This window comes from Lactuca virosa, chromosome 3 (genome assembly GCF_052849685.1).
Source record: "Lactuca virosa cultivar CGN04683 chromosome 3, Lactuca_virosa_CGN04683_v6, whole genome shotgun sequence".
NCBI classification, from domain to species: Eukaryota; Viridiplantae; Streptophyta; class Magnoliopsida; order Asterales; family Asteraceae; genus Lactuca; species Lactuca virosa.
Genome location: NC_136428.1, coordinates 93,568,533 through 93,640,621, shown reverse-complemented (window position 1 = coordinate 93,640,621; position 72,089 = coordinate 93,568,533). Strand labels below are relative to the sequence as shown.

The window sequence follows — 72,089 nt, the reverse complement described above, 5'->3', positions numbered from 1 at the left end:
ATCATTAGCCTTCCTCTGCCTCCCTTACCGTCCCTCTTGAGCTCAAAAAACCCTAATCGTGCCTACTCTCCATTTTTGTGTGTTAAGAAGCTTGGAAGGCGGATTTTGTAAAGGAAGCTTGAAGTCTAAGGAGCTTGGAGCAAGGGGAAGCTTGTGGATCTTATTCTACTTAATCTTAGCATCATCTTGAAGGTAACAAGTCGTTACCTTGACTTCTCTCTAGCTAGATCTCTTCATGCAAAGGTTTAGGGCTATTTCTAGTTGGTTATGGAGTTATCTCTGGTTTTGAGCATGATCTGAAGTTGTAACTTCAGATCTGGACTCCTCTAGCCCCTTATAGTCATAAAGTTCTAGTCTTTAGCAAGTTATGGCCTTCTCCTTACCTAAAACTTCTTCCTTAGATTGGTTTTGGCCTTTAAGACCTTGCATGTACGTAAAGTTTGCAACTTTACATGGTAACTATGCCTTAGGAAGCTAGATCTACAATTTGGAGCTTTGGGGTAGCTTAAAAACGTCTGAATGAGAAGTAGACTGAAGGGACTCGACGGGTTGCATGGTCAACTCGACGATTCATATGAAGATTGACCGTTTTTGGTTTCTGCATGGACTCGGCAAGTCAGTGAGGTGACTCGACGAGTTAGTTAGGCTTTTCCCGATATTTGGACACCGCATGGACTCGACGAGTTGTCTGGAAACTCGGCGAGTGAAATAGGGTTTTCACGATTTTTCGAGTTCTGGAAGAACTCGACGAGTCATTAAGCTACACTCGACGAGTTTGGTCAACATGGATTGTTGACCTTGACCGTCAACTTTGACTTTGACCAAGGGTTGACCAGTTGGACTTTTGAGGGCATTTTGGTAATTTGGGATTTTGATGGACTTGGTCCTATGGTGGTTATAGGTGGTTGGGTTCGTAGCTGTGATTTGGGAGTTTGATCTTATCACTACTGTTCGACATCGTGAGGTGAGTTCTTCTCACTATATCAACAGGGTCTACGGCACCAAGGCCGGGCCTTTATGATTGTATATTGGTTATAGGATGGTTGCTATATTAGTGATCTGTTAGATCGGTATCCTGGTTATAGGATGGTTGCTATGTTAGTGATCTGTTAGATCGGTATCCTAGTTATAGGATGGTTGCTATGTTAGTGATCTGTTAGATCCGTATCCTGGTTATAGGATGGTTGCTATGTTAGTGATCTATTAGATCTGTATGACTAGCTTTTCATGCTAGCTTGCGTATGATATTTATGTGCACATGATTGTTTGATTGGGGGTTGGGTTGAGGCGGTCATGCTTTGTGCTTGTGCCAACATACCCAGGGCGGACCGAATATACTGCAGACCCGGTTAGGGCATACTAGTAAGGCTGAAGGCCCGCGAGGCGGTCCAGACGTGTCGATGGCTCGGAGAGCGGTTCAGATAGAATGATGGCCTGCGAGGCGGTACAGTCAGACTGATGGCTAATTATGCATGCTGTTGTTTATATGATATGGTTGTATTTGTATGGCGTTGGTATTTTGGGGGAACTTACTAAGCTTCGGGCTTACATTTGTTGATTATGTTTCAGGTACTTCTGATGATCGCGGGAAGGCGAAGGCGTGATCGTGCACCTCCTTATGTTTTTATGATTTGATTCTGGCAATACTCTCACATGATACTATTTTGAAAACAAATTGTAATAATTTAATGGTTTTAAATGTTTTAAATTGGCATATTTTTTTTAGGGTGTTACAAGTTGGTATCAGAGCCTTGGTTTGAGTAAAATTGGAGGAAACACTCGTGTGTATCCAATCTCAAACTGAGGACAAGATTTTAAAATGATTTTCAAATGGTTTTCAAAATACTAAAGGAAGATGCAAGTGTACGATCAGTCGGAGCCAGTAAGTATACCCCAAAATTGTTGGATAAGGTGTCTAAGTCCATAACTATATTTGGTATGTACTTGACCCGGCTTGACATGGTCCATTTGGGTTGCTCGGCATCTCAACAATTGGATAGACATAATGAGAAAAAAGGACACTTATGGTTTGTTAATATATTATAAGTTCTAATATATTAACATGAAATCATATTATTTAATTAGTATTGATCATGAATTAATTTGGAATTAATTTTGTGATCAAAAAGAGACTAATTAAATATATGGGGATTGATTTGTAAATCATTCATTCTTATGTAGTGGACTTATGGTTCATGATTCACTAGATTGGGCTAGGACCCATTAGGTTCTCCATAAATGCTCCATGGAGGTTGTAACCCATGGATCATGGGGGAAATGAAAATCCATGCACATTAGGGTTTACATGGTGTAACCCTACATGTGACACACTATATAAGCAACCTCATATGGAGCAAAATTGGCCACTATTACAAGACAAGGAGGGCTAGCCGATTTTGTGATCAAAGTGTTCTTCTCTCAAGTTATTCCAAGAGTTGTGGTGTTGTGTGAAACATTTGAGGCATCACATTTGGGGTGCTAGGCTCACAAGGTCTTAAGGAATCCAAGCAACAACAAAGGTATGTAATTCTACTAGTTGTTTTTTTATGTTACAAGTACCCCATGCCATGCTAGTTAGGATGAGAACCTTGGAAAATCAAATTTGCATGAATATTAGAGAAAACATAGATCCAAGGTTTCTAGGGTTGCATGTACACCATATGAGTGTTAGAATGCTCAAAACCCATCAGTTGTATCAGACCCTAGGCTTGTTTTCTTTGTATTTGATGCAAACTGCTTGAAAAAATTGATTTTTCTGCTCACCGTTTAGTGAAATCACCGAGTCCATGGGGGGACTCGACGAGTCCAAGTGAAAATGCATCCTACTCGTCGAGTAGGTTCTTGCACTCGGCGAGTAGGAGCCCCTGTGTGCAGAATTTCGAGTTTTGCTGCTGGAAATGGACCATAATCATTACCCTAAACTGTTTTGGACTTATAATACCTGTTTTTGATGGTGTAATGATTATGCTAATCCATTTACAATGGTTATTATCAATTTTTCAAGTTTTATATATGTTTTATATAATTCTTGAAATTGTTGATATGAATGTTCATGCTTATGAGTTTTGGTAGATCATAGGAATTATTTGCAAATTGTTTGATGATATAATTCTTGATCTAAATGTTATTGATGGAGTCCATAATTTGTCCTCAAGTTATGGATTACCAAAAGTCACTTCTTTAAATTGTCATTAAAGAACCATAGGTTACATAAAGTGAAGAGTCTTCATTTTAATAAACCATTAAACTCATAAGTTATGAATATGAAAGGTTTTGAATAGTTTCAAAACTTTCCCTCAAGTTTTGGAATTTGTAAAGTCACTTTAGAAAACTTTACTTCTAAACCCTAGAGTTTTAAAAGTTAAAATTCAACCCTTATACTTTATAGTATTATAAGTTAATAATATATATATATATATATATATATATATATATATATATATGTATGTATGTATAAGAGCAAGTCAGTCTTACCGTTAGTAGGCCTCATTCACAAAGCCGGTCTATAAGGGGGGTATAAGGTTGTTGCCTATAAAATGACAGTTTAATGGGTGTCCACTCTCACCCACCGCTTCCTTGACTAGTGGAGGGTCGTTAGTCGAACGAGTAGGACAAGGACTATAATCCTCATAAAAATAATGAAAAATATAAAGTAACTAAACCTTTTATAAATTCCCAATCTTAGTTACTTTAGGAAAATGTGAAATTGGTGTTATCCCATGAAATTACACTTTGTACCTTACCAAGTCGTTGGTGGAGCGTGTGTGGGTAACCGGCACACTAACATGGACTAGTAAGAGTGGCAAAGGGTGACTTAATGTTTATCATAGATCGGTGGAGCGTGTGTGGGTAACCGGCACACTGATTAGGTGATAAAGATTAAGGGTACCAAGTTAATTTGCATGGTTATTCACACATTGTTTGTGATCCTCGGCATCCCAGTCACAAACTTGAGAGGGCACAATCGAGATTTAAACATGCCATTGAAAAGTTCAATGAATCTCAAAAGATCGAGGAGTTTCAATCCAATTAAAACTAAATAATTTATTTCGTTTTTCATGGTGGAAATTGGTGAATCGTCATTCACTTACCTTCAAATATTTTATAGCTTGGATTACGGCATCCCTCTTCCAAGTTATAAAGTATTGTGTTGGTTCCTAGCCTTAATATTACATTTGGATGTCTTATTAAGGATTCTATATCTAATCTAAACTTGTCTTTCTTCTTTTCAGATGTCTTCTAACAATGCTGCTTCTGGCTCAAACCCTACCGGCTCCTTCTCTCTCATGAACCTTTGTGGGAGAGTCATCTTTGATGGTTCAAACTTTAATGATTGGATCAGGAACATCAGGATGGTCACACGTTACGAGGACAAGGAATATGTCCTCGACAAGGAGCTGAAGGAAATTGATGAGTCTACTGCTACTCCAGAGGAGATCGCTGACTTTAGGGCACATGAGAGAGATACTACCAAGGTGGTATGTATCATGGTGGCCACAATGAAAGCTGAACTCCAGAAGTACTATGAGGACTTTTACCCTTTTAAGATGCACATGGACCTGATGGACCGCTACCATCAAAGTGCTCATCAAGAGAGGTATGAAATCATCTCTTCCATGATAACAACCCGAATGAAGGATGGTGAACCCATCACGGGCCACATGCAGAAAATGCAAAGGTATGTGGACCGTTTGCTCAAGTTGAATGTGAACTTCCCCGAGGAGTTGGCTATTGATATCATACTGCACTCCTTACCTACTTGTTATGATCAATTCCGAATGACCTATCACATGAACAAGGAGGAGGTCACACTTAGAAAACTTCAAGGGCTTTTGAAGACCGCTGAAACTGGTCTTAAAGGCAAATCGGTTGTTATCACTCCTACTCCTACCGTCGCCCCTGTTCTGGCAATCGGGCAAAGTAGAGGGAAGAATAGGAAGACCCCTTCGAAGGGTACCAATGGAAAGTCTCTTGATGGCTCCTCTTCAAGTGGAACCAAAGGTGGTTCTATCACTCCTTCTTCCAACCCAAAAGAAGCTCAATGCTTCTATTGTCAGGAAAAGGGGCACTGGAAACGAAACTGCCCCAAGTACCTGCAAGATGTTAAGGATGGGAAGGTCAAGCCTACCCATCCAGGTATTTACACTATATTGTCTAATAACTCACCACATACTACTTCTTGGGTTCTTGATACAGGTTACGGTATTCATATATATTCTGATTTGCAGGGCCTAAGAAGAAGTGAGGATGTGGAGCACAGAAAGATAAACTTGATCATGGGGAATAGGAAAGCTTCACCTGTCACCAAGATTGGAGTTTATTCTTTGTTGCTAAGTAGTGGGTTAGTGTTAGATTTGAATAAGTGTTGTTACTCGTCTGAAATGGCGAGAAATATTATTTCTTTTCACGGTTTGTATAAACAAGGGTTTACTTTTTCATTTGATAATGAATGTGGTGGTATTAATGCTTTTTATAATAATGTTCTTTATTTTAAAGCATTACCTTATGATGGTGTATATGAAATTGTGTCGGTTGTAGATAACTTAGGAAATAATGTGTTGTATATCGATTCTTCCACTAGTTTGGATAAGGCATCCTTGTGGCATTGTCGTCTTGGACATGTTAACAAGAAGCGCATAGGCCAACTCCAGAAGGCTGGAGTCTTGGAGTCATTTGACTTAAAGTTGGATGATAGTTGCGAGTCTTGTTTGCTTGGAAAAATGACAAAGTCACCCTTCACTGGTACTTGTGCTAGGGGTGAAGGTTTGTTGGACCTCATACACACAGATGTGTATGGACCCTTTAGAACTGTCACAAGGGATGCTAACCGCTTCTATGTGACTTTTACTGATGATTACAGTAGATATGGTTATGTCTAATTAATCAAGCATAAGTCAGAAACCTTTGAGAAATTCAAAGAGTTTAAACAGGAAGTGGAGAATCAGTTGGGTAGGAACATTAAGATGCCCCGATCCGATTGAGGAGGAGAGTATCGTAGTATAGAGTTCCTTGACTATCTTAAGGAGTGTGGAATTGTTTCACAATTGACACCTCCCAGAACACCACATATTAATGGTGTGGCTGAGAGGCGCAATCGAACCTTGTTAGACATGGTTCGTTCCATGATGAGTCGAGCTTCATTACCAATCTCATTCTGGGGGTATGCCTTAGAGACTGTCGCCCATATCCTTAATCTAGTCCCTACCAAGAAGGTTGCCAAAACACCTCACGAGATGTGGACTGGGAAAGTTCCCAATTTAGACCACATCAAGATTTGGGGTTGTGAGGCTTTCGTGAGACGTGAGACTCAGAACAAGATCGAACCTCGTAGTGAGCGGTGTATTTTCATCGGCTACCCACAAAATTCTTTTGGTTACCTCTTCTACAGACCCAGTGAGAATGTGGTCTTTATGGCAAGGAGAGGGGTCTTTCGAGAGAGAGAGTTTATAAGCCAAGGAAACAGTGGGAGGCAAATTGATCTTGAAGAAATTCAAGAGTCAAGCGGTGAAGGAACCTCAAACCCCAGCAATCAACCTGAGGAGGAAACTCCTGTTGATGAATTCGTACCTCTGAGGCATTCCACAAGAGTTAGGAATCCACCTGAGCATTACTATGGTTTTCATATTACTGCGGAAGGTGATGAATTTATCAGTGATATGACACTAGTAAATCTGGATGAACCTAACAGCTTTAAGGAAGCCATGGCAGGCCCTGAATCTGCCAAATGGAAAGAGGCCATGGATAGCGAGATTCAGTCCATGCATGACAATCAAGTTTGGAACTTGGTTGACAATGTACCGGGTCGTAAGACGGTCGGGTGCAAATGGATCTTCAAAAAGAAAACCGACATGGATGGGAATGTGCACACTTATAAAGCGCGACTGGTTGCGAAGGGCTTTACTCAAACTCTGGGCGTTAACTATGATGAGACCTTCTCACCAGTAGCGAAGATTAAGTCTATTAGGGTTTTGCTAGCCATAGCTGCATTTCATGATTATGAAATATGGCAAATGGATGTCAAAACCGTTTTCCTAATGGAAAGTTGGCTGAGGATGTTTACATGATTCAGCCAGAAGATTTTGTCGATGCAAAGCACCCTAATAGAGTGTGTAAGCTTGAGAAATCCATCTATGGATTGAAACAAGCATCTCGCAGATGGAATCTTTGTTTCGATGAGAAAGTCAAAGAGTTTGGTTTTTCGAGGAGCGAAGATGAGTCATGTGTATATGTTAAGGCTAGTGGAAGTATAGTTAGCTTTTTGGTATTGTATGTGGATGACATACTACTCATAGGAAATGACATCCCAACCTTGCAGGAGGTTAAGTCATGGCTTGGGAAGTGTTTCGCTATGAAGGACCTTGGAGAAGTTGCCTATATCCTAGGGATAAGGATATTGAGAGACAAGAGTAAGAGACTAATTGGACTTAGTCAAAGTACCTACTTGGATAAGGTGTTGAAAAGGTTCAGCATGCAGGATTCCAAGAAAGGTGACTTACCAATCCAGAGCAACGCTAAACTGAGTAAGACTCAAAGCCCGAATACAGAGGCTGAGATAGCTGAGATGAGCCATGTACCATATGCTTCCTCTGTGGGCTCAATCATGTATGATATGACTTGTACTCGCCCTGATGTGGCCTTTGCTTTGAGCATGGTCAGCAGATATCAAGGGAATCCGGGCAAGGCTCACTGGACTGCGGTGAAGAATATTCTCAAGTACCTATGGAGGACTAGGGACTGGGTCCTTACCCTTGGTGGGAGTGATGACTTGAGAGTTGTGGGGTATAGTGATGCTGGTTTCCAGACTATTACGGATAATTTTCGCTCTCAGTCGGGCTGGGTCTTTACCCTAAATGGAGGAGCAATTACTTGGAAAAGTTCCAAATAGGAAACAGTGGCTGATTCAACTTGCGAATCGGAGTATATAGTGGCAAGCGAGGCAGCAAAAGAGGCAATATGGATAAAGAACTTCATTGGAGACCTTGGAGTTGTACCAGCTATTAAGGAGCCTATAGAGATTTTCTGTGATAACGAGGGTGCAGTTACCTTAGCTAAGGAACCAAGGGATCACGGTAGATCCAGGCACATCGACAGAAAATACCATTTCATTAGACATCGGATAGAAGAAGGACTCCACGTGGTGAAGAGGGTATCATCGAATGAGAACCCAGCAGATCCCCTCATGAAGGGACTGTGTAGGGCTAAGCCTTTGCAGCATACGAGGCGCGTTGGGCTGAAGGATGATATTAGTTTTACAGATTAGATAGTTTTTCTGAAACTGGTAAAATGTAAATTGACATTTGATGGTTAAATAAAAGTTGTTGTTTATTTATAAGTAAAGTGTTGCTATCTTGTGTCAATTGTTTACTATTGTTTCAATTTTGCATGTTTTGACTTCCAGAATAATTACTTTATTCAAACTCTCCACAGTCAGTCATATGTTGGAAGTAGATATCAATCAAGACTGTCATGAATTGGGTTTGTAGATGTCTAGGATGTTAGACATAGTAAAAGTTGCTACAACATTCATGAGTGCTCATAAGTTCTGAGTATTGGATTCAACCCACGCTCACTTGTATCACTTCATGGAATTTATCTCGAGTGATCGTGAGACGGTAATATCATATAAGTATTCAAACCTAGAGATATGAGTTGTTGATTATGAGTTGGTTGTGCATTGATTATACGAAAACGCATCGGTAACTCGATGTTATAAAACGTACTTTTGTGTATGATTCAATAAGTAGTTAGTACAAGCATATGAGTCGAAGTTTATATGTTCCTTCTAGTTCCTGGAGGATTAGAAGCGATATCTGGGCCCCTCGATGATTCTGTTTTGACCTAAGTGTCGGGCCCGGTCAGAACCAAATTGATGTGTTCAGTTTAGTTCTATGTCAAACAAATCAGAAATCGGGAAACAAATTGCTAGACAATAAGTACGACATTGTTCCATGTATTTGTCCGGCTGATATCTAGAACAGATGATTATATGATCACTTATCTTAAATGGCGCATCATCATCTTAGTCCCGCGAGACTTTGAAAGAGCTACGATTGTTGGTCGGTTCCTGAAGTCATACTTGCAACTATAGTTATTAGACTTATCCAAGTGGGAGACTGTTGGATAAGGTGTCTAAGTCCATAACTATATTTGGGTTGCTCGGCATCTCAACAATTGGATAGACATAATGAGAAAAAAGGACACTTATGGTTTGTTAATATATTATAAGTTCTAATATATTAATATGAAATCATATTATTTAATTAGTATTGATCAAGAATTAATTTGGAATTAATTTTGTGATCAAAAAGAGACTAATTAAATATATGGGGATTGATTTGTAAATCATTCATTCTTATGTAGTAGGCTTATGGTTCATGATTCACTAGATTGGGCTAGGACCCGTTGGGTGCTCCATGGATGCTCCATGGAGGTTGTAACCCATGGAACATGGGGGAAATGAAAAGCCATGCACATTAGGGTTTACATGGTGTAACCCTACATGTGACACACTATATAAGCAACCTCATATGGAGCAAAATTGGCCACTATTACAAGACAAGGAGGGCTAGCCAATTTTGTGATCAAAGTGTTCTTCTCTCAAGTTATTCCAAGAGTTGTGGTGTTGTGTGAAACATTTGAGGCATCACATTTGGGGTGCTAGGCTCACAAGGTCTTAAGGAATCCAAGCAACAACAAAGGTATGTAATTCTACTAGTTTTTTATGTTACAAGTACCCCATGCCATGCTAGTTAGGATGAGAACCTTGGAAAATCAAATTTGCATGAATATTATAGAAAACATAGATCCAATGTTTCTAGGGTTGCATGTACACCATAAGAGTGTTAGAATGCTCAAAACCCATCAAAAATACCTTACGGATTATTTGATTTATGTGATATGTTAGAACAGCATGCTAGTACTAGGCTAGAGATCTTCAGAAATTGCATGATAGAATTTCCTGATTATATGATGCCTGATAGCCTAAGATTTTCCTCGGATGAAATTGACATCATTACTGTAGTTGCTTAGTGTATGCATCACGACTGTACATAATTAAGATCTTATAGCCTGAGAATGTTTGGTTTGGCCTTATTTCCTGTTCTTGTCTTATTAAGGGCTTAGGGTAGGATCAGGTATTCGAAAGTCTATAGGGTCCAGCGTTATGTATGGCTAGCATACACTAGTGTTGCAGGGTTGGTGGAAGTTTCATGGATGAGTTGTTTGGGATCAGTCCGCCGGTTATGAGATATGTATCCTTCCTCTAGGAGTGAGGATTGAGCGCACGCCATGCTTACGTATAGTGTTAGGGCGTTGTGATGATACTTGAGGCAAATATGGGTAGGTGTGGAAGGTAGTATGGGTCCGTACTACTGAAAGCACAGGACCCATACGCGTAGAAAGAAAGTCACAACGCATAGGGTTTTGTTGGGAGTTGGTTCCCGGATTATTATATGGAATATCTGATATCATCCTGGTATATTATCAGCATGGTGGTCACTAGACGATTTGTGACTGGATCCGAATCAGGATCAGGAGGTGGCGCACAGGAGGCACCAGACTGGATCCGGATCAGTATCGGGACTTCGATAACACGAAGCCCCCGACTTTTTATGGGATTCGGGAACCGATTGTAGCCATGAGCTGTCTATCTGATGTGGAGGGATGTTTCTTCACATACTCATGTCCTACTGACCAGAAGGTCAGATGTGCCCTGAACCTGTTGAGGTCCAGGGCAAAGGACTGGTGGAGGTTGATGACAGGGTTGTATACAGATGATCAAAGAGTTGCGGTTACGTGGGAGCAGTTCAGGGATATGTTTCGCGCTCGCTACAATCCTCGGGTCGAGCGGGAGCGCTTAGCTTAGGAGTTCTTGGAGTTGAGACAGGATGCTGAGACGGTGATGGAGATCACCCGTATGTTCACTAAGAGGGCGATGTTTTGCCCGAAGTTTGCTTCCGAGCAAGCTCAGATGACACATTATTTGAGCATGCTCAAGACTGACATCCGACAGTTTGTGGCGACCCAGCGTTGTGATACACTTTTGGAGTTACAGGAGGCCGCTAGGTGGCGTGAGCTAGAGATTGATCTGCAGTTGAGGGAGCAGCGGTAGGCCCCGACACAGTCACAGTCGGCGCCAAGGCGGTTTAAGACCGTTGATTCTAGGTTGGAAGGCCAACATGGCCGCACTTGTGGCAAGTGCGGGAATGGTCACTATGGGGCTTGTAGATCGGGTAGTGCGTGCCGTAAATGCGGCAAGGAGGGGCACTTTGCGAAGGATTGTAGCCAGCCAGCCCCGGTTCAGGATATGGGGATATGCTACTACTGCCATCAGGTTGGTCACGTAAAGACCAACTGTCCGCAGCTCGCTGCCAGGCCGGCGCAGGCTCCAGAACCGGCTACACTAAGGATTACTGATGCGAGCCAGGGTAGAGTAGAGCCCCCGAGGTCTCGTGGACGCGCCTTCCAGCTCACTGCTGAGGAGGCCAGGACAGCACCTGATGTAGCGACTGGTATGTCTTTACCTTTCATCTTACTATTTATGATTGTATTGAGAACTTTCGTTACCTTCTGCATGGGACGTTAAAACATAGGAGGGTCAGGGGAATTTAGTATCAAAGGGTTGTAGATGGTTAGGATCCAGGGATGCATTTGAGGATGAGAAGTTAGGGTAGAAAATCGTCATTCCAGGGTCAGAAATTGTAATTTGGAAATTCTAAAGTATTCAGCCGGGGATTCAGGTTTCTCTTGAAGTTCGGTTGCCCCGTGTCGGGAGGATTGTTTTGCGTAGGTTATTCATTCCACGGTTAAGTATGGTAATACCTGGTTGGGACAAGTTAAGTCATGTATTAGTTTCACCACCAGTGAGTGGTGGTTAGTGTTCCAAGTGGGGGAGAATTGGGAATTCACGGATGAAGCATCAGCCATTAAAGATGTTGTCTGTTGTTGTTCGGATTACAGTTTCCAGAATGATTAGGTCGGGATTTTGGTCTGCAAATTGAACCAAGTGTTTGAAACCCAAGTGGGGGAGAGCTGGCTATTTATGGAAAGGGCACCAGGATGAGCTCGGGGTTTTGCTCAATAGACCTAGGGCGGCCCGGATAGACTGAAGGCCAACAGGGCGTACCAGTCAGTCCGAAGGCCAGGAGAACGGTCCAGACAAGCTAAAGGCCCGGAGAGGCGGTCCAGACATGCTGAAGGTTCTGAGAGTGGTCTAGATAGGCTGAAGGCCCAGTAAGGCGGTCTAGTCATGCTGAAGACTCTGTATGTATTTTTTTAGATCTACGTTCTGGCATTGAGCATGCTGTTTTGTGATAATAACCTGTGGAATTGTATGTTTAGTGCTTCAGGGTTATCACTTATAGAGTGCCCTTAGGGACTGTCGGTGGTCATGTAGGAGAGCCTGGAAACTCTTGAGTAGAAACTTGTTCCAAAAGGGAATCATGCGTGGTAGAGTTTCAGTACTGTGATGCTTGTTTGGTGATGAGAGGAACGTTGATTAGGCCTTTTGGGAAATGGAGGAAGGTGGGTACCTTCAGGCCCGAAGGATTGGGCCACTGACGAGAAGACAACAACGTCGATATGTTATCAGAAGCGTTCCAGTCATAGGCTGTGGGTCTAATAATCATAAAGCTTCATTCATTCTGCTTGTGGTGTTCTCAGGATTAACGCGTTGATGGGGGTCTGGCGAGTCGTAAATTCGTTGGTTGGATAAAGGAAGCAGTAAGGACTGAGGGGAGAATCAGTCAGGTATCAAAAAGAATCCAGGGAAGGTTTGCCCCGTATTCCTCTATGTTCGCAAGTTGTTGTTAGGGATCGGATGTAATGGGGAAGTTCTTGGTTGATCATCTTCTTTCGTCCGTTCGGAGGTTGGTAATGGCATGGCAGAAAGTCAAGGTTATACTAAGTTTTTGGTGTATCATATGGATTCGGATTAGGAAAAGTTCGCTATCGACCGGTTTGAGGATCTCTTCTGTATGATCATGGTATCTTCAGTCAGAAACTTGGGGTGGATTCACGAATGGCCATTTCGGAATGGCTTATATTGGAAACTTGCGTTGGGAATCGCAAGTGTATCCGTGTGAGGCATGCATTATGGAGGTCAGTAAGGTAAGTGGGGGAACCTTTTGGTTTGAGGTACGAGTCGCGATGCATTATGGAGGTCAGTAAGGTAAGTGGGGGAACCTTTTGGTTTGAGGTACGAGTCGCGAGTTTCAGGCAAAAGGTGTGAAGTTATCGATGGTAAAATCGAGGGTTGATGGGGGTGAGAATGTCCTGTCTTTCAGGTTCTGGGAACCGGGTTAGATCTTTCTCCTGATTATCTATGGTGACACATTGTATTTGGGTGGGTTGAGGAGGTCCTGCTCTAGGCAGTAGGCCAAGATACCAGGTGCGGACCGACTGTAAGTCGTAGACACAGAGGCTCCAGGGGAGCAGTAGGGTTGAGGCGGTAGGCCAACAAACCCTGATAATTTCAACCCGATGGTTGATCGGATTCGACATGTTGATACTCCAGCCCGAGGCTAATCGGCCAGTCATGGGTGTTTGACGTTATGAGCTAGCAGTGATGTGGATATTGGTTCGGGGGTTAAGGGAAGCATTGCCGGTTGGCACAAAAGGTTCATTCCCCAGTTGCCTCCCATAGTTCATTTTATCCCTGGAAGTCGGTCATTAAATGAGCTTCTCTTGAAGAATATATAATCTCTTTTCCAGCAGAGAATTATCGGCAGCCGCGTATGATCCTTGATTTGTTCTGGCGAGAACTTCAGGTTTTCAGGGTGTGATTCGTTTCAGGAAGAAGAACATTTGGGTTCCCGGTACATCGGTCCATTTCGGGTCTTGCCAAGGTTGGCAAGGCGGCGTATTGATTGGGTCTCCCGGAGGAGCTCAGACAGATTCATAGCACTTCCATATTTCGCAGTTGCGAAAGTGCGTGTCGGACAAGGATGTCGTGGTACCATTTGGTGATATTCAGGTCGATGAGCACCTGAATTATGTCGAGAGGCTGATGGTCATCTTGGAAAGTAAGATCAAGGTTCTGTATGGCAAGGAGATACCTTTGGTAAAGGTACAGTGGCAGCATGGGGTGGGATTCGAGTAGACGTGGGAACCGGAGGCTGAGATGCATGCTCATTATTCAGATTTGTTCACTGCAGCAGGCTTCGAGGACGAAGCCTAGTTCAAGTGGGGGAGAGTTGTAACATCCTAATTTCCAGGAAGGGAATTCTAAGGATTTTATGCATTTTAGAAAGCCTACTCGGCGAGTTGGGAGGCCCCAACTCGTGTAGGAACCTTTATGGACTCATGGATTATGGGACCAACTCGACGAGTTGAAGCTGGAATATGGAACCCTGATTTTTAGGGTTTGTACCTTATTTAAAGCATCATTAACCTCCCTATACCTCCCTTACCGTCCCCCTTGAGCTCAGAATACTCTAATCGTGCCTACTCTCCATTTTTGTGTGTTAAGAAGCTTGGAATGTGGATTTTGAGAAGGAAGCTTGAAGTCTAAGGAGCTTGGAGCAAGGAGAAGCTTGTGGATCTGATTCTACTTCATCTTAGCATCATCTTGAAGGTAACAAGTCGTTACCTTGACTTTTCTCTAGCTAGATCTCTTCATGCAAAGGTTTAGGGCTATTTCTAGTTGGTTATGGAGTTATCTCTGGTTTTAGGCATGATCTGAAGTTGTAACTTCAGATCTAGACTGCTCTAGCCCCTTGTAGTCATAAAGTTTTAGTCTTTAGAAAGTTATGGCCTTCTCCTTACCTAAAACTTCTTCCTTAGATTGGTTTTGCCTTTAAGACCTTGCATGCACGTAAAGTTTGCAACTTTACGTGGTAACTATGCCTTAGGAAGCTAGATCTACAATTTGGAGCTTTGGGTAGCTTAAAAACGTCTGAATGAGAAGTGGACTGAAGGGAATCGACGAGTTGCATGGTCAACTCGACGATTCAGATGAAGATTTGTCGTTTTTGGTTTCTGCATGGACTCGACGAGTCAGTGAGGCGACTCGACGAGTTAGTTAGGGTTTTCCCGACATTTGGACACCGTATGGACTCGACGAGTTGTCTGGAAACTCGGCGAGTGAAATAGGGTTTTCACGATTTCTCGAGTTCTGGAAGAACTCGACGAGTCAGTAAGCTACACTCGACGAGTTGGGTCAACATGGACTGTTGACCTTGACCGTCGACTTTGACTTTGACCAAGGGTTGACCAGTTGGACTTTTGAAGGCATTTTGGTAATTTCGGATTTTGATGGACTTGGTCCTATGGTGGTTATAGGTGGTTGAGTTCGTAGCTGTAATTAGGGAGTTTGATCTTATCACTATAGTTCGACATCGTTAGGTGAGTTCTTCTCACTATATCAACAGGGTCTACGTCACCAAGGTCGGCCCTTTATGATTGTATCCTGGTTATAGGATGGTTGGTATATTAGTGATCTGTTAGAATGGTATACTGGTTATAGGATGGTTGCTATGTTAGTGATCTGTTAGATCGGTATCCTATTTATAGGATGGTTGTTATGTTAGTGATCTGTTAGATCGGTATCTTGGTTATAGGATGGTTGCTATGTTAGTGATCTGTCAGATCTGTATGACTATCTGTACATGCTAGCTTGTGTATGATATTTATGTGCACATGATTGTTTGATTGGGGGTTGGGTTGAGGAGGTCATGCTTTGTGCTTGTGCCAACATACCCAAGGCGGACCGGATAGACTGCAGACCCGGTTAGGGCGTACTAGTCAGGCCGAAGGCCCGGCGAGCGGTCCGGATAGACTAAAGGCCCGCGAGGCGGTCCAGACGTGCCGATGGCTCGGAGAGCGGTCCAGATAGACTGATGGCCTGTGAGGCGGTCCAGTCAGACTGATGGCTCATTATGCATGTTGTTGTTTATATGATATGGTTGTAGTTGTATGGCGTTGGTATTTTGGGGGAACCCACTTGATGGGTTTTGCGCATTCTAACACTCCTAAGTGTATATGCAACCCTAAAAACCTTGGATCTATGTTTTCTCTATTATACATGCAATTATGAACTTTCCAAGGTATTACCCTATCTAGCATACAATACTTGATACTTGGGTAATCAAATGGATAGAATACATACCTTTGTTTGATGTAGCTTGTCTCCATGAAGCTTGAGTGCCTAGTGCCCCAAGTGTGACACCTCAAATGGTTCACACAACACCAAATGCACATGGAATGACTTGAGAGAAATGGAACACTCCTTGAAATCGTCTAGCCCTCATATTCACACATTAGTGTACGATTTCTTGAGCCATGGGATTCTTTTATATGGTGGCTATTAGGGTTACACCATGTAACTCATAACTTTACCCATTCCTTATGCTCCATGGATTTTAACCTCCATGGAGTATCCATGGGTCACCCCATGGACTTAGTCCAACATAAGGAATCTTGGATCACAAGCCCACATATATAAGAATGAATGATTTACACAATCAACCCATATATTTAATTAGTCTCCTTTTGATAACTTAATTAATTCCAAATTAATTCTTGATCAATACTAATTAAATAACCTTATTAATATATTAGAACTTATAATATATTAACCAACCTTAAGTGTTATTTCTCTCATTATAGTCTATCCAAATGCATGATGCCATGCAACCCAAATGGACCATGCCGGGTCGGGTCAAGTCTTACCAATTATAGTTATGGACTTAGACATTAATCCAACACCACTAAGCTTCGGGCTTACAGTTGTTGATTATGTTTTTGGTACTTCTGATGATCGCGGGAAGGCGAAGGCGTGATCGTGCACCTCCTTATGTTTTTATGATTTAATTCTGGGAATACTGTGACATGATACTATTTTGAAAACAAATTGTAATAATTTAATGGTTTTAAATGTTTTAAAAAGTTTTAAATTGACATGATTTTTTAGGGTGTTACAGTCACCACATATTGAACATGTGGAGGCAGCTCCTTATGTTGTTAAATATTTGAAAGGGACTCCAGGTCAAGGTATTCTAGTGCGTGCCAATAGTCCTCTCGTCTTAACTGGTTGGTGTGACTCAGACTGGGTTGCATGTCCTATTACTCGTTGCTCCCTGTCTGGATGGATTGTGTATCATGGCCATTCTCTTGTGTCTTGGAAAACAAAGAAATAGCCCACTGTCTCTAAATCTTCCGCTGAAGCAGAATACTGCTCCATGGCAGCTATCTCGTGTGAGTTGAAATGGTTAAGAAGTCTCTTTGCTAGTTTGGGTATCCATCATCCAAAAAGCATTAATTTATTCTGCGATAGTGAACATGTTCTCTACATTACTCAAAATCTAGTTTTTCATCGACGAACGAAGCATATAGATGTTGATTGTCACTTTGTTCGTGATGCCATTGTTGATGGTCTCATTAAACCAGATTATGTTCATACATCCAACCAGCTAGCTGATATCCTCATCAAAGCTTTAGGAAAAGTAACCTTTTATTGTCTCGTTAGCAAGTTGGGCATTCTTGATCCTTATGCTCCAACTTGATGGGGGATGTTAAGAGCCGATAAGATTTAGTTAGCAATAACTTTATCTTTATTCAAAGTATTTGTGTTTATCTCTTTATCTATTTGTTTGATAGCCTTTAGCCTCTGATAAGGATTGTAACTATAAATACATTACCAATCAATGTGAATAAGATAAGCAATTCGTACCAATTGTTTCAATAACACACAAAAAGGATGATGTTTACATGTTATAACACATGCTACCTACACATAATGCATGTATATCCATTAGCCTAGGGCTAGAGGGAGTGGTACCATTTTTTTCACACATTTTTGTCTGTCACATCACTGTCACGTCATACTTGTTACACATCTTTAAAAGTTTGTCAATTAGGGAGGGTGGTTTGACACTTTTGCCACACCATTTTTAATTTAAAACTAAAATTAATATATATAAAAACTAATATATATATATATATATATATATATATATATATAAATTTATATGAAACTGAAATTTTCATTAAAATAAAAAAGACAAGTACACTTGAAATTAAATAAAACACAAAAAACTTGAAATTAAAATAAAATACAAGACAATTTCATTCAAAATATTGATGCCATTTGCTGGATCTCTTCACACTTTTCCAAAACTCAACAAACCAGAAAGGTTTGTTGCTTTCTATATGGAGTGTTTGAAAAACATTGGCTAACATCATTCCATCATTTTCACCATTTACTACATCACACCTCACCCTACGAAACACAATGTGAAACTATACTGCCACTGCGTTTGTTTATCTCCATTTGGAGAAGAGTTTACTTCAGTGGCGCCCTTTACCTACTCCGCGGTTGTAGCGTTGGTTGATTCTTCTCCAGAAAGAATACCTAGTGGTGAAATTGATGTGATTTGGATCTTCATTTATATCGACGCATACACGATCCCAAATGATATCTTCATCTGTGCTCTAAATACGAGCCATTTTGAGAAATGAAGATGGTTTGAAGGTGGTGGAATACAAAGAAGGTTGGGAGAGATTAATTAAGAAGCTTGAATGTGATGGAAAATAAAGACTGATGTTTATATTTATAGTAGTTGATGAATGGTTTAAAATTTGAAATTTTGAAAAACAAAACAGTTATATTTTGAAAATTGGGGTATTTTTTTTAAAAAATATGGTAGTTTTTTAAAGTGATAAAAAACTCAATTACTCTCTCTCTCTCTCTCTCTCTCTTGTTGGTGATTTTAGTGTCACCATGTCATTTTAAGTAACTGGAACTAACATGTGAGCTAAGGGGCTTCATGATTTGTACTCTAATATATGTACGGGGTTGTGCGGAGTGCACGCATGTATAAGATTGAATCAGAAGTCGGTTCGGTGACTAGTCGGGGGTCCGGGGTTTCCAAAGGGGCAGCGCCCCTTTGGCGGGGTCTAGGGGCAGCGCCCCTAGCGGGTTCCAAGGGGCAGAGCCCCCGCGGGGTCCAAGGGTCATTCTGAATTTTGCATGTGGGAACATAATGGAACATAATGGAAAACTCAATTTCTTGAGGGGTCCAAGGGGCAGAGCCCCCTAGCGGGGTCCAAGGGTCCCGCTGCCAGGTCAACGGGCGGGGTCGAGGGGCAGCGCCCCAAAACCTCACCGAATTTTGCATGTGGGAACATAATGGAAAACTCAATTTCTTGAGGGTGATTATGGTAAACTAACAAAACTCGTTAGTTTTGGTATCCCTAATCCGGATTAATATTACTTGCTTCCAAAGCAACTAATGACGGCCCAACCCTAATGAAACCCTAATCGTGTTTAATATATAAACAACTCTTCCTTTCCAGAAGGGAGAGACGTTCTTTAGCTCTCGTTTTTCATCACACATTCACAGAACCCTTTAGCATATTGGCTTACGTTTTCTGTGCCTAGAAACGTAAGTGTCCAATTGGATTATCCTAGGCTGAATTTCTTGTAACCCAGGCATAATGTAGAAATATCAGTTCGGAAAGTGATATCACGATCCAAGTTGGTATCCAGATCTCCACCACAAACCCTAAACCTAACCAACATCTCTCTCTCTCTCTCTCACACACACACACACACACTCACACACACATCAGTAGCACACTGCCAAGTTCAGCCACCGTACCCGACATGCCGAGTTGGTGGCACCGTGTGTGCCGAATACGTGTGACGCGTGTCGAGCTCTTTCCGAGCCCACTATGTATAGCCTAAGATGTTATGACGAGTCCACATCCATTTTACATCCCATCCCAAGGCCACCCATTAATCCACTAGTAACAAGTCAATTAATATCCCTCTTTTAGACATTTGCCACAAATATAAAACTTGCTATAATAGATTCTTGCCACGCTTAACTAATAATTTTCTCGCATCATTTTTCTCATATACCAAAAGTGCATAATCATAGCCTCAAACTCAACATCATTTAGAGTTTGAAAATTACCATTGTAATAACATGATAGAGTTTTTTAACAACCAAAACATCTTTATAGTGTAAATCTCATGGTTATCAAACCACCATACCATACTGTGTGAAGAGCATGACATTCTGAAAAAAATTGAAGAGAACAAAAATTAATGGCCGTTGTGTAAGAGTAACATAAATAAACACTATGACTTAGAAACATTATTCGAAAATGACCTCTTAGGGTAACAAAAGTTTGTTTTTGTTCATGTTTAGTCACTTTTTTTGTATACCATTTATCATTTAACGTGTTTTAGGTGTTCACAAAATACCATTGCAACATGCTATTAAGGTTTCCGACAACTTTGTTATCTCCGATGACTCTCTTCTTCGGCGAGTCTCCGGCCAAACAAAGTAACAAACAAATTTTACTGGTCATACATGGAAGATTTCGAGTTCATCAATGACAAATTCTTAGAACACACACACCTTAAACACATGTAAAATCAAGTTCATCCATGGTTTTGGAACACACATCTGAAATCAAATTCTTATATGGCAGATTTCAAGTTCATCCATGGTAGATTTTTCAGATCTCGTTTCTTGAATCATTCATCTTCATTGAGTTTAAACCCTTGAAACACACATCTGGAATCAATTTTGTTTTTGAAGTTAGGGTTCGGTTCTGATAAACAATTTGAAAAACACATCTGATATCAATTTTGTTTCTAATGAAGAAACCCTGAACAATTTGAAACACACATCTGATATCAATTTTGTTTCTAATGAAGAAACCCTAACAAGAATCGAACTCATTTCTAGTTTAAATCCTTCATCTTCATCATTTTTAAAGCCTTCAAACAAACATTTGGGATTGATTTTGTTTTGCAGTATGCTTACGATACTGATGAACGATTTCTGAAACCCCTCATCTTCATTTGACTTTAAACCCACGAATCGGACCCAAATCAAACATTGAAGGTCGAACTTGTTGGTTTTTATGTGTGTGCTTCCCTGAAAATTCATACTTAGCCGAAGAAGGTGACTGAAAAATTCATGTTTGACCAGAAAACTAATGTTGGTTGGAGACTCGTTGGAGAAGATGACCAGAGAGTCGTCGGAGATGGCAAAGTCACCGGAAACCTTCATAGCAAGCTGCAATGGTATTTTATGAACATCTAAAACAAGTTAAATGATATACAAAAAACTGACTAAGCATGAACAAAAACAAAAGTCCATTACCCTAATAGGTCATTTTCCCAAACATTATCCACTAAGCAAAAGTTACATTATTGGTCTATAAGTATTAAAAACTACAAAAAAAAAATTAAAAATACGTCATCTTTATTTATTTTTATAAATTTACAACCATTGTAAATAATTATATTAAAAAAAACAAATGAAACTGTCTATAGATAGACTTACAACAAAAAATGAATCTTAAATAAAAAAATCCAACTGGTCCCTATCTGAAAATTTGCACCTCGTTAGAAGCCTCTAGAGGTCTGGACCCGACCCGGCAGTAGTTTTACAAAGAAAACTGATTATTGAGATAAATATAAAGTTAACTAAGTATCTTGATGTAATTGATAAAGTCGAGTATCAAGTGATAGCTGAGAAAACTTAGCAGCATCTCCATTTTGCTCCATACTCATCATAATCTTCAAACGTTGAACTTCAGCAGTTAACGCCTCATTTAAGGCTGCCAACATTCAGCAACAAAACTAAAATGTCAAATACCCAAAATACCCTTCTATATAGTATGTATTATGCGTCAAAGATGGGATTTTAGACATACCGTCCCGGAGGTGGGCTTGCTGTTCCATTGCTTGTAGACGGAACTTTAACTCGTTATTTTGACTTGTCAAACTCGCCGAATCTCTCTGGTAATAAAGTAAATAAAATCAATCAAAATTAACATTGATTTTTTTTTTTTTTTAATATAAAAAGGCATTTATTCCCACCTGAAATAATGTAAGCTGGGCAGACAACGTTGTTGTTTCTGTCTGTAAGGATTGAACCTTGTTTTCCAATTCTGTGATGTAACGCGTTTTTCTTTCTTTAGATCGAGCAGCTGACTGGCGGTTTGCTAAAATCCTAATGAAGAGGACAATGTTTTTTATACTTTTTTAGTTAAATGTTTGATTATCTGTTGAATATCTAAAATACTAATGAAAAAGATCTAATGAATCTTGAGATTCAATTTTTTAAGGTATCTAACACCAAATCCCATTTACCCAACACTATTTGTAGCACCAACATGGCAATTCGCATACTATACCATTTTGGTGTTGAAACTTTCATGTGTACAATTTGGTCCTTCAAGTTTGAATTTATACATTGCTAGTTAATTTAATAGTATAGTTATATTTTAGATATAATGATTGTTACTTGTAATATTATGTTATGTATTAAATTGATATTAATTAATTATATATTATTATTATTAACCTTTATGTTTTGAATTTATTATAGAAATTCACATAATTTTAACAATTTAAAACACAATAACATACTTAATAAAAACAAAAAAGTGACATTTATAAACTAGTATAATAATAGAAGTATAAAACACACAATTGGCATATATAATACAAATATACAATACAGAATCTAATCAAAACCGAATATTGACTATATATATATATATATATATATATATATATATATATATATATATATATATATATTAATTTCAGCCTACAAAAAATGCGTTAATTGATCATGTATGGGATAACTAGTCCAAAGCATAAATATGTGATATTTCTTTAAATATGTGTAATATTTCTTCAAACGTACATGTAATATTTCTATAATGTATGTATAATGTTTATTTAAATGCGTGTTATACATGTACCTTTTTATTAGATAAAATGTATGTTTTAATAATATAATAATTAATTCAGATTAATTATATATGAATAATTTATTTAGTTCTAAGTTATAACTGTTCAATAATATAATTCACAAAGTTATTGTAACAAAAAGGATACAAGACAAATTTGTAGAAAATAATAAATATAAAGGGTATCTTTGAAAATCTATATAAGTTAGAAAAGGAAGATACTTGGTATAATTATCTTGGCTTAAAAATAGTGAAATAGGTTGGAGAAGAATCAATGTTTGCACCAAATAATCAGATGTTACACCATTAGTCCATTATGGTGCAAAAATTGATGTCACAGGTTGGATATTTTTTAATAACTGAAGAAAGTTACATACCTTTTGACTCTCTTTGGATCAGTCAAAGCTATCTCTGCAAGATTCTCATTAGTCATGATTTTCTTGAGCTCACTGCCACTAAACATACCATTTCCAAACTCTAACCTAAAAGTTTCTGAATTTGGATCGATAGAATCACTTGGTGATAATTTACCGATTTGCCCTCCAGAAGAAGGCAACAGCTTAACTGATTCATCTGCAAAGTTCATCTTTCCCATAATGCTATCCATGGAGACACTTCTATAGTGTCTTGTAGTTGGAGCAACTTCTCCACCTGCACTCCTTTTAACCCCTTCTTTTTTATCAGTAACTAAAGTGACTCCTAACCTCTGCATATTGTTACTGCTTGTAGCTTCATTATCACTGTTATCACCTCCATTAGTTTTTGTACCACTAGCTCTGCTATCCAAATCTTCACAGTTTTCACCTCTAAAGGAGTTTAGTCTTCCAAGATTATTCAAGTTCATGTAAGTTGAAAATAAATCATCTGCGACTTCACCTTCTGAATTCTTCTCTCCAACTTTGCTTTCACTACCGTTTCTCTCCCAATTTGATTCACGTTTGACTTCTAATCCCTTTAAACCTCTTGATGATGGGATTAATGGTGGTGATGATTGTAAGATAGTTGAAAACCCGAATGGAATATCACTGTTTGATCTCCTGTGTGTCTTACGAGGTGGAAGTGGAAGGCTCTCATGATCACCTACCATTTGATCAGATGTGAGTGCAGAAGTGGGGTCCCGATAAGGGCTCAAAGGGGGTAAAGAGTCAAGTGAGAAATACGAGGGCTGTGATAAAGTTCTTGAATGGGAAGAACCAGTAGCAAGAGTTAGATTCTGTGAGGAAGGTGAAAGGGGAGGCATTTGTGGATGAGACTGAGGTATTCCCACTCTTTTAATGGTGTTTTCAATGTTAATATTTGGGGGAAATTGTGTAATTTGGGCACGAATATCAGGATGATTGAAAGTAATATGTGATTGCAGTTTAGGGACTGATGATGACGAAGCACCAAATGACGATTGTAGCCTTTGGTTGCCTTCCTCAGATTCACTCATTTCTTTTCACTTCCCCCAAAATCTTCAATACTATCAATCAGTCGAGTTGAACAGATGACAAAATGCCTTATATAAATGTAAAAATGGGATGAACAAACCCTAAGAGCACTACTAACTACTGAGGATCGAGGCTACAACCAGTGACTGAATTAAAAACCTAACTTAGACAAATGAGTCGTTAATATCAACAACTCGCATACAATTTTTTTGAATGATAAAAGAAACAGAAAACACAAGTATAAATAGTTTACCGAATGACTAGAACAGGGACGAAATGACAGCCGATCAGCACAAGATAGCTAGGGTTTCTCCGCCAAATGGTGACGGAATGGACGAAGATGGATAGCCGGCAAGTCTCTCACTGTGTGTTTCTCTCCCTCTCTCTCTCTAAAAGTATTAACTTTCTCTCTCTAGATATCGAGGATGATGCACTACTGCACGGATTTCTTGGTCACTACTGAGATATCGAACACCATACATTGATCATTGTTTGAATATCAGCAGGTTAACGTTACATTTTCTATTTAAAGTAATATTTTTAGTTAAGGGTTAAGCTTTCTTGAGAAAGACATTATAAACATTGGTTTTAAATTATCAACAAACTAAAAAAAATATTATAAACAAATTTATAGATTATAAACTTTTTGTTATAAAGAAAAATAATGTAATAAGTTTCATGTTACATTTTAATTTTATAATTTTTTACTAAGTTCTAAATATTTTTTGTATAAGTTCGTTCCGAATTTAGTTTTTCTTTTTTATACAAATATACTTTTTACAACTTTTTAGACATTCTTTAGAACCTTTTAAGACCTTTTTTTTATACTTTTTATGAAAAAATTTATAATTTTTTTTAAAAAGGATTAAAACATTTTAAAGAACCTTTTCTAAAATATGGGTCAAAAAGTGGACAATATTCACAAACCAATTATAACAAAAATTAAAATCTGAATCAAAATTGTAAAATTGGAATGCGACCTACCTGGTATCATGGTATCACAAGTGAAAAAACTAAAACTTTATAGTTTATTGTATTTCTATAATATTTTCCAGTTTGTTAGCAACTTCAAGACAATTTCAATAATATCTTTCCCCAAAACAACGCAAACCCTTTTTGGTTATTTAAGTCATTGGTTTTTTTATTAAATCACATAAAATATGTTATATACATACTGATGAATTGAAAGTTTGAACCAGATTATTTTATGGTATAAATCTCAATATAAAATAACATAATAATGTATCTTAATTTAGTTTTATTTATTCGTTTGTAAATGATTTAGGTTATGTTTGGCTTAGTAGCTGAAAAGCTAGCTGTTAAATAAAAAACTAGCTGATAGTTGATAAAAAATGACGTTTGGTAAAACTAGCTGAAAAATATGAAATGACATTTAAAAGAATGTGTTTTATAATTAATTAAGGGGTATATTTGGAAAATTTTAAAATAGCTCCTAAAAAGCTAGTCTAAATAGCTTTTTAAAAAGCTAGCTTTTAAGCTACTTTTTGGTTTGTCAAACATGACAATTTAAAAAAGCTCGAAAAATAAGCTAGCTTCTAGCTGTGGCGCGCCAAACACAGCCTTAAACTGGTATATTATGTAGTTTCATTAAGCCTATTGCATGGGGAATCAAGCTCAACTCTTGGATTCGGTTGGTTTAGTCTCTTCCGCTAATTTTACTTGATTTAATCAATTTTGGGTTAATCGATTTTGTTTACCGGGCAACCTAATAGGTTTAGCGTTTATATGTTTCAAGCCATTTTTTTCATTCACAAACTAGGTAACTTAGGTAATTTTTTGTTAATCCTAAGTTTTTAGTGTAATAAAGATTATTCATTTTGGTCGCTATTTCAAATGAAATTTTATAAAGACTTAGTATTTTACATTTTGAACACATTTTAAATTTCATTAGCTTTATTTTGAACCAATTAAGGTTTGTAAGTTGCAAAACATCATGTTGAACTTGAGCCTAAAAAGATAAATAACACCAAAAAAGATAAATAAATCATGTTGAATTTGTGATTAAAAAATGGTTAAACGCATCATTTACACAACGTATAACGAACTTGCCCCATGTCCATCATGTAAACTAGTCCGGAACCGAACCGAATACCACTAACCGACAACAAATGGTTCCGATTCCAGTTCGGTTCTGGTTCTGATTCGGGTTTTCAATTAAAAATTGCATCCCTTTTTGTATGTCTATTATGATTAGGGGTGTTCATGGTCATAGATGGTTAACCGAACTGAAATTTCATTTCAGAAGGTTAACCGAAACAATCAGTATAATAATATTTTAAACCTAAATCACAATCGAAAAATCTGGTTAATCGACTTTCGATTACACGGTTTTTTCTGTTTGATTATATGTTAACCAGTTACCTATTTGCTAATTAATAAATATATTTTCAAAATAACAAATTTTATAACTAATTTCAAAACATAATTTGATATGGTAGAGGTCTCGGGTTTCAAATGTTTGAGTTTGGACCTTAATGAATAAGGTTCGTGGGTTATGTGCTAAGACTTTGGGTTTAAAGTGAAGTTGAGTTTAAATTGGATTTTGGGCTTGCTAGACCAGGTCTGCTACGACGCGACAAACTAGCGACTACGACGTGGTTACTGTTGTGGCCCAAGCCCAAGTTTCTAAGGTTTCTCCTATATTTAAAGACATTAAATCCAAGATTAGGTCATTCCCTTCGGCCTCCATCCTCCTATCTCGAAATCCTAGCCTCCCTTCTATCTTTTCCTTTTCCTCCTTGACTTATCTTGTTGAAGTGTGTCATTTTGGGTGTTCTGAAGGAAGGTCATCATCCCTTGGAGCTTGGGTGTGTATTTTAGAAGAGGTCAAACACCTTGTGCATCACTTGGACCTCTGTAAGTGTTCAAGTTCCCAACTTTGTGGCTTAAGCTTCTTAGACCTAGAATTTTATGGTTTTTTATGTTCCTTTCATGGTGGTGGTTGGAGTTCATAGGATAACTCCAAATAAAGCTTGCAACTTTATCTACCTTTGATGTCCCTGGAGTGTTTCATCTTGTAGATCTAGAACTTGAGGGTTGTTTGTTGTTATGCATGAGTTAAAGGTCATATTTTGCCATTTTAACCTAAAATGGTGAAGGACATGCATGGGGAATGCATGTCCATAATGTTAGGATTTTTTATGAACCATTTGGGTACAAAGAAGATTTATGGAAGATATGAGTTGTGGACTTAACGAATTTAAGCTCTTAATGAAGAAAGACATTTTTGGACTGAAACTATGTCGCGGCCAAGGAAGGCCCGCGGCATGGTGGCGCACTATAACACGTTTGTTTTGTCTGGACTTGGCGACGATGCAGCCAAGGATACGCCGCAGCGTGGTGGCCGTTGACCTGGTTGACCATTGACCATTGACTTTTGACCAATTTGAGCTTAAGTCAAACTTAAAGGATTTGGGTTGTTAATTGAGGTTTGACCTTTATTTTGTAATAGTCGATTCACAGGTTTGATCAGTGCAAGGAGTTGAGTGTGTGACTGTGTTTCTCCAATTTTGCAATTCATGTGAGTCTTCTCACCATACCACGTGTGACACTGTATATCCTTTGTGTGATAGGGTAAAGGTATTTTTAGAGTACGAGTATACTAGTTGACCAAAACAACTCCTTGTTATGTATGTGCATTATCAGATACTTAGTGTCATGTTAGGATAGACTGTCTTTTTGACTTATATATGAAAGACTGTGGTTGGATCACATCACTTGTATGAAAGACTGTGATTGGATCATAAAACCTATATGAAAGACTGTGGTTGTATCACATCTTTAGTATGAAAGATTGTAGTTGCACAACTGTGACCTCCCCATTTTAATGGCCAGAAAAGACTGATTCTGCTTATGCTTTGTTTAAAAATCAGAGTATCCTTTTGAATAAAAGTGTTGCGGAATTTGTTCCCAAAAAACATGATAAATACATTATCAAAGCATTTCCGAAGAAATGTATTTTTATTCATTTTAAAATATTGGGATGTCATCGTCAATACAAAAACATAAGCATAAACAGAACTTACATTCATTATCACTAGTGATTTATATCTCCTTAATCCCTCAGTGTAATGTAATCTCATATCGACACATGTGATACAAATAAGCTGAGTGGGTCAGGTTGGGAAACCTGCTGAGTACATAGGGTTTTCAACCCACAATAATATAATTATTATATTTAATCATCAAACAATTAACCCAATTACCCATCTCCGTTATCTTATTTACTCTTAAGGATTTATCCAAAGAATTAGCTATTCCTCGTTCATTCTTTCCTAAGGATTATCCTAAGGAATAGGCACGAAATCCATCGTTGCCAGGTTTACTCAACAGGCACTAAATCCATAGTTGCCAGGGTTTGCTCAACATGCATTAAATCCATAGCTGCCAGGGTTATCTCGTTTATCGACAGTATCGTTTCCGAGAATCCACTCTCAATACATGTCAATGGGTTTTTATCTCGTTTATCGACAATATTGTTTCCGAGAATCCACTCACAATACATGTCAATGGGTTTTTAGAGTACAACTGGTGAATACACAGTTCAAATAACACTTACAGGTTGCGAGCCTGCTAGTGTTCTACTGGACTGTCTAGAATAGTCTGTGGTTGTCATCCATACTCTGCTAGATGACGGGGCCAACACTTGGGTAAAAGGCTTCTCTCATGGTTCACCTCTCACCCTTATCTCATGGTCTATATAACCTCTCATCATTTTATTTTTTTGTCACACAACAACTATTTCATCTACCCATGTTTTACCCAACACATTTTGTAGATATAAAATACATATACAATTTAAATCATTTAAAACATGTATAAAAATCTTTCACCTAGCATAGACGGCAAGTGTACAGACAATATGCACACATAGCATGTAATTTATATTAATTACTTCATATCTATGTGTAAGATGAAAGTAACTATGCACTCACCTAATAAGGTGGTGACTCGGTACTCGGACAGAGCTTCGTTTACTTAAAACAGCTTCTTTCGACAAAACCTAGTATCATTACCACTAGAGTTTAGTCTAAGGTTCGACGAGACTAATTAATAGTCTAGCCATTATTACTATTATATAAGAGTTAAACAATACTCTTCGCCTACTATGTACAGACAAGGGCCAGACATAAAACACCAGAGGGCAGGACCATTTTGGCATATAACACTTCTGAAATCCAACAACCCTATGCGGCCCTTTAAACCAGATTTCCCGTACCGCGAGTAGTTAAAAAGATATTATAACGACACTTATATAACCCATAATAATAGCTCATATAATTATTATAAGGTCCTAATAACATTACTATATTGAAACATAAGTTATACTAAAGATAGGGTAGGTGTAGCTTACTTACAACGGGTTTTTCTCAAAACCGGGCTCCGCCGAAGCAGAGTTTCTGAGCCGAAGGCTCTTCTTTTCGGAGCCGTCGGGCGCTCCAGGACTTCCGCCTCGTGCTAGGGGGTTCCCTAGGCTTTTTTTGGGGGGGGGGGGTAGGGCTTAGAGAGATGTTCTATAGAGAGAGAGGAAGAAGTTGGAAGGTATGAGGAATGAAGGGAACCTAACACCTCTATTTATAAGCTTCCTAGAGCGTCATCACGTCGTGGTGCCTCTCACCACGTCGTGGTGTTGCGTAGGCTCCAAGGTTTCGTCTGGTGCTGACACGTGGCATCGCACATAGGGTGGAAATCAACCGATTTTCAAAAATTCATAACTTTCGCATACAAGCTCCTTTTTCGACGTTCTTTATATCCACGCGTAGGTAAAAATAAGATCTACAACTTTCATTTTGCCTCTATCGGCTAACTCTCGACCGATCTTAAATTTAACAGTACGAGGAGATTATACTGTTAAATGTCCGCGTAAAATTCATAACTTCTACATACAGACTTCGTTTTCGTCTGTCTTTTTACCGTTGAGTTCCTATTAATGAGATCTTCAATTCTCATTTAGGTCGTGTAGGCCAAAAATCGCTCGATCTAAAATTTGAGTTTCGGGTCGTGCACTGCTAAGCTAAATCTTAGAAAAATCATAACTTCCTCATACGAAGTCAGATTTGGGCGTTCTTTTTATGGACGCTCTTGGTTTAACGTATACTACAACTTTTGTTTAGATTTCTAAGGCTAAAAAGTCCTTCATCATAAATTCACTATTTATGTTTCCTCGTGCAGTGTCGGTTTTGCCGAAAAATTTCGACAGGTCATAACTTCTTCGTTATAACTCGGATTTCGGCGTTCTTTATATGTACGGAACCCTTGTAACATATACTACCACTTGGAAAAGATTAATCCTTCTAAATAATCTTCCATCAAAAACTCATTTTTGATTCTTATTGTCTCTAAATTGACTAGTCCGGATCTACGGGCATTACAACAACATATGATGGTATTAGTTGATCGTTGAGTGGATACTCTAGGGTTTGTATGTAGTTTAAGTTAGGTAGCCTGAGAAATCTTGGCATAAAGCCTTATTGCATGGTTCTTGTTTGATTTATTGCTTTAGAGTGGGATCATCTGTTTGAATGTCTTTCTGACTCTCGACTTTATATGACTATGTATTCATGAGGCGGTTATCAGTATTAGCATTGGACCTGACATGGATATTGTTGCAACGAGATGCCGATTATTCCATGACAACCGAGAGCCAATAGCAGAATGCTAGTAGATGACACACATGATTGTTATGTATGTTGTATGCATTGTATGTATGGTGGAATATGTGGTATATCAGGGATCTCACTAAGCTTTATGCTTACAGTTGTGAACTAAACGCTTTGCAGATTGTTCATGAGAAGAGCTCCCAGATCGTGGGACTATAGACACACATCAAAGATATTGATTTCCATTGTTTTGTAATGGGCAAATGTCATATTAGCCCATCGAACTTATCGTGTTTTTTTTAAAAGGTCACTCAACTTTTTTTTGTACATTAAGGGAATGAACTCTCATTTTCCTGTTTTAAAACATCCTTATGTAACATGATACGGGGTAAGCCTGTAAAATGTATGACCTGACCACCCAGAATGATCCTTCAGCATCTCGTACACGTTCAATTGCAAATGGTTCCGATTGCCATCAGAATGGCCTCGATCTATCCTGGCTTCTTTTATTACAATAGTGGAGGACGTGTCTTGTAATTCACACTTGCAGTTAGCAAAACAAAAACCTAAAGGCTGAATACGACCACCAACCAAGAAACCAGATTCATCGATCGATATCTCGTTACCCATCTTCACGTTAAACATGTATTTCTCTTTGTTGTTCGTTTCATCATTAATTATCTGCCAATTTCTACTTTGTTTAATCGGACCAACTGTTGAGATGAGTAATCAACTGCTCTTGTATCTGATTGTTCCTTAAGTCCATGGTTAACCCTACAACGACTCTGAAGTTTTTAGGTTTGATTGTTTTTTATTAAATTTTAACTATCCGATTTGTAGGATGGCTCCACTTTGACTTCAAATCTAGTACTTAGTTATGCAAAATTGATATCGATTTAGAAATTATATTACTAACAGGTTGTAGATGTGTTATTTCCTAATTATTCGTTTTATTTTTCTGTAAATCTATTCAGGAGAAGGTAAGCCTAGGTGGGTTCATTACGCTAATAGTTCCTTAGTTCAAGAAGATTAAAAAGGAACTTCACCATCTTCATCTAAACCACCTTCAGAAGAAAAACCTGGTGATGGAGTCAAGTTATTTGATCTTGCAGGTGACACCAAATGGTGGTTACACCATCAACCTAAAGAAAATCCCACCTCTTTCTGGGAACCATCATGGGAAACCATGGAAATGGAAGAAAAATATGCAAAAATCAAGGATTTTGAAGCAGAGAAAAAGAGTCAGGATGAAATGAGCAAGGCTGAGCTTTTGGAAGCACTTTGCCATTCTCAAACACGAGCAAGGGAAGCTGAAAAAGTTGCACAAAAAGAAAACAATGAAAAAGAAGACATGATCAATCAGTTTATGAAGCAAGCTTCACAGCTATTTGCTTACAAGCAATGGTTTCGTATATTGCAACTGGAAGCTACTAGGAACAGTAAGTATCATCAGCAAAGGGTTTTGTGTTCTGGGTTTTTTTTATTTTGGATATGGTGTTCACGATTTTTGGAGTGGCATTGAAGAAGATATGTATTAAAAGGGTACTTGTAACATCCATAAAATTCAAGTCAATTTAAAACTTTTAAAACATTTCCAAAACCATTAACCATTACAAAACTTATTTTCAAAATGTATCATATCAGAGTATCCCAGAAACAAAGTCATAAAAAGTGAGGAGTTGTACGATCACGCCTTCGCCTTGCCATGATCCCCTGATGTACCTGAAACAATAAACTGAAACTGTAAGCCTGAAAGCTTAGTGAGTTACCCCAAAATACTCATACCACAACAATACCCATATAATCATAAACAACATACTATGGGTCCAGTCAACCATCGGGTTGGAATACCCCAAGCCCTCAACCATCCGGTTGGAATGCCAACACACTATGGGTCCAATCATCTTCGGGATGGAATACCCCAGGCCCACAACCAACAGGTTGGAATGCCCACATACTACGAGTCCAATCATCCTTGGGATGGAATACTCACTGTCCACAACCTACAGGTTGGAATGCCCATGTCTATTGGCCTCCGCACAAAGCAGATAAACCTCAACCGCTAAACGAACATGTGCACATATAACAGATAATCACATAACAGTCTATAGACAATACTTGATCTAACGGATCATACCACATAGCACATGACACCCTCCTATCTACCAGGATGCCGATCTAACAGATCATATAATATTATCCTACCCTCTAGGCTACCGGTCTAACAAGTCATACCACATACCATATAATATTATCCTACCCTCTAGGATACCGGTCTAACAGGTCATACCACATACCATATAATATTATCCTACCCTCTAGGATACCGGTCTAACAGATCATACTAGCATAACATAACCAAATAACAATCCAAAGGGTCGGCCTTGGTGCCTTAGACCCTTGAGTATAGTGAGGATAACTCACCTCACAAGTAGCTTGGAAGGTAGTGTCAAACTCCTCCAGATGTAGCTCCAACTCCAACACCTATATTCACCAATGTCCTTTGCTATCAATATTTAATTTACCAAAATACCCTCAGAAGTCAACTGTCACGGTCAACAATCCATGTTGACCTCAACTCGTCGAGTACCCTTATCTACTCGCCGAGTTCCTTGCATAACTTGCCAACTCGCCGAGTCACTCGTCTGACACGTCGAGCCTAAGGCAATCTTCATCGGACTCGTCGAGTCGTTCATACGACTCGCCGAGTCCCTTCAGTCCTTCATCCATACAGATGGTTTTAAGCCATGCTAAGGCTCCATACTGTAGATCCAATCTCCTAGGGCATGTTTATCACGTAAAGTTGCAAACTTTACGTGCATGCAAGGTGCTAATGACTTAAATCAAGCTAAAGAAGAGGTTCTAGGCAAAAGAGCTTCACCAACATGCTAAAGACTAAGACTTTATGATGATAAGAGCCAAGATGAGCCTAGATCTGAAGTTGCAACTTCAGATCTTGGTTCATCACTCGAAATGTAACACCAAATGCCCAAAATGGTCCCAAAACTCAAATATAAAAGGGATCTAGCTAGAAGAAGCTCAAGGTGATGACTTGATACCTTCAAATGATGATAAACTGAGGTAGACTTCAGATCCCCAACTGTTCCTTGCTCAAAGCTTCTTGATCTTCAAGCCTTTCCTCACCAAGATCCACCTTTCAAGCTTAAACACACAAGTATGGAGAGAAAATGGAGATTTAGGGTTTCTGGACTCACAGGGGCTGCAAGGGAAGGCTAAGGGGGGTAAAGGATCCTTTAAATAGGGTGCAAAACCCCGGGGATTAGGGTTTCACCCTCCAGCTCCAACTCGTAGAATCACTCTTCCGACTCGGCGAGTTTGTCACTTAAATACGTGGCCTAATCCCGCTCCTACTCGACGAGTCAGGGCATCCACTCGTCGAGTAGAACTTGAAACTTGAAATTTAAAGTCATACTATCAATACCTGAGAATCGGGGCGTTACAGTACTGGTTCCGATTGATTGAAAGATTTGGGTATAAGAAACCGAAATGAGGCTACAATGAGATTAAAACCTATACTAGTGGGTTAAGTGACTTTTTTTAACAGGTTAAACGAGAGTTCATTCCCTTAATGTCCAAAAAAAACGCTGGGTGGCCTTTTAAAACAAACAAGATAAGTTCAATGGGCTAATATGACATTTGCCCTTTTGTAATTTAACTTTGTTAACTTTATGATTTTCAAACAAATGATTGTCACTTATTGATTTGAAGAAAAACGTTTTAATTGATTAATCTATTTTAAATGAAAAATCTATTTTGTAATTTGGTGACGTTACACGAGCGCCGCATCCTCGGTAAATTTTTCTTCTCTAGAAATCAATGTCTCGTCGTCTCGCTAAAAACTTCATGGTATTAGTAATGCCCTTTGTGTATTTCTTTTCCAATTAATTTAATGTTATTATTAATATTTTTTATTTTAAAAAAGAAAAGGAAAAAGAAATATGGTCTCACCTGCCCAAGCCTTTTAAAACTCATAATTTGATTATCTCTTTCTCTCTCTAGCACTCTCTTTTCTTTAGATATCATCATCAGAATTCACTACCACTGTGAAATATCTTTGAACCAACACTGAATTTCACCACCGGAGCAAAGAAATAGAAAACCCACACACTGGAGAAGGTACTAGATACGTTCTTCACCCGATTTCTCTCCCTCGTGTCCGAAAAATCGCAGATATGTTCTTCACCCTTCCTCCAAACACCACTTAAGATCTAGGGTTTCGAAAGGATGGTGTGTGACAGGATCGATTCCCATTTGGAGCAATTCTTTCTTCATATGGGTGTTCCAATAATTCTTGATCTTGTAATAAGTTATAAATAGGATAGTAAAGACAGAGGGGATAACAAGATGGCGTAGTTGCAGTCGTCTTCCCCTTCAATCGTCGTCCCCTTCAAACCACTGATGTCATCCCCTACAAGTAACCATCGTCATCGCCTCCTATCTACTAACTTCACCTCCAAAATAATTCTAGGGTTTTGCGGGGAGGATTTTGTTCGTCATGACTGTTGTCTCCTACCCCACTAGATCGTCTCATACCCACCACCATTTTCGATTCCCAAAACCCATTTGAGTTTCAGGTTGTTTGATTTATTTTGATTTTTGAAACGATTTTCTGAGTTGACTTCATTTAGATTAGATTTCAGATGTTGGTGTCCTTTGTGGGTATGTTATCTTTGTCACTGGTGGGGTTAGATTTCAGTTATTATTTAGACGGAGGTGACTGGTGGTGTTGAAGCTCCGAAAGTAATTAATTGGTCTCGTCGGAGAAGGAATGTAGACTGGGGAAAGAAAAGAGAGACAGAGAATGAAAATATATTTTTTTCTTTTGTTTTTAATCTAAAAATATTACATGAATAAAAAAATTAAAAAGGAAAATGTTAATGTCAAAATAGTATTTTTTTAATGTCCGAATAGACTAAGCGTGCAAGAAAAAACAAACCCAAGAATGGTCCGAATTAAAATTTGAAAATAGAAACTAAATATGCGTTTTGGACAAAGATACGAGGAAAGATAGATGTATAGATGTAATTTACCCCAAAACTTAACATAAAAGATGAATAAGTTGTAACACCTCTTAAAATTAAGTAGGCAAGAATATAGAAATGTCAAACATAGCCCCTTAAATTCAATTACCTTTATATATGTACAGAAATTTAAATGATGGGTTAGTTTTGTCAAGTAGTAGAACTTCATAACTAGAGGAAACTGTATAAACTTGAAAAGGGGCTTCCCCAATCTGTGGAATGAATCAGTCGGCTACTACTGCATGAAACGGTGGAGAACGCCGTGTTTCTGGCGGAGTGTGGTTGCGGCACTGGCTACCGTCCTCTGTGGCCTCGATAAACAACAAGATTTTGTTGCATTAGCCATCCCTGATCCCTAAGCAGTCTAGATTTTAGTTTGAGTTATTAATCATCAAGATTATAGTTAATTAGCCGAAAACGATTTTTGATTTCGGGTTTCGGATTAGGGATTCGTTTAGTGGTAAAGAAGAAGAAGCAGCTTTTCATTCCTTTCTAAAATCGAATGAAGTTCTACCTTTCTGATCAACAATAATAATGTCAGAAATTCTGTTTCTCGGGTAATCTCTCTCGATCCTTTATACTTATCTTTCTTTCATCGTTTGATTTCGGAATTGAGGTCACAAATGTGTTCAAAAGCTGTGTTCGTTATTTTCTTTTTTCCTTACGTCATACACACGATTTGTTTTCAGAATAACACAAACTTTTACTCCGTTGTAAATAAACCAGAATTTTCGTAACATAAAATTCACGCTCCCTTGAATCTCGAGCTTGCACGCTTCGAATTACCCCTAGTTCACGTCTCCGTGTACACACGGGAATAGACAGCCTCGTGATTCGAATTGAAGTCTCAAACTTCACTGTGGTGCTTCTTTTTAAGTAGTATATATCAATTTCGGAAGTAATTTGTTCTTCTACGTCAATGCTAACAATCTGTTTTGCGTCTAAAGAATGGAAGAGCTGGGGCTAGGGCTTGTATCACTGCTACGAGCAGCATGGTTCATTGCTACTTTACCGATTCTTGTAGCCTGTTTGCCATTGCCAGGGATTGGTTGGTTTCGAAGAACTCTGTTAGGGTTTGCTAAAAGAGGAAAGATTTTGCAATCCAACTCTGTAAGTGGCACTATCTTTGTGATGCTTTCTTATCTTTATTATAATTATCTTCAAAATCGATTCACCTTTTTGTTTTTGTGTGCATTTCAGAAACTAACTGTGCCTCAGAGATTCTTCTCTCACTTCTATGTGGTGGCCATTTTCTGGACAACATTCTTGCTTATTGCAGTGTGGTTTTATGCAATCAAGATGCTTCCACCACTAATTGAGCAAGACCTCTTTTCTACCATAACCAGTCACTTGACTGGAGGTTCACATGCTTTCCCCTTGAATAAATCTTTGTCAACTAAAGAACATGTATACAATGTTTGGCTATCTGTGTTTCTCCTTCTGCTAATGGAAGCTCAAGTTTTGCGACGCTTCTATGAGACAATCTATGTTTTTAACTACAGTCCATCAGCTCGAATGCACATCTTTGGTTATCTTGCTGGCTTATTGTAAGTTTTTTATGTTTGCAACTATATATTTCCACTTCTCTTTGCTATGTTGTGTCCTTTTTATGTGTTCTTGATGAAACTTGTTGCTATTTCTTGCATTAGCCAATATTTTATGGCTACATTAAGTGTTGTCCGGATAAATGATGTTTAAAACACCCGTGTTAAGTTATTGAGTTATTGTTTGTTGATTGAAGTGATGATTGTTAAATCAGTTTCTATACAGCAGCTCCACTTTCTCTATGTTGCACTTTTGCACCTGAAGTGTTTGATTTTGTGAAGAATCTGGTGGCTGAGTTTATTGTGAGAGGAAAAGATCGCATGTCAAGGCCTGAATTTAACATATGGATGTTTGTGACTCCTTTCTTGACACTTCGGTGGTATTCATGGATTGGTGGAGCCATTTTCTTATGGGGTTGGGTACATCAACTTCGTTGCCATGAAATTCTTGTAAGTATACAGTTGTACTGTGTCTGACATGCATTGTTTTGATATCATATACTGATATATCATATACTGATACTGACACTGACACTGACACTCTTACACTAGACAAATCAAAATCACATTTCACAAAACCTTCAACTAACATTTAAAAAAAAAAATTAGGGTTCCTTGCGAGAGAAAACTGAAAAGCTTGAGGACTATGTCATTCCGTATGGTGATTGGTTTGAATACGTCTCGTCTCCACATTATTCAGCTGAAATTGTAAGTCTTTTATGATTATAGCTGTTTTTTGCAATTTTGGTCCTAGAAAGTTTTCTTTTTGCAATTTTGGTCCTTATTTGAGGTTCTTGTAACATTTTTTGCTCCATCTCCCAAGTAAAATGACTATTTTTGGTCCTTGGCTAGAGGCAGAGCTGATCTTTTTTATTTTTTTAAATTTTGGTCTTGAAAATAGTCTATTGTATTTGGAACAAGGACCAAAAATGTTACAAAACATAAGGACTAAAATTACAAAAGAAAACTTTTTGAGACGAAAAGGTAATGTACTCCGAATTTTCTTTGAAAATCTTAATCGGTGATTGATGTTGATGATGAAGGTGATCTATGGTGGTCTTGTGGTGGCTAGTGGTGGTGGGGATCTTTCTTTGTGGTTACTTTTTGCATTTGTGGTATGTTTTTTTATGTTTTATTTTGATCTTGAATTCAACAGTAAATATAAAAGATTCACGGGATTTATTATTATTATTATTATTATTATTATTATTATTATTATTATTGTGCAGGTGGCGAATCTTGTTTTTGCAGCAACCGAAACACAAAGATGGTATCGACATAAATTTGATGATTACCCTCGTAATCGATATATTATTTTCCCTTTTGTTTATTAGTGAAGGATGAGATGCTTGTGTAAACATTAACATTATTTTCGTAAATGAAAAAAAATGATGATTTGCTGATCATTTCCTTGGGTTGTACTTTACTTTACACATTTTTTATCATGTTATATCTGGATGGCTGCCAATTAAAGCTATCTGCTTCAATATGGAGTGGAGGCTTCTTTTTAAAATAATTTTGTTTGATTCTAATCTCGCTCAAAGAGGTGTCATATAACATATTATGATTATCCTCCTGTTTCTGTCTTCTATTTTGCATTCTGGTTAAAGAAGCAACTAATCATATACATTTACATTCCTTCTTTGCTTTTTTTTTTGGGGTGGATCAAGATGTGGCAAAAATTAAAGTAACATTAGTAAATACAATTAGAGTATTGTAAATTTCGCCTTTATCTTTTTAATAAAATCTTGAGTAACATTAGTATATAAAATTAAACTGCAAATAATAAACTCAAAAAGTCAAATATATATAGGATCGTGCATGAACAGGGTGTGATATCGATATGGAATCAATTATATATTAGGATCATAATAATTAAAGATATGTACGAATAGGGTGCAACAATAAAATCTCCCATGATACTCTCCTTCTTCTCTCTCCTTTATGTAGTATTTATAATATTGTGAAGGAATTGTCAATGATATACTTGAAAAAAGAAATTTGTTTCTGAGTCTAAAGAATGGAGGAAGAGGTGGGGATGAGGCTAGTATCATTGCTACGAGCAGCATGGATCCTTATCACTTTGCCGATTGTTGTAGGCTTTGTCCCATTCCCTGGGCTTGGTTGGCTTCGTACAATTCTAATGCTTGGCAACAGAGGCAAGATTTTGCAATCCAACTCTGTGAGTAATTAAGACTAGCCTTGTGATGGATCGATGATGTTGTTGACTTGTTGTTGTGTTTATATATGAAAAATCATCAATATTGTACCTTTTTGTTTTTGTGTACATTAATTTCAGAAACTAACTCTGCCTCAAAGATTCTTCTCTCACTTTTATGTGGTGGCCATTCTATGGACGACACTCTTGCTTGTTGCAATGTGGTCTTACGCAACAAGCAGCCACGTGACTGGAGGAGAATCCCATGCAAACAATGTTTGGCTATCTGTGTTTCTCCTTGTGCTAATGGAACTCCATCTTTTACGACGTTTGTATGAGACATTCTATGTTTTCAACTACAGTCCCTCAGCTCGAATGCACATTTTTACTTATCTTCTGGGCCTCTTGTAAGTTTTCCATATCTGCAAGCAACTATCTTATTCTCGTTTCTCAAGGTTCATTGCTGATATTCTGATCAAGCTAGTGATCTTTGTTGAATCAGTTTCTATGTAATGGCTCCACTGTCTCTATGCTGTAATTTTGCATCTCAAGTGTTTGATTTCGTGAAGGGAAAGGGTCACATGTCGAGGCCTGGATTTGATAATATATGGATGTTTGTGACTCCTTTCTTGAGGCTTCCATGGTATGCGTGGATAGGTGCTGCTATTTTCTTTTGGGGTTGGCTACATCAGCTTCGTTGTCATCAAATCCTTGTAAGTTTTTGCCATTTTGAAGAAAATTTCTATACTTTCTTGTTTCTTAATTTCTTCTTGTTGTTTTAACCTTGTGATAATTAGGGTTCGTTGCGAGACAAAACCAAAAAGCTGGAGGAGTATGTTATTCCGTATGGTGATTGGTTTGAATACGTCTCGTCCCCACACTACACGGCTGAAATTGTAAGTCTCTCATGATCTCATCAGTTTTTCAACATAAAAAGGAGCTTCAGAAAAACTTTATATATAACCGATTGATGTTGATGAAGGTCATCTATGGTGGTCTTGTGATGGCAAGTGGTGGTGTCGATCTCTCATTGTGGTTACTTTTTGCATTTGTGGTATGTTTTTATGCTCCCTTTGAATTTGCTTTGATCCCGGAATCCAACAACAAGTTCAAAGGTTTCACTGGATCTGTTATCTTGTAGGTGGCAAATCTGGTTTATACAGCAACGGAAACACAAGGATGGTACAGGCGTAAATTTGAGCATTACCCTTGTAATCGATATATAATATTCCCGTTTGTCTATTAGTGATTTGTGCATTGAAATAGGTTGGTGTAGTAAAGTTGTTCGATTGGACCATTTTTTTTATATATATATATATTATAATTTCATTCCACCAATATTTTAATTGTCATCGTACAATGCGTGAGATGACAAACGGGCAACAAGCTGTGCCGCTAAGCCTTTTTGAATGGTAAAACTAATCCTTTTAAAGACTACATCCGAAGATCTAGAGGTCAAAGTAAGGCCCATGAATCTTTTCTTGTAGAATATTATTAAATAAATTTTCTACCATTAAATTCAAAACTCAAAGTTGCTAATGAAAATCTCGTAAGTTCACTACCATAACATCATGTCTTCACTCATTAAATATTCAAGTTTCTAAGATCATAGATGTTCACTGAAATATCTTCTTTTTGTCATATGAGGCAGAGTCAGAATTTTAAAACAAGAGGGCTTACATAATTACATTATAATCAAAGACGCTAGAGTTCTAGCGAGTAAAACTAAAACTTCCAAGCAATCCCATTGAAATGCTCAATGTTTTATTTTCTGGATCGGTTCTCGGTAACAAGAACACTAAAAGTAAGGGTATTTTCAATGAAAATTATCTCTAGTAGTTCAAGGTGGCTATGTCATATAAAGTTGGTGCAATACATATATTAAGAGAGATTTTATTTATTTATTTATTATTATTATTTTTTTTTTGGGGGGGGGGGGGGGGGGATGTGCCCCCTACTGTCTCTGTGATTGTTTGTCATCACCATTACCATTTAAGGTGGCTATGTCTTTATATACACTCTACACAAGACATATCTTCTAGCATTTGCAGTTCAACTTCTTATTCTCTAGATTCTTCAACAGCTTCATGAGCTTCATCTATATTTTTTAGCATGCTTAATTCGACTTCTTCTTCTTTATGTTCTTCCACAACTGATTCTTCATTACAGTGATACTACACAAAAAAGACAAACCAAGAATATTGTTTTTGACTTTTCTACTTCATTATTCGTTAACTTCATTATGAATTCATATATAAAGCATTCAAATAAAAATTAATATTTACCTGGAGAAAAAGCAGTCAAGTCAAACACGGTTAGGACTTCTTGAGAAAATTAAAAAGATAAGATATACTAACATATAGTCAAAGAGTAAGATAGAGGACTTAGAAGAGGACAAAGAGGAGACCAACAACTCAACGATATATCATGATTCAAGACAACAAAACGACAGTTTTCGGCAAGAGAGGTGAACAACACCGAGGATCTACTGCATCGTTATTAGGTTTGTTAGAGTTTGATCTTTTTGGTGACTTCTGTATAAAAAAAACGTTTTCTAGAACTTATATTAGAAACATATGTGTTTTTTTATATAGATAATTTCCTTAAATTGATGATAAATTATATAATTTATGATAAGATTTTGATATTTTGATTTTTGTTCAACTTTTACACAATTAAATTACTCCACGATTGTAACCAAGTGTTACATTGTTTGTATAGCTAACTGACATTGCTAATTTTTTTAATAATAACACATAAAAAACATTTTATGAAAATACAAACACCATAACTATGTATTTGTTTATAAATTCGGAGGCCTCATACGACCGTACCACTCACACACCCTAGGGCCGCCACTGGCCTCGATCGTGCCTTATCTATTTCCCAATTAGCATTTTCTTTCATTATTCTTCAGTTTATTATTTTTATTAATTTTTTGATGCTAGACCACCCAAGTTTGAAACATGGGGTATTAGAATCTGGATCTATCTTTAGTATGAATTATTTTATATCAAATAATCATCATTGGCCGATCTTGACGACGATTGTTCACATTATAATATTCAAGCATGTGATCCAAGCAATTTTAATATGGGACATGACTTAATTATTAAAAATTATTTATTATGGGGTAGCATTAAGTGAAGAAGACGTATGAATAAATGATGCCTTTTAATATTAGAAAAGTATCCGTCTATGGATTAGGGGTGTTTATAGGTTAAAATTGGTTGGTTCGGAGTGTAACCCTATGAAATTCATATTAATTCAGACCGGTATATTCTTAAAGTAGATTGTGAAATGCAAATTCATAGTTTAATTTTAGAAAAATACAAATATAAATGTCATTTCAGTTTTGAAATTTATTTTTTAAGCTAGCCCGTTAGGTTTAGTCCGGGCTAGACCGGAGCAACATGGTCTATCAACTTTGATTTTATTCTTTATTTTTCTTTTTTTGGTTTGAACCAATTTCACAAACCTTCTGAAATTTTCTAAAGATATAAATTAGAACATAATGAAGCAAATATTCTTGTGATCAAGAATCTTGGTTACAAATTACAATTTTGGGGGGTGTTTGGGATTATTTATTTGAAACTGTTTGTTTGTTTTTTTATTTCTTTTAGAGTGTTTGTTAGTTTACACAGTATCAAAACGGAGTTTAAAAAAAAAAACCGGTTAACTTATATAATATAAAAAAATGATAAGTTGATAAGCAGTTTTTTCGTGTTTAACAAATTTTGTTTATATATATAAAATAAAAAAGGGCATCCTTCCATATTATTTGTTTATTTACTTTTTACACGATAACACTTTTTTTTAATCATTTGTAATAATATTTTTGACAATTTTATATCAATAGAACTTATTTTTATAACTTCAATAGTTGTTTACTATAGATTTTTCATAAACTTAAGGTAAATTAAATTATCTATAATAAATATGTCTGCCGCACTTGAAATATTAGAGAAGGAATTCACCGTAACAAAAAAAGCTGGAACTAATCAATGTTTTATGTTGAATATCTTTGGTGACTGGTTTCAGTTCCACCGTCGTTTCATCCCGACTTTCATATTTTTCTGTATATTTTATATTTCCCTACATACATATATATACATAAAACAAATAATTTTCCTACATCTAGCAGTGGTGTGCATTGGCCTTCGAGTTTTTGGTTAATGTGATCAATCAAGTTGTTCAATTTGCTTTGGAAACGGGTTGTTTATCTAACGGACTAAGTGAAATTCAACTATCTAAGTCCAATAAACCGGTTCAAACGGTTTCTTACCAGCTCTATCACACCAGTTCAACCCAGTTTTTGAAGAAACCGTCCGGTTCAAACCGATGTAAAGATTGACATAAAACCGGTTGTTGTTGAATCACTCTTGTCCTTGATTCCCGGTCTGACCGATTTTTAAAAAACATTGGAATTAACTCAAGGCCTTATTACTTGAAAAAATGTTACAATGCTCACTAATTATGATGGTGATGGAAGAATAATATGTATTTTTGTTTCATGAGAAATCATGTCTTCACAATCTTCTCGAAGTAATAAAATATGATTTTATTTCTCTAAGTTGAATATTTTTTATTTCTTCTTCTTATTTTTTTTAAAAGAAATATGGATATTCATAAAAGAAATGAGAAAGATATATGTCTTGCAGACAGTGCAACAACACATAACATTTTTAATAATAAAAAATATTTTGTTTACTTATCAATTAGAGAAGCAAATGTTAATACAATAACGGGTAATGCAAAAATGATTGAAGGCTCCGGAAGAGCGAATACAGTATTACCATAAGGGACAATAATTACAACTGGTGATGCATTATTTTCTTCCAAAATCACCAAGAAATTTATTAAGGGGGTGTTTGGCTTAGCTTTTTAGAGGGCAAAAGTCTTTTTTGGAAAAGTTGCAAAAAGTCAGGTTTTCCTACTTTTCCAAAAAGTTGATTTTTCTTTCTATACAAAATCCAAAAGTAGCTTTTAAAAGTCTTTTGCCAAACATCTTTTACCTTTGATCTTTTCCTAAAAGGACTTTTGGTCTCTCAAAAGCTAAGCCAAACAACTCCTAAGTTTTAAGGATATTCGGTATAACGGATATCATGTTGAAACAACTAATGATGGTAATAAAGAGTATCTCAATATTACAAAAAATGATATCGGGTAAGAAAAATATTTTGAAAAAATTACCCTTATGCAAAAATTACCCGTATTGCCCTCCGGGTTGTATCATACAAATATTAAAATGATTGAATATCATGTTATTGAAAATAAAAGGTATGATAACACCTTCAAAGTTTGGCATGATCAGTTGGGTCATCTCAGATCAATTATGATGTGTAGAACAACTGAAACTTCAATTGGTCATTCCTTGAAAAACCAGAAGATTTTTCAAACTAATGATTTGTCTTGTGTTGCATGCTCTCAAGGAAAATTAATTTCTCATCCATCATTGAACAAAGTTGGGTATGAAAGTCCTAATTTCTTAGAAAGAATTCAAGGGGATATATGTGGACCAATTCATCCACCATGTGGACCATTTAGATATTTTATGGTTTTAATTGATGCGTCAACTAGATGGTCACACGTGTGCTTGTTGTCTAGTTGTAATCTGGCTTTTGCAAGATTACTTGCACAAATAATCCACCTAAGGGCACATTTTCCCGATTACCCAATTAAGAAAATTCGACTTGACAATGCTGGAGAATTTACATCACATGCTTTGAATGACTATTGCATGTCGATTGGGATAACTATTGAACATCTTTTTGCATATGTTCATACACAGAATGGTCTGGCTGAGTTGTTAATCGAACGCATTCAATTAATTGCAAAACCACTACTAATGCATTATAAACTTCCTACATCAACATGGGGACATGCAATTTTACATGCATCATCACTTATACGCATCACGCCAAGTAGTTATCATAAGTTCTCCCCTATTCAACTGGTTTGCGGTCAAGAACCAAATATTTCCCATTTAAGGACATTTGGATGTGCAATTTATGTACCCATTTCTCCACCACATTGCACAAAAATGGGTCCTTAAAGAAGAATGAGAATTTATGTTGGATATGAATCTTCATCTATAATAAAAGATTTAGAACCATCAACTAGAGATTTATTTATAGCAAGATTTGACGAGTGTCATTTTGATGAATTGGGTTTTCCAACATTAGGGGGAGAAATAAAGAAGCTGGAAAATAAAATCTCTTGGAATGAATTAACACTTTCAGTTTTAGATCTTCGTTCAAGTCAATGTGAACTTGAAGTGAATGACTATTAAATCCCCCTTATTCCCCCACCACTCTCCATAGCACCACCTGTCCCTTCTGGGTAGACAAGAAAATCGGCAACATCCAAATGTGCCATTTCTGGTTGATATTCTTTAAAATTATTTTGAATAAAATTTGTTTTTAATATTTTATTTTTAAGTCAGACCACAATTCTTGCAAATGTGTTGATTAAATTTCTTAACCAAATACATTCATGACTTGCCTCATGAATTGCTATAATTTCTGCATGGTTAGAAGAAGCAACAACTAAAATTTGTTTAACAGAACGTCAAGAAATTTGCGTACCTCCGTAAGTGAATAAATAACCTATTTGGGATTGAGATTTGTGTGGATCAAATAAATATCTAGTATATGCATAACCAATTAACTCCACATTTGATGAATCTAATTAGTATAAGCCCATATCCACTACACCTCGAAGATACCAATGAATGTGTTTGACTTCATTCCAGTATCTTCTTGTTGGGCAAGAAATATATCTTGCTAATAAGTTTACGACAAAAGATATATTTGATGGGATTTAGGTAAACAAACAAAAATAAAACTCTTAAGTTTGCATGCAACCTAAATAGGATCTATGTTTTCTCTATTAAACTTATAACTAAGAACATCAAAAGGAACCCTAGAAACCCTAGGATATTTTCGAAAAAAAATAGAGGAAAGGGTTTTAGGATTACATATCTTTTAGTTGTTATAGCAAACAACTAGAAATTCCCCTTGAAGATCTCTTGGAAGCTAGCACCACAAATGATGTGCCTCTAATGGAATCACACCCAAGCTAGCAAGAGGATAACTAAAGAGAGAGGAGTGGGGAGAAGCAACTTTTGTCCAAGGCTAGTATAGGGAAGGGATGGACGAAAACAAGGGGCTAGGGGTTCCTTATATAGTTGAAGGTACTTAGGGCCAAAGCTAGGGTTTAAGAGATAAGCCCTAGATTCCCTTGCTTAGTGACCAAGCAGCCCAATCCCTTATCTAAGAGGCCTTGGACGAAATCATCTAGGCGTTACCCTAGATGATTTTCGTCCACCTCATTCCATGAGGTTCTAAAGCCTTCCTTCCTCAACTATCAATAAATAACCAAACAGTCCTTGTACTTTTAATTAATCCAATTAATTTCTGATTATAATTAAATAATATGCTTTCTAATTAATATATTGTTTTCATAACACATTAATAAACCATTTATCTAATTTATTATTCACATAATAAAGTAATCTCTCTCTCTCTCTCTCTCTCTCTCTATATATATATATATATATATATATATATATATATATATATATATAAAGTCATCTTGTCCAATTGCTAGGGTTGAGGGCAACCCAAAAGGACTGTGCTACTATCAATTCAAGTATATATCAATTTTAGTTATTGGCTGAGACACCTAATCCAACAGTCTCCCACTTGGATTCTATAACTATAATTGCTCGTATAACTTCTGAATCGATCAGCAAGTTGTAGCTTCCAAAAGCCGTTGTCAAACTCTGGACCAGTCAATTACATGTCCTAAGATAAATGATCATATAATCCTCCGTTTTGCAAGATATTATTCGTACATGAGACATGGAATAGAATCAATCTTATTGTCCAATACTTTGTTTCCCGATTTCTGATTTGTAATGACATAGAACTTCTAATTGAACACATCAATTTAGTCCTGGTCGGGCCCGACAATATAAGTCAACACCAAATCACTAAGGGGCCCAAATATATCGGTTTTCCCGTTGGGGAAAAAGGAACGAATAAACTTTGACTCGTATGCTTGCATCCTTTACTCATCAAATCATGCATGACAATACGTTTTATAACATCAAGTTATTGATGCGTTTACGCATTACCAATGTATAACCAACTTGTAAATTACAACTCATATATCTCCGTTTCAAGATCATAAGATATTATCGTCTCATAATTACTCGTGATAAATTCCAAGAAGTAATTCTCTGAGTGTAGGTTTATCCAATACTTAAAATCCCCATTTCTAAGTACTCGTGAACATTGTAGCAACACAATTGCTATGTCTAAACTCCTTAGACAATCTACAATCCAATTTATGATAGTCTTGATTCACTACTTACTTCCAAAAAGTATGAGCGACTGTGGAGCTTCGAATAATCAAATTATTCAGGAAGTAAAACATGCAAATTGAAACACAATCATAAACTAATTAACTATAGTCTCAAATCTATTGAATATAAATAATCTCTATTATTTAATCACCATAATAATTAAAACTTTATTCATTGTATAATGTTTCGAGTAATCAACTAACCACTTAAATTAAATAACATCAGTTACATTATGTTATAAACATGCATACTATGCCTCTCTATGGTTCTTCCTTTGTGAACAAATCGATTGGACACTATTCCAATGATGCTCATTTCACAATTCCAAAAAAAATATTGTCACTGTCTAAAATGTATTGAAATTCCAACCTTACATGCATTGACCTTCTGTGATGTCGAGGCTTCAAAGTCACAGAGATTGAGCCAACGATATTACAGAATGTTCTATTGGAACTTTGTTACTAGAAACAATTCCATGATAATGAAGGTTCTAATTCAAGGTACACTCCTTGAATACTTCTTCTTGCATTAAAGTTCCCAACTCACATGTAGACTTTTCAAATATCTCTCATTATGGAAACATTTCCATATTTCCATATGATGATCAATTCTGATCAAGAACCATCTCAATCCAGAATCATGTCACTATGGTCCATCCAAATTAATACCATACTTCCAACTGTCCACAAGCAACCAATCTTTAGTAATTTTCAGAATGTTCTTGACAGTGTTTTAACAACTCTAGTCACACAAAAATTCCAATCTTTTTCCTCTCAATGCTCAAGGCATTTGGAAAAATCATAATAGGTGAATATTACAGTATATGTAATCGATCCTATATCTGAAGCATATGAGACGCAATTCATTATGTCTCACATAAGGATATGATATCAGTTATATCTCTTTCTATAATATTTCCATATGTGGAATTTCTTATGTTGAACCATTTCAACATGATATTCACATATGTCTATGATTAAGTTCTGTTAAACTATATGATCTAATCCTTTATATTCGAAACAAAGTATGAGTGTCCTCTCCCTTAAGCCTACTATAGCGAAACAATTCCTAAACTTTGCAATTTGCAAATTGAAAACTTTGTTCCCTACAAACATGTCAACATGCAATACTAACATAACAATTATGCTCCCACTAACTCTAACATGTACCCTAAAATCAACTGGACTTCTAGAAATCAATACCCCTGACTTTCTAATTGAAGTACAGATTTTTGTTACACGATGCTTCAATAAGTCTCGAACTAGAATTCTTAAGCTTATACACCTTCATTGGATAGGATATCTGTATGTTCAAACCCTTTCATAACTCATAACTATAAGTCTTGAAAGTTCAAAAAATTCCTTGCCAATCCTCACAATTCGAAATATGTAGAGGGATGCAATAATCATATTGTGAATTTGAGAATGCTATTAATACAAGCAATATCCATAGTGATAATTATCAGATCCTTTAAAATCTACTAGCGAAAGCATTTCCTCATAATCATTATCATGAATTAGAGTGAAAAATTTGCAACAAAGATCTCAAGGTCCATACGTTCCCATCCATGTGAATCTATCATTTGCAACCTACAATCAAGAGATAAGGTTTAGGACAAACCAAAATTCAAATTTAGCTTTCCTTCATGAACTGAACTTCACAATGCTAAATTTCTTTCCCTCTAGTAGCACAAGGGCCTACCAGTGCTTCCGTGTTGTTAGCAACTCAGCCATTTTGATCAATGTACTTTCACTGACCAACACACTATGCTTTTTCAGTTAAATGAAAAACATATAACTCATAAGCATTGCCAACTCAACTTAAAGTGCACAGAAATAAGAATATGTCAATCAAACACGCTTGGTTATCAACCTCTGGTTGTGTGCTAGTGATAACTAAAAAGTTTATTGCCGGTTGACTCATGAAACTCTCAAGATCAATATGAATCTCACTGACTTCTTTACATATGAGTATTCTCTCAAGGAGCATTACTTGACAAGCTAAAACAAATATTCAAAGTTCGTGTGGATTCCCGACAAGAAAACACTTCACAAAATAGGTCTCAGTTTATCCTTTGTTTCTCGATTAACAAAAAACATCATAACTCCAATTCTATATGTGATAGAGTAAGAAAAACATTTTTTACTTCACATATTTTGAGGTGTTTTCAACCTTCTTAGTTTGAAATGAGTTTCAAGATACGATTTGTAGTTACTAGAGCATGGCTCTAAAACTTGATTGGAAATGAAGTATGACTCATCTCTTGATTGAACCATTTCAACAATATCCGATTCCTCTTTTTAGTCATACAATTACACTAAGATGTTCTTCGAGGATCAATTGTGATATAGCTCCACAATCATTAAGATGATCATAAAACATGATACTAAAGCATTCTCTGTGACATCCCCATTTTTACGGCCAGAAAAGACCGATTTCGTTTATGCTTTTATAATAAAATCAGAGTAATCTTTCAAAGAAAAGTGTTGCGAAATTTGTTCCCAAAACAAAATATGATAAAATTTTATCAAAGCATTTCTTAAAGAAATGTATTTTCATTACATTCGGGATGTCATCGTTGATACAGACCAAAAACATAAACAAAACATTATAGGCCACAAAACAAAATTGGCCTCAAAACATTATAGGCCTTACAACATTCTATTTATTTTCTACTGGCCTATGAATCCATAATCTCTCGCCAGATCATCCAACTATGCTTTTTCCACTACCTGTAATACAAGAAACTGAGTGGGTTAGGCTGGGGAGCCTGGTGAGCATATAGGGTTTTCAACCCACAATAAATAAGTTTATTATTTTCAACAATCATTAAACTCGATTACCCATTCCCGTTATCCTCACCTTACGTACCTAAAGCATCTATTATAAGGGACCTATCCTAAGGAATTTCCTCGGGATGGACACTACTGCTAAGGGGATTCCTCAGCCATAAGTGTACGTAAGGCAACCATGGGGGATGGAGTACACCGGTGAACACATCGTTTACAAACACCTACAGGTTGCGAGCCTGCTTGAGTTCCACTGGACTTCCTAGAAAAGTCTGTGGTCGTCATCCATACTCCGCTAGATGATTGGATCAACGTCAACATCGAGGCCTCTCATCATTTTATTTCATAACACACCAACTATTTCATCTACCCATGTTTTACCCAACATATTTGTAGATATAAAATGCATATACAGTTCAGATCTGGAAAACAAAGTTTAAATCTTTCATACAACATAGATCTCAAAGTGTAAAACATACATATACAGTTTAGATCTGAAAAGTTTAGATCTGAAGTGAGAAAGTCCAAATCTAAAGTGTGAAAGTCTAGATCTGAAGGAAAAAGGTTCAGATCTGGAAGAAAAGTGTAGATCTGAAAGATAAAGTCTAGATCTGAAGGAAAAAGGTTCAGATCTGGAAGAAAAGTGTAGATCTAAAAGATAAAGTCTAGATCTGAAGGAAAAAGTTCAGATCTGAAAAGGAAGAGGTTCAGATCTGTCATCCATCATAGATCCCAAGTAAACAAATAATATATACATACACATAGCACGTAATTTATATAAAATACTTCATGTCTATGTGTAAGATGAAAGTGACTGTACACTCACCTGATAATGAGTGATCCGAAAAACTCTTTTTTTTTCTCAGAGCCTTCAGGCGCTCCGAGGCTTTCTTCTAATGCTAGGGAGGTTTCCTAGGCTTCGGGGGTGTTTTAGAAGGCTAGAGAGAGAGTAGAGTGAGAAAGAAAGGTGTAAGGAATGAAATGGTCAAAGTTGCTATTTATAGGCAGTTTTGGGCTCTCTCACGTCGTGAGAATCCATGCTCACGTTGTGAGCTTTTGACCTATCACTCCGTAGACTTGGCAGTTGCATTCTAGGCTTGAAAAGTGACCATTTGACTCCTCACGCCGTGAGAATTCATGCTCACGTCGTGAGCTTTTGACCTATCACTCTGTAGACTTCCAGCTGCATTCTAGGCTTGAAAAGTGACGATTTGACTCCTCACGTCGTGAGAATTTATGCTCACGTCGTGAGTCCAGTCAAATTAGGGTTTCTGACACGTATCATGCTCTCAGACAATTGTATCTTCGGAAGGTCATAACTTTTGCATACGAGTTCCGTTTTTGACGTTCTTTATATCCACGCGTAGGTGGAGACGTAATCTACAACTTTCCTTTAGAACCCTAAGGCTAAAAATTACTTTATCGTAAACTCACTTTTTACGATTCCTGGTGTCATGCCGGTTTTGTCGCGAAACTTCGACAGGTCATAACTTCTTCGTTATAACTCGGATTCGGCGTTCTTTATATCTCCGGAATCCTTGTCACGACCACTTCAACTTTCTTTCTAGATATCGGGTTTATCTAACATTTTATTTTTGACGCTTATTTTTATCCTTTATTTATTATATTATTATAAACAAGTAATAAGCACACAAAAACATATAATTCGCATAATATTCAATTAATTCATCTTTATTACTTTAAAACGAGTTACAATTATCTTCAGAGGGAAGAGGAAAACATTTTCCAAAGGAACGAGGAAGACCATTATTGTCCTGAGTTGACATCTAAAATGGGAGAAAAGAGAATTCAAGTTAGTTGATGTTAATCCTTACTTATTAACCCATAAATTTAAATTATAGCTAGGATCCATATTTTCGATTTAAACTTTGAAGAGGGATGCCGTAATCAAATTCGAATCTATTTTAGGTAGGTAAGGATTTTACCAATTCCAATCTTATAAAACTCCTAGATATTTTGAGTTTCATTCAATTGTATCAATGGCATGTTTAATCTCAGATTATGCTCTCACTTTTTTTACTAGGATGTCGAGGATCACAAACGAGGTGCAAATAACCATGCAAACTCGCTTGACAACATTGATGTCTTTTACCATCTCACATTGATGTGCCGGTTAACCACACACGCTCCATCAACAATGATAATTTTCAAGATTTCCATCATATTTCTTTATAGTCTCTATTAGAGTGCTGGTTAACCGCACATGCTCCACTAACGACATATAAAGCATGATGTGCGTTTTCATGGATTAACATACTTTTCACATTTTTCATAAAGTAACTAGATTTAGGATTCAAAAGATTCTAGTACTTTTAATAGCATTATACTTTTAATGAGAATTAGTATCCTATCAAATCTGTTCGGCTAACGACCCTCCACTATACAAGAGAGCGGTGGGTAAGAATGGATACCCAATGACTGTCATTTTATAGGCCGCTTCCTTAAACTCTCCTTATAGTATGACTTCATGAATGAGGTGTACTAGCGATTTGACTGACTTAGTCTTATACATATAGTAATTATTAAACTTTTAATTTTACATATAGTATACGGTGTATTTTAAAATGTTTCAAAAAACTAGGTTTATAATTTAAATTTCAAAAATTAATAAACAATTAATTTAAATTTAAAATAAACCAAATGATTTAATATTTATCCATTAATTTAAAATTGAACTAATTATATCAAATCAAATAAGGATTAACTAATTAAATTAATCAAATAATCTAATTCTAATCCTTACCCTCTAATTTTCGAAAATTAGGGTATATGATTTATTCCAATTTTAATTATTTCTTTTTAGGAAAGTACAATAATAATTACCAAAATTTGGAAACCCTAATATCCTAACCATTTTCGAAAACTTGGGTAGGAAGGCTAGGGTTTCAAAACCCTAGCCCATAATTTCGAAATCAAGGGGAGGATGCTAGGGTTTCGAAAAACCCTGACCCTAGTCGAAATTCTTGGATTTAAGGGTTTAATGTCCATAAACCCTAATTGATCTAATTCAACAATTATAGCAATTCAATTGAAAGCAAAGCAAATGCTCTGATAGCACTGATGAGATTTAGGTAAACAAACAAAAATAAAACCCTTAAGTTTGCATGCGACCTAAATAGAATCTATGTTTTCTCTATTGAACCTATAACTAAGAACATCAAAAGGAATCATATAAACCCTAGGATATTTTCGGAAAAATAGAGGAGAGGGTTTTAGGATTACATACCTTTTAGTTGTTATAGCAAACAACTAGAAATTCCCCTTGAAGATCTCTTGGATGGAATCACACCCAAGATAGCAAGAGGATAACTTAAGAGAAAGGAGAGGGGAGAATCAATTTTTCTCCAAGGCTTGTAGAGGGAAGGGATGGACGAAAACAAGGGGCAAGGGGTTCCTTATATAGTTGAAGATACTTGGAGTCAATGCTAAGATTTAAGGGATAAGCCTTAGATTACCTTGCTTGGTGACCAAGCAGCCCAATCCCCTTATCCAAGGGGCCTTGGACGAAATCATCTAGGCGTTACCCTAGATGATTTGCGTCCATCTCATTCCATGAGGCTCTATAGCGTTCCTTCCTCAACTATCAATAAATAACCAAACAGTCCCTATACTTTTAATTAATCCAGTTAATCCCAAAATTAATCCCAATTAATTCTGATTAATTATTAATTAAATAATATGATTTATAGTTAATATATTATTTTCATAACACATTAATAAACCATTTATCTAATTTATTATTCACATAATAAATTAATCTCCCAATCTCTAAAAAGTCATCATGTCCAATTGCTAGGTTTGAGGGCAACCAAAAAGGACTGTGCTACTATCAATTCAAGTATATACCAATTTGAGTTATGGGCTTAGACACCTAATCCATCAATATTAGGTCTTGTATTATTAGCAAGATACTTTAGTGCACCAATAGCACTAATATATGGTATTTCGAGACCAAGAAGTTTTTCATGTTTTTCACAAGGCCGAAATTTGTCCTTTTTGGCATCTAAGTGCCTTACCACCATCGGGTTACTCAATAGATGTGAGTTATTCATATAAAACCTTTTAAGTACCTTTTTCTAGATAATCGGATTGATGTACAAAAAACTCCATTTTTGGTGTGCTCAATTTGAAGACCTAGACAAAATTTCGTTTTAACAAGATCTTTCATTTCAAATTTTTTTTCTTTCAAACAAGAAGTGAAATTTTCCAATTCTCCAGGAGTTCCAATTATATTCAAATTATCTACGTAAACAACAATTATAACAAAATTCTGATCCGGATCTTTTTATAAATACACATGGGATTATAGGATCATTTTTGTAGCCCTCTTTCAACAAAAATGTAATTGAACAATTAAACCATGTACGAACACATTGGCATGGGGCGCTTTAAGGAAATCAAGTGATGTAATGATCAGTGGGAGTTGGAAACATATTGTACTCTTTTCCTTAGCTGTGTTTTTCCCACTGGGTTTTCTTAGCAAGGTTTTTAACGAGGCGATTGTTCTTAATATCTATTATTAATCATATACTCTTTTTCCTTAATAAAAGGTTTTTACCATGAGGTTTTACCTATTAAGGGTTTAACAAGGCGTGATACAATCGTCATTCAAGGGGGAGTGTTATGAAATATTATTTAGTGAATGACTATTGGATTCCCCTTATTCCCCCATCACTCTCCATAGCACCACTTGTACCTTCTGGGTGGACAAGAAATTCGACAATGTAACATCCCAAAATTCAAGACCAAAAATTTCATTTTAAATTAAACAAACACAAATCCATTTGTCTGAAAAACCACATAGTAGTAATATATATATCAAACCAATGTATCCATAGTCAGAACATGTCATAACAAAATCATATCAGAGTATAAATTCCATAGATCTCTGGTGCGGAAAGTCGTATGTGTGATGCGCTGCTACCGTGTCGGCTCCTTTCCCTTCAAGGAAGAAGTACTTGAAACCAAAAATGAAAACCATAAGCATAAAGATTAATGAGTCCCCCCATCATACCACATACCATATAATCACATAATGCCTAGCATTATCTGGGTGTTGGCCTCCCCTTCGGTCTCTTTCAACCGGTAACTGCCTAGCATATCTGGGTGATGGCCTCCCCTTCGGTCTGTTTCAACCGGTAACCGGGGACTATTTCACCCCTACTACTACCACATAAAACATGTAAAACTTATACATCCTAACATATATGGGTGTTTGCTTCCCCTTCGGTCTCTTTCAACCGGTAACCGGGGACTATTTCACCCCTACCACTACCATATAATAACATAGGATACTAGCACATAAAGCATATCAGATAGTGGCATACCAGACAATTATCACAAAGACAATCATCTCAGCTATAATCACCTACTAGTGGGCCGACATTGGTGCCTTCGACCCACTCCTACCGGAAGGTAACTCACCTCAAAGTCGTGAAGTAGCTAAACTGTCCTCGGCTCTGGAATCAACTCTCCTCAAAATCCTACTCATAACATCTCTTTTAATTACTTTTTCATACTTATAGCCCCATTAAGGGTCCACTCTGGTCAATGGTCAAGTCAAAGGTCAACACTCCGGTCAAAGTCAACCTTGTGGTCCAAGTCAACATTATGGTTGACTCAACTCGTCGAGTTGGTTCATCAACTCGTCGAGTTCTCGGGTCCATAAAACTCTGGGGTCTCGATCTTACTCGTCGAGTTCTTCCATGAACTCGTCGAGTTCCCCTTCACACAAGTCGGGACATTTCACTCACAACTCGTCGAGTTCATCCTTGAACTCATCGAGTTCCTCTTCATATCAGTTGGGACATTTTGCTCTCAACTCGCTGAGTTCTTTGATCTTCAAGTCCATAAACACGTCCAAATCGCTGAGTCATCTTCTAGACTCAACGAGTTTTCTCAGTAACATCAAAGGTTGAGGAACCAGGGCCCAACTCGCCAAGTCGTATGAGCGACTCGTCGAGTCCCCCAAAGTCCAAATTTTTCCAGTCGTTGCTAGTCGGGTTCAAGGCTTCCAAACCATAGATCTGGCCTCCTAGGGTCCATATAACACGTAAAGTTACAAACTTTACGTTCATGCATGGTGTTATGAAGCTAACAACACCAAAACCAAGTTCCTAAAGAGACCTAGGGCACAGAGAAGGGCCAAGACTTAATAAAGCTGGCAACTTTAAGTCTTATAAGGCCATGCACATCCAGATCTGAGGTCTTAACTCCAAAACATGCTTGCATCCATGAATGGTTCCAAAATGGGCTTCTTAAAGCCCTAATTACTTCCATGAAGAGATCTAGTAAATGAATAGCCAAGGTACAGACTTTATACCTCTACTGAGTCAGAAATGCAGCACAAAATTTGGATCTACTTGCCTCCTCTTGAATCCCCAAGCTTCCTCTTCCTTCTTAAGCTTCAAAATCACCAAGAACACACAACTATGGCTCAAGAACACTCAAAATGGACTAGGGTTTCGTGAATAAGGCTTGGAGGTGATGGAGGCTGAAGTTGAGGTAAGTTAAAGTGTTTAAATTGGGTGCAAGCCCTGAAAATTAAGGTTTCACTCTGGCAGCCCTACTCGTCAAGTCGAGGTTATCGACTCGTCGAGTAGGCTTCAATTCCCGCGTCCAATCATTCGTTCCTAGTCGACGATTTTGGGGCCTCCGACTCGTCGAGTCTCTTTGCAAAAAATGAATGTTTTAATTTAAAATATATACACGATTTAATATCAATCGAAACGCTCACATATGATTCCCTCTATCACAACACTGAAACGTCACATCCATACTGACCGTCGTAAGGCCCATTTCCGATTAAACATGGAGAAAATCGTGGAACTCTTGGCTGACCAATGTCAAGCTAACCTTGCATATAAATGCACCAATGCAACGGAAACTAAGCGATCACATGCCCAAATAGACCATGCTCCTCCTCAGCTCCAATAGCTCTGCTCATTTATCCCTAATCCACAACCACAACACTCGCAATCCCAATCAAACAAGAACAGCCAAGAAGTCCTAGTTTCGACCCTCAACCTGGGCTCCTAACACCCTAGAGTCTAAAACACGAGAATGCCCTACTCATTACTATCACAACTAAAGCTAAGACGACTCGAATGGAAATTCACCAACTGCCGATGAACCCTGATGCGAAATCAGAAGATCGAACAATTCCACGAAAATCCTGAACTGAAAAAAAAAATCAACTGAAAACTGAATCATGGCATAAGGTATTCCTTCTACGAGGTCTTCACTCTTCCCTACTTGAGATATGTTGTAGTCTGAAAACTTCACAATCCTTCAATAACCATACTAACTTGAACCCTACCACTTGATCCCAACTACTGATATCCACATATGCAGGAAAATTTGAGCCACACAACATTCATAAATTTCAATACGCATACAACCGATGAAAAATATGATTAATCCATTCATAACAAGAAATAAATTTATACAAAGCTAAATAAGATAATTTCATTTAACTGATCATCCAAGATTACAGCTGAACCTTAAAACACAGGCATAAATTACAGATGAATACCAATACCACCACAACTGCTGAATAAAGATCTGCCAACTCAACTATCGGTCATCGGGACTCCGGTCATCCCATGACGATCGTCAGGACTCCGGTCGTCCCATGATGATCGTCAGGTGACTGCCAAGACAAGGGTGTAGGATCCAACACCTCACCAAAAATGAGAAAAGGACAACAAACTCTTATGGCCTTCCTGGTTGCAATGGAAACAAACTCTCGCACTACGCCTGTAATCTCTACCAAAATGGCCCTCCTCATCGCACCTGTGACATACAAAAGATCTGCACCTCCCCTCCGATGATCCCGAACTCCGGCCAGCGGACTTGAACCGCTTCGCTACGGGATCACTACTAGAAAAACAACCTTTTACAACGCGCAATGCGCGTCGTAAAACGCTCAGACGACGCGTAAATGCGTGTCAAGGAAGGCCCTGTCATAATGAGAGACGACACGCTTTTGTGCGTCGTCTATAAACGACGCGCATTCATGACACGCAATGCGTATCATTAAAGCCGCTGTCAAGAAAGTTCATGTCATAAATGAAGATGACACATTTTTGCGTATCGTAATTTTAAATATTAAAAAAAATTATTTTTAGATTTACTAATTTTCAAATTAAGTTTGCATTTCATGTATCATAATAGAAAATCAAATACCATATACAAAAACTACAATCCATTGCACAAAAGTTAATGTCATACAAATAATCATTCCAATAGTAGACAAATGTAATACATCAAATGTGAAAGAGATGAAAGTCATCAACAAATAATAGTTGAACTACAAGAACTTGTTGCCCACCTTCACAACATCTCGAGCTACTTTGCTTGACACTATGCACATCAACAAGACCTACAAATTTGAATAATGCAACCATTAAATTCACATAAACCAACAAATCCCAATATGTAAAAATGAGAATAACTATACTTAGTACTTACATTTACTGCTGACATGTAGTAGTCGCACCACATGAATAACAAATCACAATAAAAAATGGTGGATTTTATTTTTGAGTATGAGTGATGCAAATTCATCAGGAACATCTTCGTATTAATTTATTTATTTCCATTTATCCTTGATTCTAGTTCTATCTACTTTAAGTTAAGGCAAAGAAATGCTCAAAGTTGCTATTTAAATTACCTTAACATGCATAGGATGCCCGACTCTATCAACATAATATAACAAATAATACATCATACTTGTGTGAAACACAAGATGTATTTTGAAGCCAAAAGTCCACAACTTGACATTTTTACCCTCTCAATAGTGGGAAAAATGATTCCGATAGATGGATTTCTCAACTTTTGGCTAGCACTCCAACAGCTCTACTGAAACATTATGAAAACAATTTATATTAATAATAATTAATAATGAAACTCATCTTAAAGTTCAAGGATAAATGGAAATAAATAAATTAATAATGAAACTCATCTTAGAGTTCAAATTTTGGCTAGCACTCCAACAACCCTACTGAAAAATGATTTGATAAAGGTGGCTAATACCAACAACAGAAGCTTCAATAGAACCAAGTAACATGCATCTTAGAGTTCTTGGTATACAATAATCACCCTGAAATAAATATATACAAACTTAGTAAGAGAATGCCACAACTCTGCAATAGAGGACCAACTAACAAAGTTGCCAAGAATCCAACAAGTTGAGCAGCAAAATCGGATTTTGAAGGGTGTCAAACGGATTACCTCATCTGCATCACCCGCTATGTCAGTGCTCGGTGATAAATTGCATCACCTTTGCAATAGAGGACCCCGCCCCAAATTCAAGAATACTATTATTTTTACCAAGTCAAAGAAGTAAACCTTAAAAAACTTAATTCAAAGTAAAACGAATCAAATAAGGGTCAGAAGTCATCAACATGTGTATCTATAGTTACAAGAGTTTACAACTTCCAAATTCAAGAATACAATTTTAACAATATATTTCTTATAATCATATTTAAAAACTGAAGTCTAATAACTTTTTAAGATCAGACCTAATGCAAAACCTCCTTAGCTCAACACACTTGATATAGTTGAAATTTATCCACAATCAAAACAACTCTTAACTATTATGTTTGGTTTAAATTATTATTGATATTATGTTTAGATACCGTGTTCAATTTACGTTACTGATCATATTGTGATTTAATATTAATGCATTTGTATTATTAATTGTAGAAAATAAACTGTAATTTATAGATACATAGTCATTTGTTATGTGCTATCATTTCTATACAGAAGGGTAAAATGGTCATTTATTCAGATTCAGATAGTTCCACTAGCCCAAAAAACAGCCTTTATATATACAAGACTAATCCAAGATATACTATTATTCTAATTTATGGGTTGCAACCTTAACTCGATTCTCTTGGGTTGAAAATAACATTCTTACAATCTGGAAGAATGCTCACAGACCATGCAGGGAGAAAATATGATATGTTTATAAAAATACCTCTAAGTTTATACCAAGGGATTGATGACTTGGATCTGCGTTTACCAAATATTTTTCACATTGCTTTATTGCCATATGTAGGTCCCGCAAGTGACCCCACGTTGGTCGCCTTATGAATCCTGCATAAGTTATATCCATATATAACACTTACTCCATGCAGACATCATTATTTCATATCTGAGGTGCATACCATAAATCATAATCAAAGTATATTAATTTCATAACACTTTTGCTTATGTCAATTGTCAAATGACCATTTTTTTTTTTGACAGGAAGCTAAAACTAATGCAGCCAGGTGATATTTTTTTTACCATCTTTCATTTGTAGCCTTCCACATGTTTGAGCATTTGCTTGTATTCTAATTTATGGGTTGCAACCTTAACTCCAAAGTTTTGCACTTGCTGTAATGTAAGTAAAATCATTAATTACACATCCAGACTGTTGGATACAAATAAATAGTCATAATGTATTTATTTTATTAGGTACCATCTGGTTATGTGTCGTCTCTTTTGTGAAATGGTAAACATGGATCAACCGGTCTGTGGGCCCCAGATCTTTCTCTTCTTCTGGAATCTGACACAAGTAACAACAAAACATTTTTATTTTTGTTTACATATATAATAAACCATATTCCATTATACAACTCAACTTACTTCCTCTGCACGCGATGTCCAATATTGATCATTTATATTCTCAATTCTCTCTGTTAGTGGAAAGATCTGAAAGGATAAATATAAGCAAACTTCAAAAACACAATTCCCACATTCACATTCACATTGCCCCTCCCTCCCTCAAGGGACTAGAGGCTCTAATAATGTACAACACCATGGTGGAATGGGATATAAATAATAGTAAAAGAAAACATAGTGACAGTAGGATAAACTGCAATAAATACCTTGTAAATCTTATGATAGAATACTTCGAGCAGTCTCAGTTCAGCATTTGGATGTGACAGTTCCACCTGTTTGTTTCAATTTCCAAAATCAAAATGCAAATTAAAAAAACGTAATTTAATTGCTCTAGAATATGTATGTCAATTCACAAGGACAAGGAAGGGTTTTCCTTTTCTGAAAAAGTTGCTACTTTCCCTCACTCACTGACTCCTTCATACATGTTGGTGAAAGATATAATTTATGTAAAATTACTATTTTGGAGTAAATCCTTATCCAAAATAAATACCAAGGCATAAGGTGATGTAATGGTAATCAAGGCATGGAGATTGTAGAGTTTAGGAATATACCTTACTGAAGTACCCGACCAACAAGGCACTATGTGGACGCTGTAATGATGCCAATAGCGTACGCCAATAAGATAGCAAATTAATACCATAGCGAGATCCATACAGCATGAGAACAAAAACAGATTATAACGGAAAAACATGCAAATCACTCAATACTAGTCATCAACAATTTCATTACATATGAATTCAACAAAAAGATATATATTCCATCGTAACTTACAGGTGAAGAAGCAGTTAGAGCTGTAAGTTAACATAGCTATGGATCGTACCTGTAAACAACGTAAAAGAAGGGGGAGACGGAAGCGGCCGAAGGAGGAGGCTTCGTCGGTGTCGTCGACTAGAGACCTGAGGCGGAGGCGTCGTCGGCCGTATCAATGACTTTGTGTCGAATGAACATTCGATTCAGGGTGTTTGTCTTAGCTTTTCACAGCCAAAAGTCATTCTTGGAAAAGTAAAAAAGCAAAAGATGTTTGGCAAAACTAGTTTTAAAAGCTACTTTTTGAGTTTTTATACAAGGATAATGAACTTTTTGGAAAAGTCAGGAAATCCTGACTTTTTGTAACTTTTCCAAAAAGGACTTTTGTCCGTGAAAAACTAAGTCAAACACCCCCTCAATTTTGACTTTATGGTCAAATGAACACTCGATTTAAAGGGGGTGTTTGGCTTAGCTTTTTAGAGGCAAAAGTCCTTTTAGAAAAAGATAGAAGGTAAAAAATGTTTGGCAAATGCATCTTAAAAGCTACTTTTGGATTTGGATACAAGTAAAAATGAACTTTTTGGAAAAGTCAGAAAACCTGACTTTTTGTAACTTTTCCAAAAATGACTTTTGCACCCTAAAAAGCTAAGCCAAACACCCCCAAAGTCTCAGAATAGTGAGGCTATTGGTGAATGGTGACCTAAAATAGTGATGGGGGTTTTGTTATCGGTGTAGTGCGACAGGAAAGAATGGTCGGAGAAGATGGTCGGAGACACTTGGCGGTGCGAGATCGGAGGTTGGGTGGTTGTGCGATGCTGCTATGAAGACGAAGGCCTAAGGATTTTTCTTGCTGATTGGAAGAGGGGGGGTTAATTTTTGGGATCGAATAGGCGTAGGGATGAGCATATGGACCGGGGAATCGGCCGGAACCGGTACCGGAATCGGAACCGGCACCGGAACCCGATGGAACCGGTCGGGCCGAGACCGGGACGTTATTTTTGTGGATTTTTGGAACCGGGAACCGGTAGGAACCGGAACCGATATAACCGGAACCGATATAACCGGAACCGGTAGAACCGGCAAAAACCGGAACCGTATGATGCTATTTTTCGAGGACCGGTTCCAACATTTGAAGACACGACAAGAACCGGTAGGAACCGGTAGAACCGCCGGGCTAGTTCGGTTCTTGATTTTGGCCGAAGCCGGTTCCCGGGTCGGGTCCGGTTCCGGCCGGTTCGGTCCTTTTGCTCATCCCTAAATAGGCGGGTGAAATCCCGCCTTAAAACGCGTGTTTCATTAAAAAAATTATAAAGCGACACACTTAGACGACACACATTTTATGAAAGGCGCCCTCCACATTTTTTTTTCTTTTCTGACACTAATTTTAGGGCACGCACAAATGCGTGTCCTCTATCAGCGCGTGTCATTGTTTGCGCGTCATTAAATGGCTGTTTTCTAGTAGTGGATATAATAGAATCGAAGCCCAAAGTCGCTCCTTTGTCTGGGTCTCTATCTTAATCTCTCGTCTCCTCGCGACATCCTGAAGCTCAGCGAGGGTACTGTATCGCCGGGTAGACACAAACTGTCGAATGTACATCTTGAGTATACTCAAATACCGAGTCAGCTGATCCTGCTCTCAAGCAGCGAACTCAGGACTGAGTGAAAATCTTAGTGATATCCATCACCGACTCGGTCGTCAACCTCAGATTCAGGTAATCAGTCTCTCCCTCTCCACCAAGGGAACATATACGGAACATCTATGAGAACCGCTTCCAATTCACAACAACCCTCTGCTCAGGAGTGTAAGAACTAGTCACCAATATCCACCAATCCTTTGCCCCCAACCTGAGAAGGTTCAGGGCACATTTGACCTTTTGGTCATCCGGACAAGAACATGTGAAGAAACAATCGTCCATGTCATACAACCATCTCATTGCCACAATTGGGTCCTTGACCCCATCAAACTCCGTAGGCTTCTTCTTATCGAAGTCCCGGTACTGGAAAGCTCTCTCTCCTCGAACCCCTACGGCATCAACTGCCACGATAGTTTCAGCAACAACAGCCTCAAAAAGTGCAACATAGTGATCATCGAATAGCTCGATCATGGCAGTCTTGACCAACCCAAACAACTCCGGAGTAACCTCCCTGATCGCCTCAGCCACTTCTGTAGAAATGATCCCACTGATCTCCTTCTCACTCAGATCTACCCTCTTAGTTCTGCCATCTCCTAATCCTAAACCTCCAATAGTGGCCATATTGAAAAAATATACCAATGAAAGATCAGATATCACAACATAGTGCTCAACACACTAGGCCCTACTCCTATTAGTTCCTATGCGTTCAGTAGTACAGGCCCATACTACCTTCCACACCTATCCGTAGTCGATTCAGAGTTCATCCCAAGGTCCTAAGTTACTGCACTAGACCACTCCTAGGTGTGCTAACACCCACTTCTCCTACAAGCTGCAACTAACTTCATAGGCACTCTTCCTAGGATTATCCTCGCTCCCGCACCACCGGTTTCTTTTATGCATGCTTTTTGTACACAATACAAGATCAGATAGACTGTCGAATAATCGACTCTTACCTAATTCCACAACCAAACAAAGAACATGAATTAAGGCTAAGTCGATCGTTTTAAGGCTATTCAATCCCGACTATATACAACTAATCAACATACATGCAACAATCACAAATCAAGTAATATATATCAAGAAAGCAATTTCCTATATCATAAGGCATCACAAAAATTAGGCATTTCTATCCAACAATTCCTAAAGAACCTTAGCTTATCCACTACCATGCTTTCCTAACAGTTTACATATCAGCAAAATCAAAACTCAGTACATATAACAAGTATGAGTATTTTGGGAACCACTCTCCTGTTCGGGCATTGGCTGACCGTACACACCGCATCTTCCTTTAAAACCAAAGTTAAGTCAAGGTCCACGTTCCCGAACCCAAGCCAACAATCAAACAAGAACATGACAAGATACCGAGTCCATGTCCCTAACCCAACCCTTTTATTATAAATTCTTTTTCAAAACGTTTTGTGAAAATTCTCGAATCCTAGTTTGAGGCTGGATTCACACAAGTGTTCTTCCAATTCGCTCAAAACAGACTCTGGTACCAACCTGTAACTTCCCATTTTAAATTTCCTTTAGGGCTAAAAAAATAAATAATTAAATAAAATAATTAAATAAATCTCGGGGTTTAGGGTTTATTCTGAAACGGGATGTTACAAATACTCTCGTTCTCTATGTTTTCTTCATTTTCCACACCAATGGCAACCTCTTCAAAACCTAAGTTCACAAAGAAAACATAATCAACTTTCAAAAATTAAAAAATTTAGTGTATTCTAAGAGAATAAAAACTATAAATTACATAAAATGTAGTAAACATTAAAGAATTGTAATTTATTCTAATAGGAAAAAATCAAAACACAATTTCTTTTAATATCATTTTGTTGTAACAAAAAAGGGAAGACATTATTTATTACTTAGTGTTAGCTTGTATGAAAAAAAAGGAAAAGTAGAAAGGAAGAAAAAATTTAAACTTTGTTGTGCTTCCGGTTTGATTCAACAAAAAATAAACAAAGAAAAAAAGAATGTTGTAATGTGCATGTATAAACTGTTTTGACAGAATTGGAATTCGAGATTTCATTCCAACAGAATGTTGTAAGGTGCATGTAAAACTATTTTTCTTCGATATCTCTCTGTTTCAATGAAACATACATAGCGGGAACTTTTTAGCCATATCCGACTTGATGACATGAATTTAAACAAAATTTTGGCCACCTGGTAAACATTCCCCAATAAGGCTCCGATAATCAAAACTACATAAACAACAACTATAAGAATCGTTTGCTTACTTTTTCGAACAGGAACATAAGAAAAAAAGATGAAGCATCAAATTGGAAGTCCTAAGTAATGTAAAACAAATTTCCTCACCACAATATCGTGTAATTTTGCAATGTTGCCTTTTATATTATGTAGATGAACAAATAAACAAATGAAAACCACAACTACCATCCGGAAATTCAATTTTAGAAATATGAATTCAATTTCAGAAATGAATTTCAACACAGTACTGTTTCAAGCACGCCGATCATAAATTGAGAACAAGACAAGGGGAAAACGTATTACCTTAATTTATGTTTCCATAGGGCTTACGATGGCATCACTATGAACGTTATTTCCTGAAGTGAAATCTAGTGGTGTGGTGTTGAGAAAAGTGACAATGCATCAGGGGGTCTGAAAGATGAGAATTTCTCAAATGGGGGGGGGGGGGGTGAGGATGTACCGTTTTCTTTCTTTAATGAATCCTTACTGGAAATTCAACACAAGGTACCAGAAATAAGAAATACTTAAGATGGTTACATGTAGAAATCATGTAGAAGAAAGATGAACATTAAAATAAATTGACAAATAAAACTGAAATTGCATCAGGTGGAGCCAAGAATAATCAGAAATTCTGAAAGATTAAACAAGATTAATCTTGAAGATGCATCAAGATAGAAAAGAGGTCCTGAAAAATAAACATCTACTCACCATATTAGAGATGCCAACCAATAAAACATCCAGGGTTTTCGAAAACATCAAATTCGAGTTTAAAACACTGGAGGTGGAAGAGGGCAGCGCTGGAGGTGGAAGAGGGAGTCGTTGGAGGTGGAGGACAGACCATAGAGAAAAAAGATAACCATTTTCTTGGTAATTATTTTCTGCACTTCGATTAACGAAAAAAACAGAAGAAGGATTAGATTCTCTTGTTGTTTCTAGTGACACACACACAAAGAAGAATCGTTGTCTTTGTGAGGAAGAAGAAGATCAACTTTTTTATGAGTTTTGTGTGTGTCTTTGTGCGGCGGCCACACAATCAATCAAAGAAATGGAACGATAAATTTCGTTGGAACAAAAAAACTACTGAGTAGTAAAATCCATAGAGTTTTAGAACATCAAAAAGACAAATTACAAAATCAATCATAGAAACATATTTATAAATCAACAAATCAACAAAATGATTGCATATTAATAAAATCAACAACGAGAAAAAGCATTGCAAAATCTAAGGATTACATTGGGTTAATGTGAATCTTATAGATTCTATTGAACCATCATGAGTGAAATTTACGAATTTAGTAAGAGAGTATGTACATTCATACATTTTGATCAAGGATTGCGAGCACTTTTGGAGTATACATGTTTCAAATTTCAATAACGAGAAAAAGCATCAATATTTCCTGAATAAAAAAAGTAACAAAGAGAGATAACTAACTGGATCATTTTTGAAGAACACCAGAGAAGTGCGTGTGAAAATAAACCAACGCTTCTTTCATGACTTCCAACCTAATCTGAAGCAGCAACATTAATGTAAAATAAACAATAAAACTGATTGAAAGCATCAAAAAAATCGAAACTATAAATTAGATATGAGATATAATGTGAATCTCGAATTTCAAAAAAAAACTAGGCATAGGTAAGGAACATACCTGGTTCGCTATGAACGGAGATGAACTTCAAGATCGTAAGTGCGAGTTTAATCCTCAGTGTTGTGTGATAGTCGATGTAGTGGTCGTTGTACACAACAACTGTGGTGGAAATCGGTGGTGACTGTGGTGGAAATCGGTGGTGACTGTGGAGTAAATCGATAGTGATTGAGGTCATCTTTTCTCGTTATGTGGCGGCGATAGATCGTCGGTGGCTGTGAGAAAATGTGAGATAGACACCGGATCGATGAACGATCCATTGGGATCTATCGCCGGAGAAGATGGTTGTTGAAGGGAAGCATCACGAAAGAAGGTCATGGGGAGGAGGAGGGGAGATCGTGCGTTTGAGAAATGAACGAGGGATTTAATTTGGGGAACTTATTACTATTAGTTATGTTATTCCAAAATTGTCCCCCAATTAACTTTTAGTATCATACCCTCGTGTTTTATTTTTTTCAAGTATTTACAAAAATGTCACAAAATATCTTAACTTTCTATTATTTTGATCTAACGTCCCTCGTTTGGTTCTCAGGTTCTTAGGAAACTTTGAGTTCTCAAAAGATCATTCATCTCTCTCTCTCTCTCTATCTCTCTCTCTCTCTATATATATATATATATATATATATATATATATATATATATATATATATATATATATATATATATATATATTGTAATGCCCGTGTTTCTAGGCTAGGCATTAATATTGACATTATAGTCTAGGTTAACCTTTGTGATTCATTTTGGAGAAATGAAAAGGAATTATGTGAATATTATGTGTTTTATGTGTTTTATGCTTAATTATTAGGGTTTAATTAATTAAGAATAAAATTGAGCGTCAAAATTAAACTTTTAGATAAAGCCGATATCTATTAAGAAACTTGTAGTGGGCGTGACAAGGATTATGGATATATAAAGAATGCCGAAATCCGAGTTATAACGAAGAAGTTATGACCTGTCGAAATTTCGCGACAAACCGGCACGGGGCCGAATGTCGTAAAAAGTGAGTTTTTGATAAACTACTTTTTAGCCTTAGTGATCTAAACGAAACTCGTAGTGTTCGTTAAACCGAGAGTAAGTATAAAAAGAACGCCCAAATCTGACTTCGTATGAGGAAGTTATGATTTTTCGAAGTTTCAGCTTAGCAGTAGACGGCTAAAAACTCGAATTTTAGATCGAGTGATTTTTAGCCGACACGACCTAAACGAGAATCGAAGGTCTCGTCATTAGTAGCTCAACGGTAAAAAGTCTGACGAAAACGGACGTCGGATGAAGAAGTTATGAATTTTTAACGGATTTCCTGTCCCGGTCTGTTAAAAATAATAATATAAAAATTAAAATAAAAATTAGCCGACGAAGTCTAAACGAAAGTTGTAGAGCGTAATTTTACCTACGCGTGCATATAAAGAACGTCAAAAACGGAGCTCGTATGCGAAAGTTATGGATTTTAGAAGTTTTTGCACAAAAATCGAGAAAATTCGCATAGTCACGTTTTTGCCACGTCACCCTCGCTTAGATCGTGCCACGTGTCCGAAATTGGTGAGTCATGCGAGCCACGTGTTCGAGCTGCTGAGTCATCCGAAGGGGTCCACTAGGAGTCCGACGCGTGTCCTATTCCTCGTGTCCGAATCTCGCAGAAGGAGGCCACGTCCGAAGTCTCGGACTAGACCTCGGTCCAATCAGGGGCTGCCACCGAGACTTCGTACATGCGAGCCATGTGCTGTGCACCCTCGCCTGCTGCCGCGTGTCCTCGCCTGATGACTCCCCCTTCTAAGACCGACTTCGGACCCCCTATAAATAGAAGGGTCATGCGAGCCTTCTCGGATACATTTAGAAAATCACCATCTTTCACCCATTTCTTCATATTTTCTTCATCTTAACATCCCCCAAAGCCCCAGTATCGATTATAACTCCCAGAATACGCCACGAAGAGCCCGAGAAGTCCGAAAAATTTATCTTTTCGGTTTCGAAGCCCGACCCTCGCAGAGCCCGGTTTCTGAATAAAACTCTCGGTTTTATTAGAAACGATCGTTTTAGGAAACGGATTGCTGCCCGATTTTCATCAAAACAAGTGAGTGTATAGTCACTTTCATTTTACACATAGATATGAAGTATTTACCTTATAATACGTGCTATGTGTAAATATATTAATTGTTTATTTGAGGTGACTGTTGAGTTGATGTTTAATACAAGTTTTAAACTGTATAAGTATTTTTATCTACAAATATGTTGGGTAGAACATGGGTAGATAGTGATGTGTGATAAAATAAAAGTAACGAGAGGCCTCGATGTGATTTGTGATTCAGTCATCTAGCGGAGTTTGGATGACGACCACGGACTTTCTAGACAGTCTAGTGGGAAACATTAGCAGGTCCGCAACCTGTAGGTGTTAATGAACTAGAGTGTTCATTCGATGTACTCCATCCCCATCATGGTTGCCTTTAGGACATGTATGGCTGAGGAAACACCTTAGCAGTAGTGTCCATCCCGATGATATTCTTTAGGCTAGGTCCCTTGTGAAAAGTGTTTAGGGACGTAAAGTAAGGATAATGGGAATGGGTAATCAGGGTTATTGTTGATTGGTGAACTTAATAAGTTTATTATTACTGTGGGTTGAAAACCCTATATGCTCACCAGGCTCCCAAGCCTGACCCACTCAGCTTTTTATGTTACAGGTAGTGGACCCCGAGCATAGTCGGAGGACGATGAGAGATTTTGGATTATAGGCCAGTAGTTGTAAATAACTGTTAAAAGGCTTATAATGTCTTGTTTATGCTTTTGATCTGTATCGGAACATGACATCCCGAGGTTTTGATATGAAATGAAATTATATATTTCTTAAAGAAAGGTTTAGAAAAACTTTTATCATATTTTGTATTGGGGACCAATTCCGCAACATCTTTTAAAAAGATTTCTCTGATTTTGCTTTAAAAAGCATAAATTAAATCGGTCTTTTCTGGCCGAGAAATTAGGGGATGTCACAGTTGGTATCAGAGCATTAGTTTAAGCGAACTAAGAAATTGTAGGATTTCTAGACTTAAACTTAGAATGCTAAGTGTTGATTGTGAGATGAGTGTCTACCATATTTTAGACACGAGCACTAGTTTATTTTAGGAAAGATGCCTAAAATGCCCTTATGTGCTAAATGCTATGTGTTTGCCATGTGTGCCATTATTTGTTCGGATCTATGGTCTGTTGCCGACCGGATCTGGAAACCTTATGTGTGTAGGATTCTAACCGTATGATTACGAGATTAGAACTAACATGTAAACGTTTCGTAGTGATAAGGGAATTGAAATGTCTAACAAGGATAAAGACCTAAATTCGCCTTATTCGGTATATAGATTGTAATGGCAAGAACTCGTAGTGGAGCTGCAAATGCAAACGGAAACAGGGATCAACAGCCTCAACCTCATGTAGTTGAGCAAGTACCTGTTGTAGGAGCTGCACCTGAGCCAATGACGATGGCTGGGATACAAGCAATGATGTAGATGATGTTAGATCGCCAGATGGAGGAGACAAGGCGATTACTACAACATCATAGGGAAGAGACTACGATACCTGTTGAACAGCCCGTACTTAATGAAGGGCAATCAGTAGGAGGGAACTATAGTGGGACTCTTGGTCAAGCCAACCCACCGATAGTTAGACAAAACAACCAGGATGGAGGAGCTGATGGACGCAGGTGCAAATATAAAGATTTCATGGCATCTAAACCACTATGTCTATCTGGAAGTCCGACACCGGTGGAAGTCATGAACTGGATCTCCGAAATGGAGACGATGTTTGAAAGCTGTGAGTGCAACAACAAACAAAATACCGCACTTGCAATTCCTCTGTTAAAGTCTGGTGTACTGAGCTGGTGGAAGTTACTAGCTGATTCGATGCCCAAGGGAGAAGCTAGCAAGATACCTTGGGAAGATTTTGTGGTACAGCTGAAATTGCAATACTGCTCAGAGCAGGACCTTCTGGAAATTAATAATGAGTTCCAGAATTTAAAGAAGGGAAAGATGAGCGTTACTGAATACGCTGCTAGTTTTACAGAAAAGCTGAAGCTTGTTCCTTATCTAGTTCCAACTGAACTCTCTAAGGTCAACAAGTTTGCCCTCGGATTACCAGCGGACTTTGGTCCGATGGTTAAGCAAGCAACCACTTTGAAAGCCGCCATCTGGGCTGCTAAGAATGCTGAGGTTCAGATCAGGGAGAAGGGTCTGGAGAGGGCAGAAGTTGGTGAAAAGAGAAAATTTGAAGGAACTTCAGGTTCCAACAAGAGAATCAAATTTTCTAAGTCTAAGAAGTTTGGAGGAGGAGGAGGTGAAGTGAAATGGTGTGAGAAGTGCAAGAAAAAGCACTCTGGGAAATGTAGTGAGGAGGTGACTTGCTTCAAATGTGGAAAGAATGGGCATTATGCCAACGTGTGTCCGACCGACAAGAGGGTATGTTTTGAGTGCCATGAAGTAGGGCATGTTTTAAAAGACTGTCCAAAGAG

General features: G+C 37.4%; 3 protein-coding genes across 4 annotated transcripts; 2 read left to right on the top strand and 1 right to left on the bottom strand.

The window, feature by feature from the left end:
* Positions 1-21,183: 21,183 nt before the first annotated feature.
* LOC145166210 (bZIP transcription factor 29-like) lies at positions 21,184-24,661 on the bottom strand. Of its 2 annotated transcripts, XM_079085157.1 has the most exons (5): positions 24,406-24,661; positions 23,100-24,311; positions 21,842-21,974; positions 21,676-21,760; positions 21,184-21,579 (listed from the first exon to the last, which is right to left on the bottom strand). In XM_079085157.1, exons 2-5 carry the CDS (start codon positions 24,152-24,154, stop codon positions 21,446-21,448), a joined length of 1,407 nt encoding a protein of 468 aa, XP_078941283.1. In that variant the 5' UTR covers positions 24,155-24,311; positions 24,406-24,661; the 3' UTR covers positions 21,184-21,445. The 2 variants fall into 2 exon arrangements, with proteins under 2 accessions (XP_078941283.1, XP_078941282.1); XM_079085156.1 differs by having other exon boundaries at positions 23,100-24,661.
* Positions 24,662-36,015: 11,354 nt separating this feature from the next.
* LOC145166209 (polyprenal reductase 2-like) lies at positions 36,016-38,764 on the top strand. Its single transcript, XM_079085155.1, has 7 exons — positions 36,016-36,371; positions 36,762-36,924; positions 37,015-37,361; positions 37,574-37,808; positions 37,968-38,066; positions 38,402-38,473; positions 38,588-38,764. Exons 1-7 carry the CDS (start codon positions 36,349-36,351, stop codon positions 38,690-38,692), a joined length of 1,044 nt encoding a protein of 347 aa, XP_078941281.1. The 5' UTR covers positions 36,016-36,348; the 3' UTR covers positions 38,693-38,764.
* Positions 38,765-39,282: 518 nt separating this feature from the next.
* On the top strand, positions 39,283-40,850 carry LOC145162492 (polyprenal reductase 2-like). Its single transcript, XM_079081621.1, has 6 exons — positions 39,283-39,540; positions 39,658-39,923; positions 40,019-40,229; positions 40,314-40,412; positions 40,499-40,570; positions 40,658-40,850. The coding sequence occupies exons 1-6, from the start codon at positions 39,379-39,381 to the stop codon at positions 40,760-40,762; spliced, it is 915 nt and encodes a 304-aa protein (XP_078937747.1). The 5' UTR covers positions 39,283-39,378; the 3' UTR covers positions 40,763-40,850.
* The last annotated feature ends 31,239 nt before the right edge of the window (positions 40,851-72,089 follow it).

What these genes read in the sequence shown, in the direction of transcription:
- LOC145166209 (XM_079085155.1), top strand. Translation starts at nt 36,349, where the DNA reads ATGTCAGAAATTCTGTTTCTCGG. An exon ending in TCAGAAATTCTGTTTCTCGG is followed by an intron (nt 36,372 to 36,761) that starts GTAATCTCTCTC and finishes TTGCGTCTAAAG; the next exon opens with AATGGAAGAGCTGGGGCTAG. An exon ending in GGTTACTTTTTGCATTTGTG is followed by an intron (nt 38,474 to 38,587) that starts GTATGTTTTTTT and finishes ATTATTGTGCAG; the next exon opens with GTGGCGAATCTTGTTTTTGC.
- LOC145166210 (XM_079085156.1), bottom strand. Translation starts at nt 24,154, where the DNA reads ATGAGTGAATCTGAGGAAGGCAACCAAAGGCTACAATCGTCATTTGGT. An exon ending in GATCCAAAGAGAGTCAAAAG is followed by an intron (nt 21,975 to 23,099) that starts GTATGTAACTTT and finishes CCTCTTCATTAG; the next exon opens with GATTTTAGCAAACCGCCAGT. An exon ending in GCAAGCCCACCTCCGGGACG is followed by an intron (nt 21,580 to 21,675) that starts GTATGTCTAAAA and finishes GAATGTTGGCAG; the next exon opens with CCTTAAATGAGGCGTTAACT.
- LOC145162492 (XM_079081621.1), top strand. Translation starts at nt 39,379, where the DNA reads ATGGAGGAAGAGGTGGGGATGAGGCTAGTATCATTGCTACGAGCAGCA. An exon ending in AGATTTTGCAATCCAACTCT is followed by an intron (nt 39,541 to 39,657) that starts GTGAGTAATTAA and finishes CATTAATTTCAG; the next exon opens with AAACTAACTCTGCCTCAAAG. An exon ending in TTCGTTGTCATCAAATCCTT is followed by an intron (nt 40,230 to 40,313) that starts GTAAGTTTTTGC and finishes TGTGATAATTAG; the next exon opens with GGTTCGTTGCGAGACAAAAC.